This window comes from Lactuca serriola, chromosome 5 (assembly GCF_051521515.1).
Source record: "Lactuca serriola cultivar US96UC23 chromosome 5, Lser_US96UC23_V15, whole genome shotgun sequence".
NCBI lineage: Eukaryota > Viridiplantae > Streptophyta > Magnoliopsida > Asterales > Asteraceae > Lactuca > Lactuca serriola.
Window position 1 is genome coordinate 142,061,641 of NC_136412.1, and position 72,089 is coordinate 142,133,729.

Here is a 72,089-nt window from a genome sequence, read left to right on the forward strand (position 1 = left end):
GTCGATGGAATCTATCCTGAGTATGCTGTGTTTGTTAAGTCGTTTTCAGCTCCACATGGTTCTAGACGAAAGAAATTCAAGAGAGCTCAAGAAAGAGCTAGGAAGGATGTTGAGCGTGCTTTTGGAGCTCTGAAGAAACGGTGGTTCATATTGAAAAAACCAGCAGCTTATTTGGGCGAGGAAAAACTTCAAGAAATCATGTATACATGTATTATATTGCATAACATGATTATTGAAGACGAAGGAAGAGCGATATGTGCGTTTGACGAGGAAGAAATCATACCAGAGACACAGCCAATAGAAATTGGTGGTGAAGAGTATATAAACAGGAGAGCAGAGATATGTTGCACTGAAACATTTCACAATCTTCACAATGACTTGGTGGAACACATTTACGGGGTTCAAAACATTAACCTTAATTTGGATCCACCGGATGACCCCGAAGACGAGTTCTCGGAGAACGACTTTATGTAGTTTCCTTTAGTTATTTTATTTATGTTTTTTAAGTTTCTAGGGTTATTTAAATGTCATGTGTGTGTGTGTTTTTTTTTGGTAACGCAATGTACTGTTTTTTTTTATTTTCAAGTAATGAAGAATTATGTTTTTTTTATTAAAATAGAAGGTATATTAAATTAAATTAGTTAAAAAAGAAGTTTTATTAAATTAAAATACTTTAAAAAAAACAAAATAATAAAAGAAATGAAAAGTGTGGCAAGAAACCACACTTGAGTGGTAAAAAGTGACATGGCGCTGATGTGGCGGGGGAGGGAGTGCGGTTTCGGTGGCACCGCTCCCTCCAGCCTTATTAACTGGTATTCGGAGATATGATGGGTCATGCTTTACTCAATTCAAATTCTCACCAATTGAAGACTTCGACTTTGATTCCAAAGTGGGAGATTGTAAGGGTGAATATTGTTGTAATGAGTCGAAGTTTTGTGTCTTCGTATGTTTTGTTCTTCGTTCCTTATGTAATATATATTTTCTAAGGCATTGTATTCGAAGCTTAATGTTTAGTCCTTAGAATATTTTTTATATGCTTTCCTCTCCTATAAATAGGAGTGTTTACTAGGATCATAGTAATAAAGTCTTTACAAAATATTCATTTTGTACTCTGTAAAACTTGAGAAGCGTAATAGAGCTGAATTAGAAATTATATTTACATGTGTGTTCTAATCTTGCAAACATCTATTTATCATTTGAAACTCTGATTGATTTCATACTCTATTCATTGATTCAACACCACTCGAGGCTATAACTTGGCAAGACCCTCCGATCAATATGTCTCAGCAGGACCCTCTAGTCCCGTAGCTCGTTGGACCTTCTGGTCCGGTCTAAATCGTTGGACCCTCCGGTCCAGTCTAAATAACACATAGCATACATAATCACAATACACATAATCTCAAGCAAACACATAACACATAAGACCCTCCGGTCTGCACATTGATACCACTCTAGGTAATGTATAGTGAGAAGACTCACCTCGTAAGATGTCTAGTAAACTCTCGTGCTCGATATCCTCGGTCTAGCCTCCGCATATCACAATGATAAGATTTCTAATCAATACTCTCTTTACATCCTCATTTCTAAAGAATGGGTAGAAGACCATTCTACGGGTTACCACTGGACACGAATCAGTGGGCAACCCGATTCGACTCGTCGAGTCCGCTTGTGGACTCGGCGAGTTTCCTCCATGGCAATACTCATTTGACCTTCTGAGGTCAGATCTGTTTCTCTAACCTATAGATCTTGCTTTCTTACACCCAAAAGTCACGTAAAGTTCTGAACTTGATGTTCATGCATGGTGTATTTTGCTTAATAACCATAAACACTCCATTAATGGTTCTAAGCTTCAAAGTTCCATGTTTACTCCACTAAAGCTTCAAACTTTTGGGCTCTCTGGACCTAGAAAGGTCCAGATCTATAACACAAACTTGCAATAGGGGTTTGATGCATTCAAGACCCCAATAATGAAGGTGATTCAAGCCCTAATCCCCAAAAATGGAATCTACAAGATAGGGAAGAAAAGGGGTCGAAGTGATACCTCACACTGAAGCTCCTTGCTTGAATAACTCGGCTCTACAACTTCCTTTGGTCCTTCTTGCTGGAACTCTTCTTCTCCTCTGCAAAATCACACCAAATAGCTCAAGATAACTCTTTCTCTCACTCTACACACTCAAGCTCACTAGGGTTCTCTCTTCTGGAAAGGTAGCCGCAAATGAAGGCCATAAGTGCCTTTAAATAGGGCTTAGGCCCAAAGATTTAGGGTTTCTATCCACAAGGCTGACTCGTTGATTCGACTCGCCGACTCGTCGAGTCCATTCATTAATCCGAGTCATCAGTCGCGTCCCTACTCGACGAGTTGAGGCGTCAACTCGTCGAGTCACTCCTCATATCTCATAATAAAATACTCAAATTATCATACCTGGAAATTCGGATGTTACAGAGATGCCCCTAGATATTGTGGTCGTAAGGGTTACCCTACCATAAATGTGTTAGCCGCATGTTCATTTGATTTGTAGTTTACGTACGTTTTAACTGGGTGGGAGGGCGCTGCCTCAGACTCAAGGATAGTGAAAGATGCACTTAAAAGAGATGATAAGCTACCAATTCCTAGGGGTAATTTTTGTTAACTACTTTATTTTTTTTTTTGCATTCTTTTATTAAAAATCTAATTACATGTTATTTATAGGCCGATATTGTTTGGTAGACGCTGGTTTGCCTCATACCATTGAACTAATGACACCATATAGAGGTGTCAGGTATCATTTGAAAGAGTATTCTGCTCACCCCCTAGTGAATGCAAAAGAGTTGTTCAATCTTCGACATGCTTCTTTACGTAACGCGATAGAACAGACATTTGGTGTTCTGAAAAGAAAGTTCCCAATCGTTGGAAGTACACAAGAACCTTTTTACTCATGCGACACACAATCAGGCATTTTTATGGCATGTTGTATCTTAGACAATTTTTTACTAGACGAAGATCGTGATAAAAAAACTTGAATATGAAGTCTTACAAGAGGTGTTGGATGAACAACCACAACAAGTGAGACATGAAGTTAATAACGGACGTGTGCGTAGTAATGGGGCTGAAGAATTGAGGAATGCTATTACAACTCAAATGTGGAATGATTACTTATTAAAACCAAACAATGAAATAGATATGTCTAATTAGTTTTATAGTAGATCAACAATTTTTCAGCTTTAATTCATTTTGTTAATTTAGTTTAATTTTATAGTGACATTTGCAATTTATTTTATTGATGGTGTTATTTAAATTATGAGTCCTCTCTTTTTTATAAATATTTGTACAATTTTTGTAACAATGTATTTCTCGTTATGTTATCTTTGTATGTACAGAGTGATCATGACCAAAAGGGCAGCTGATGGAGGTGTTGTGAAAAAAGAAAAATTGACATGGGCAGATCATATGGATAATGTTCTCGTTGAAGCTTTGGGAAAGGAAGATCAAATAGATAATAGGGTGAATGGTACATTCACTTCGCAAGCATATGTGAACATGATTGCAGGGATGAGTAAAGAGTTTAACAAGTCTATTACAAAAGATCAACTAAAAAACAGAATGAAAACTTTAAAAGGTAATTTTAGTAAATGGTATGATACGTATCGGGGTACTTCGTTGAGTGGGTTCTCATGGAATTCTCAAACAAAATACATTGAAGCAGAGGAGGAAGTATGGGAAAAATTAATTAATGTACGTGTTGGTTCTACCTTTGATTTATTGTTTTATATAACTTTTTTACCATTAACTTTACTAATTAATTTTTTGGTTTGTTTATAAACAGACAAACCCTGATGCAGCTGCATTCAAGACCAAAAAAATTTCAAACTACAATCAGTTGGTAATGTTATTTTCAGATGATAGAGCATCGGGATCAAAAGCGGAAACATCAAAAGAAAAAAAAGCCCGGTTAAGCCAATCCACAAAAATTAAAATAGAAAAAAATGCTGATGTGGATGAACTAATGGCAAATAAGGAGGTAATTTTGGAGAACGAAAGCAAAGATGTTGATGAGGACATTCAAATAGTGTCAGCAACGGATGTTCCACCCGATGGGAGTTCTATAGCCAAGAAGCTGAAGAGTAAAAAAAAGAAAACTAGAACGAAAACTTCAAGATGAAGATGAAGTAGCAGCTAAACCTAAACCTCAACCTCAACCTCAACCTCAACCTCAACCAGAATCTTTTGAACACAATATTGTGCAAACAATTAAAGAAATCGTTGATGTTATGAGGGAAGGGAACAAATCTCGTGACTATACAGGTGAGGAAATCGAGAAAGAATTAGAGTTTATGGGTTTGGATGTCGATGAATTTGTAGATGCTTTCATATATTTGTCGCGTAATCAAGCCGATGCTAGCACAATTTTTAGTTCTTCAATGAAGATGCGGAAGATCTTTTTAAGAAAGATGATGAGTGAAGCTAAAAAATGAGTCATATCTTGAGGTTTTATGGGATTTTTTTTCAAGGATAGTAATTTGCATTGGACTTCATTTGTAAGAGATAAAATTTTGATTTTCTAGTTTTTCTTTATTGACTTTAGTTTATTTCATTAGTTGATTGTTTGATTAAAAGTTTTTGACTGATTTTGAGTTCCATTGTAGTTTATTCATATTGTTTACATGTCTACACATGATGTGTAAATAGGGGTAAAATTGTAATCTTTTAATTTTCTTTAATTTTCCCTCCTAACTCGGGAACACATAAACTAAAAATTTTACTTTGATTTCCTTCAAACTCGGGAACATGGAATAAATAAATTTTTTGAGTAAATTACACGAATCGTCCATCGTCTAGGTGCCAAAGTGCATGTTCAGTCCCTATTTTCAAAAATTAACTCGGACCGTCGCTTGTTTATTTTAAACTTGCACGTTTCATCCCTTATTAGTTTAAATTTACACGCTTCATCCTTTGACAGACATAGAATGACTATATTGCCCTTATGAATTTATTTTTTAATTTATTTTAATATTTTTATTATTATTTAAAATTAAAAAAAAAAGAATATGCCACCCACTAAGATTTTAATCCATTTCGTTGCATCTCTACCACCAGTGACCATTCACCTCCTGTGTTTACCTCCTCTCAAACGCGCTTATGCCCTCCTTCTCCGATGACTCTCACCTCCGGCGACCGTCTACATTAATTCCGCCACCACCTGATCGTTTTCACATAAAACGCAGATCGATTTGAGAAAATCAAATCAAAACACATTGATTTCAAAATGAAGCAGTTCGATTCAAAACCAAGAAAATTAAACACCATCGAAAACTAGATCCACTAAAAATCAACCACTAGAAAGCAAGATCTACATGAGTTTAATGATAAGGGAGAGAGAGAGAGAGAGAGAGAGAGAGAGAGAGAGAGAGAGAGAAGGGGGGAAGCAATTTCAGATTCAAAATCAGCATCTTGTTTCTTTAACAGCCAAAACAAGAACTGATAAGAAGATTGAGAGAATATGAGTGTACTAGATGAATTTTCCGACCAGTGATGGCGGTGGGCCGTACAGATCGACGGAGTGATGCATTTCTATGACATTATTACCCATAAGTGTTTAGAAAGACAATATTCATTGTACAGATCGACGAAGTGCAGATCCACAGAGATATAACCAATTTAGGGTTTGATGGGATGATCTTCAGAGTTTTCCAGATGACTTTTCCAACCACCACCCTCGATTGAATGATACCGGCGTTTCTAGTGGTGCCCTCAATTGAATCGTTGTTGGAGATGGTGCAGATTGCTACGCTCGATTGAATGGCTATGGGAAATGGTGATTGAATGTGAAAGATGGAAGGCAACGATTAGTGTGGTGTTGTTGATGATTGTGATGGTTCTAGTTTCCAGGGAACGTAAGAGCAAAAGGGGAAGGGGGAGGGGGAGGGGAAGAAGAGAGGGGTGGGTTGTGGTGTGGTTGGTGGTGGAGATATTTATTTATTTATAATAAGAAAATGATAAATAAATAAAATAAAATAAAAATTTTATATATTAAGGGCAAAATAGTCATTTTATGTCTTTAGGGACGGTCCAAGTGAAAAAGTAATAATATAGGAACAATCCGAGTTAATTTTTAAAAATAAAAACTAAACATGCATTTTGACACTTAGACTAAGAACAATTAATGTAATTTTACTCAAAAATTTTCTCCCCATCCCTTTGCTTCCGTCAATATTTCCCTTTAAAAAAAAAAAAAAAAAAAAAAAAAAAAAAAAAAAAAAACTCCGAAACAAGGCGTTAGACACCGAGTCCACTCACATGAAGTCATGAACTCGCAAAGACACCCCTTTTGTATAGTCGTCGAAAACAAAGGGAACACACAAAAATGTCGAGGTTGCATACGTCACTTCTCGACCACAACAATCCCTTCCTCCTTACCCCGCAAAGCCTCTACCTCCTTCCCCGCCGGATTTCCAACTTCCCGCCGGTATCCGTTTCAATTTTATCTTCTCGCCGGAATCTCACCGTACATTCGTCAGCCATCGAACAACGGCCGTCAAATTTAGGCAATCTGATTCCCACACTTGCCACTTCTGCTGCTCTACTCTTTCTCACCTTGGGTGGAGTTCGTAGCTCCGCCTGCTTCGCTGCTACTTCCGGTTGTCTTCCACCGGCAGTTGCTGTCCTCAATGACGAGACATTGGTCGACCATCAGCCAGTTCAAGGTTTTTCTTCCTTTCACTTTTCGAGACCACGGCTTGTAAATTATCTGCTTCATTTATTGATTTTGGCATCATATTGTTATTCCAGACACAAATTTGACAATTAGGTATGAGTTCCTAGATTCAAGGTAGTTTAACCAAGTGAATTGCGACGAAGAAAGTGTTTATTTCTTTGGATCATTGAAAACAAAGTTGTGATCATAAACAATTGCTTGTCAAACTTCAAATGCCAGATGAATATATGGCTTCATGATTCTGACAAAATAAAGGAACGTTTTGGAATTCAAATAAAGTGAAAAACTGAACAATCAAACCTAAAAGAAAGTCTTTTGATATCTAATGTCATTTTGCATCTGTTTTGACTAGCTTCCGATAGGATTTATGAAGCTAATCAATATATCGTTATGTTCTTCATGCTACTGGGGTTTTAGTTTTATGCTCTAAAAATCTGAAAACACATTCATTTTTTTGGAACTAATTCTCTATGTACTAGGACAATGAAGCTTCCTCTTAACCATCTTTGAAGGAGAATCTGTTTTGATGTTAGTAGAAAAGTGTTAAATGCCCAAATTTTTGGGATCATCTTCTCTAATTTATGCATGTTGTGTTAATAAGTTAATAACACTCCTCAATATAGACACTGCAGATGATGGAGAAGATGAGAATGAAGAACTGAAAGCTGCGTTTGAGAGTTACAAATCAAAAACTTATGCTCTAACTGTTCCCTTGAGAATTGTTGCTCTTCGCAACTCAGTCCCTCCTTTATGGATCAAGGTTATATCCTGTTTTTCTCCCCATTATAGATAACTGATTTTTTTTAGAAAAAGACAACATACTTAGATTGTAATCATGATTCTTGAGTTATTCTATTGTCCCACAGAATTTTATTCAATCTCAAGGAAAGAGAGTGAAGTTTCGTCTCGAATTTCGTGCAACTCTTGAGGATATATTTTCTGAACTCTCTACAACAATTGGTAAAGGAAAGACAACTTCTAAATCTGCTTTGGGTGCTGATCTTGTTTCTCTTGGTGACACCTGGATCAATTTTGCAATTAGCAAGAAACTAATAGAACCCATACAAGGGGTTGATGATCAAGAATGGTTCCACACACTAAGTGACAAGTGGAAGGTAAGATACATTTGATTGTACTTTTTGTTTTTTTTTTCTTTGAAATCATGTTAAATGCAAGACATAGTAATGTATTTTCATTGATTTATTTACTAAGCATTCTACTTTCATTTCTTCCTATTACAACATCACCAATCATAGCAATCTCATCTAAATGCAACACATCTTCCCTGCTATAATTGGGTAGATTTTTCAAAGTATTATGTCTTAAACAAGAAAAGTTTTAAGTAGAATTTTAAAGGTGCAACTCCTTAATAAGAATTTTCTTTTTTTGAAAGTACAATGTTGTAATAGAAACTAGAAAGAAATGAAAGTAGGATGCTATAATAAACATCTAAATGAAAGTACATTGCTATTTCTTGCTTTCATCCCTATAATCTATGCTGCCTGTGATGATATTCTTATTCCTCACACTGATTTGTGATTTTTCTATAAAAGTTTTTGTAGTTTCTCTTTCTCTTCACCAACTCCGATTGGTGCTAAAAAAAATCATAGCCTAAAGAACCCGTAATATATAATTTCTTCTAACTTTGTGTTATTATAGTTATTTTTATTGATCTCAGGGTTCTCCTAAAATAATCTCAGGTATATTTGCGCAGGAATAATGAAGGAAAATCAGATACTAAAGGTAAAATATGGGGTGTTCCATATCGATGGGGAAGCATGGTAATAGCTTACAGAAAAACCAAATTTCAACAGCGTAATTTGGCTCCTATTCAGGTTATTTCTGATGAACTACATTATATTTTATGCCATCTTATAGTATATATATATAAGTATAATGTCCTAATAAAAAGAGTTGAAAGTAGAATGCTATAATTTGGTAATAATGAAAGTAGGTTGCTATTTGTTGCAGGATTGGGGGGACTTATGGCGGAGTGATCTTGGTGGGAAGATTGGAATGGTGGATTCTCCAAGAGAGGTTATTGGTGTAGTTTTGAAATACATGGGAGCTTCATATAATACAAGTGACATTGATTCTCAAGTTATTGGTGGGAGAAATGCTGTGAAGAATCAACTTGATGTGTTTAGAAAACAGGTATCACAAATAAAGCCAAATCTTGATTAGTTTATAATAAAGGCATGTAGTTATGATGCTCTTATCTTTAACAGGGATAGGACAAAATGGTAAAATGGTCATTTATTCTCACGTTTATATGTCGTTTACCAAGATATTAATTTATAACATTTAAATGAACAGGCATTTTTATTTAGCATCACTTCTAGGCAGAAGGGTAAAATAGTCACTGACTTGTTCGTTTGGTCAAAAAAAGAATCAATCGTTGTTCATACAAGACTAAAAAAGGGTAAAATGGTCATATACTCTTGTTTAAAAAAGAATCAATCTAAAAAAGTCAATTGACTTATATAATAGCCATTGACTTTGCCTAGCATCACTTCTAGGCAGAAGGGTAAAATAGTCATTGACTTGTTCGTTCGGTCAAAAAAAGAATCAGTTGTTGTTCATACAACACTACAAAAGGGTAAAATGGTCACATACAGTTATAAAATAGTCATTGACTCTGCCTAGCTTCACTTCTAGGCAGAAGGGTAAAATAGTCATTGACTCGTTCATTCTGTCTAAAAAAGAATCAATCTTTGTTCATACAGCACTTACAAAAGGGTAAAATGATTATACACATTTACAAAGTTAAATTAATACTTATTATTATTATTTTTTTAATTCAAAATCAATTCTAGACAGAAGGGTAAAATGGTCTTTTTATATATTTGTGTAGGTTCGACTATTTGACAGTGCAAATTATCTAAAAGCATTCAGTGTTGGTGACATTTGGGTAGCGGTTGGATGGAGTAGTGACATTATTCCTGTTGCCAAACGCATGTCAGATGTTGCTGTTATTGTTCCAAAATCAGGAGCTAGTTTATGGGCTGATTTATGGGTATCTTATAATCTTATTATCTCCTTCCACTTTTCATTTTTTACACTTGTTAATAATAGAAAACTACTTTTATTTATTACCATTATGACATTCTACTTTGAAAAATATAGCCAATTCTACCAATTTCATGTCCTTAAGTATTCATTTTTGTCGTTTTTACATGTAATAGTAGGTTTAGGTTACCATGAAATATAATTTGCAAAAAAACCCTTAAGTTCACAAATCTTTTACAAAAAAAACCCTTAATTCGTATAATATGAAAAGGGAAACCTCCGATAAAGCCCCAATATTTTGGGTCAGTTTATGGTTTAATCCCATTTTTTATTTTTTTGAACAGAAAAGTCCTGATTATTTTATATTTTGCCCAAATTAATGAAACAATCCTTATTTTTTTTCAACAGAAAATGACAGATTATTGTATAAAACTGGATAATCGGGGCTTTTTTGTACAAAAAATAAATGTTGGGATTAAACCGTATAGTGACCCAAAATATTGGGACTTTATCGGAGATTTCCGATACGAAAAATATACTAAAGGTAAAAACATAAAAGATTTATAAACTTAACGGTTTTTTTGCAAATTATATTTCATGGTAACTTGGAAACCTGTTGTTAAGGGGTAAAAATGAAAAAACTTGGAAAACTGAAGGACATAAATGAACAAAAAATTGTCACAAGGACAAAATCGACAAAACTTGACAAATCGAAGGACTTTCATGTAAAAAGCCCTTTTCAAAAGTATAATGTCCTAATAAGAAAAAAAAATTCAAGTAAAACCACAATGCTATACATAGCTTTTTAAAGTACAGTGTCTTAATAAAAAAAATTGGATGTAAAATCTTTTAATCAAAAGAAATAAGATTAGGATTTATTTATTTATTTATTTATTTGTCATAGGCAATACCATCTGTTTCAAACGTGGATAATGAAGAACTTGGAGGGAGAATTAGAGGGCCATCTCCACTTATCCATGAATGGATAGATTTCTGTTTACAACCCCAAAGATCATTGCCTTTTCAAAAGGAAGTAACAGCTGGCGCATTGCCATTGGCCCTTGATAATAACACCACCAACAACAACACCCGTGTTTTGGACTACGAAATTCTTGGAAAAAACAAGGCAAAACTTGATACAAACCTCATTGCGGGAGTACCCCCGCCTGATATTTTAAATAAGTGTGAGTTTTTGGAGCCTTTGTCGGATTCGGCATTGGTAGATTATGAGTGGTTGATAGGTAGCATGGAAAAGGGTAATTTTGGAATTATGTGTAAGTTGCGGGATTGCGTGTCATGGGCATTGGAGAAAGTAAAGGTTAAGTTGTAGTAGGTTTGTACTTGTATGTGTAATTAATTTGAGATTGTTTGCATGTTATGAATTGAGTTAATGAGGCGAAAAAAAACTATGTATTGTGTATTGCATGATAGAAAACATGTTAGTGAAACATGAAGGTTTACCCTTTTAATTATAATTACTATATAAGGTTGCCACTTGTATATAAGTCTTTCAAAAGATGAAAGGAAGAAAACACTTTCTAAACTAAGTTGAAAAATGTGCAACATCTACAAGCAAAACTGCAAATAAACAACCAACACCCAAAATCCAAACTCCACAATTCCTGTATGCGATGAAGAATTTGACTTATTTTTGACAAGTTTCAAACTCTTTAGACTCCATTGCGTTCACATTGTTTACAATCTCTTGAATTTTTTTTGATAACGAGCGATTGTGTTCCTCAATGTGCTCAAAAACCATTTCCAAATGTCTTTTGTAGGCTGCTGATCTTCTTTTCTCAATTGCTAGCTGTTGTGACAATTCCCTGATCTTATCATGCTCATTCTGAAAAAAACATGGAAGATTGCAATATCATTAACTTGTTAAAAGTGGTTACAACATACAAGAAGATGAAATTAGGAAGTAGACAAACCGGATATTGGTCATAAATCAAATCCCTACGCCCTTTTCCAGGTGTCAACAAATGAGTATGTTCTTTCACAAATTTTGTAATCACCCATTTTCCCGAGTTTATTTTCCTAACTAAAACCATTGCTCTACAACCAACTCTTGTTTCCACCCTTTGTCTAACTACTTTTTCACGCTTATCTGGCATCCTAAAACCCTCTTTGTTACACACAAGAGCTCTTCCTATAGCACTTCCATCACGCCTTGATCTTGAAAGCTTACTCACACGAATCAAGAACCCTAATCTTGTTGCATATGCATTGTAAAATGCATGTGCGGATGCTTCAGATTCAAATTCTTGCCCAATATAAGGTTCTTCAATCACATTGTGGGACCCATCTAATGGAATCGTGCCACTTTCGGGTTCATCTTGATCGATTTTTATATCATGTTCATGGTTGTTGTGAAATACCTCTTCAAGGGAACATCCTACCATCGCCATGTCATCTTCATCGCCTTTTTGGGGTTGTATTTCAGTGGAATTTAATAATACTTCGCTATTCACATCATCATCAACCTCAAAATCCACTGTAATACAAGAATTAACAATCTTTATGAATTATGATTACAGTATGTTTGTCGAGAAATGAAGAAATTAGAGTGCAAACACACAAAATGAACACACACGACTTACTCTAGTAAAGTCAAAGTGTATATGGGTTTTTCCTTTGACTTAATGCAAGAAGAACAATCTGATAAAGGAAGCAATGGATATGAGGCTTACCCCATTGAATCCAACTTTTTTACAAATTCGCCCTATTTCATATAATTTCCCTCTAACAAGCTACTGAATCTAATGCGAAAGTAGGTAGCAATAGAAAAAGACATTGGAATATGATATTATCCTGATGAAAATTCTACGCTGTCCCAGAACATAAATTAAAAGCCGATAAAAAAAAAATTGTCAATTGAAATAGCCCTTTGTTGCATTTTCGTTCAAAGAGGCTGACTTTCGGAAGAAAACTACTGTTTTTGGCGAACGAATTCAAGAACTGACATGGGTTTGCATTAAAATTAACAGAAAATAAAGAAAAAAAGTGAGAACTTACTCGAAAATTGGGATTGAGATTATGATGATCGTGGTGTGTGGATTGTTTAGAGCTGCAGTGATGAACAGGGGGAGATGGATCAAAGAGGGATTATAGGGACGGAAGCAAAAAGGAGGGGAGGTCGACACTCGAGACTCGAGACTCGAGAGTGCTGAAGCCGGAGACTATTTCGAGAGTAATTGCAAACAAACTACATGAGGCATATAATAGAACGGCTCTCGGTCAAATAAATGAATTTTTGGAATAGTAAATTGTGACAGATAGTAACATTTATCTTTGTTATAAAAAGGGGATACATTTTTTTTATTATAGTAGTACTGTTTTTTACTTAGGGAAAAGGACAAAATTATAAAAAATAGCAATTTTTTCTTAAAAATTTAAAAGGTGCTATTCAAATAAGGGAAAATGAATTAGGAGGGTAACTACATCTTATCCGTGTTCACATGTTGCCAACATCTTATTTTTTGTACATAAGAAAGCAACTAACTTGTTTTAACTGTGTAACATCCCAAAAATTATGACCATAAAATTCGTTTTTAATTTAATACAAAAACCATAATTGTCAAACCATTAATTTAATACTTCGACGTCGGGCCCCGCCCGGCATCAGGCCCTGCCTGGCATCGAGCCTCGCTCAGTATACGGGTCTGTCTCTCTTAGGCCTCGCCTGTCTCCGGGCCCCGCCCGCTAATAATGAGATACAGAACATCGTCCGTACTCAGCTAGTGATGAGATATGGGACCTCGCCCACACTCACCTCCTTACCAGGCACATACAAGTATCACACATACAACAAGTATAATCTAACATGTAAACATTCCTCGGGCACCCGTCCGACATCGGACCTTGGTTTGGAATAACATACTAGCATACAATGCCTAGGGCTAACCCCCGGGTCTTCCTACTCATAAACTACATGGGCTGACATTGTGACCTTAGACCCATTCACACAGTGAGGAGACTCACCTTGCACTGCTGAAGCCCTGGCTGGAACTAGTTGAGTACGGACGAAGTTCCGATCTCATTATTAGTAAAGTATGTTTCTTAGGACAGTGATCCGGTAGAGTATGTTTCTTTATGTGTTAGCATGTTATATGATTACATGTGTTTAGTGGGCGGGGCCTAAGAGAGATAGATCTGTATACCAAGCAGGGCTCGATGCCAGATGGGGCCTGATGCCGGGCGGGGCCCGATGCCGGAGTATTAAATTAATGGTTTGACAATTATGGTTTTAGTATTAAATTAAAAACGAAAATTTTGTTCATGATTTTTGGGATGTTACACAGTTAAAACAAGTTAGTTGCTTTCTTATGTACAAAAAATAAGAAGTTGCCAATATGTGAACACGGATAAGAGGTAGTTACCCTCCTAAGTCATTTTCACTTCAAATAACCATAAGTTTCGCACTTTTCTCCTCTAAACGATGACATACACAATATACCATTTGGGGTCCATTAGATCACCGGGTTAACTAGATTAGTGGACTGTTTTTGATCATTTTACATCAAAATTCTCTAAAAAACTTAAGTGTGTGTGCGTGTGTCTTCTTGGTGCATTGAGTGTGTGTAAATGATTTTAAGCAAGAATTCAAGAGCAAATCAAGAGGCTTTTATCATCTAAGCTATCAATTGAAGGTAAGAGATTATTCTATTCATTTGTATGGTTTCAATTCAAGCATGGTTGATGGGTTCAAGAACCCTAATTTATTGGGTTTAGTAAATCGATGAAATTAGTCATATCATTATTTTAACATGCATTAGCCTACCATTATGTGGGATTAATGCATATTTGAAGAATTATCATGAGATTAGCAATGGTACAAGTGTTTAATGTTGGTGATTTTATTGTCACCTAACATTTTATGTAATTGGAACTGACATGTGAGCTAATGAGCTTATCCATTGTACTCTATATTATATGTTTGATGAATGCGGAGTGCATTCATATATAAGATATAATTATAAACCGGTACGACATAAAGGCGGGGGTCAAGCGAGCCACGCACCCTTGCAGGGTCCAAGGCTACTATTGATTATGCCATAAAATTCGTGATTCTCCCAACTAATATAGAAGACGAAAACCCTAATCTGTCTAATATAAATACGACTCCTTAATTGAGTCGCCATATACTTTTATCAACTCTTTTTCTTATATATGAACTCAGAACCCTATTGTAACATCCTAAATTTCAAGACCAAAAATGTCATTTTTAATTTAAAGATTTATAAAACGGTTTACTGAAAATGCCATCAATATTATCTCGTATCATGAAAACCATAAGTCAACCATCTCAAAACGTATCATAGGAAAAATAATGTCAGAGTACAAATCCTAAGAATCTCATGTGCAAAAAATCATGTGTGCGATGCGCTGCTATCGTGTAACAACCCGATATTTCAAGTCAATGTAACAATCTAAAATCAACTATTATAACCTATTTTGAGATAATAAAAATAGCGTCAAAAATGAAATGTTCAAAAATCTCAATTTGGTATGTATGAAGTAATAGATATCGTAACAAGGTTTTCAGAAATATAAAGAACACAAAAATCCGAGTTATAATGAAGAAGTTATGACCAATCAAAGATCCGCAACAAAACCTGTAAAACACTGTTAAGTATAAAATGCGAAATTTCAATGAAATACTTTTTAGCCTTAGGTATCTAAATGAAAGTCTTATATATCATTAAACCGTAAACGTACATAAAAAAACGTCTTTTAGCCAACGCAACCTAAACGAGAATCGAAGATCTTGACAATAATATTACAACGGTAAAAAGACAGACGAAAACGAACGTCGGACGAAGAAGTTATGGATTTTTAACGGACTTTTCCAGTCCCGGCCTGTTAAAAATAAAATATTAAAAATAAAGTCAAAATTAACCGATAAAGTCTAAACAAGAGTTGTAGAGTATATTCTCACCTACAAGTGGATATAAAGAACGTTAAAAACGGAGCTCGTACGCGAAAGTTATGAATTTTTAAAGATCGAGACACAAACTTCGAGGCTGGTCCGAAGGGAACGCCCAACGTTCGCAGCTCAGAGCCAGTCCCATCACCCATCGAGTCCGACGTTCATAAGCCATGACGCACGAAGGCTCGGAACATGATGCGTACGAGGGAGCGCCCTGCGCTTCGGAACGCCCAACGTTCTTTGCAGGAACGCCCTGCGTACTTGGCCTCTTCCAGCCCTATATAAATGATGCGAGGCCTCCGGGTTTTGGTTGCTAATTCCCAAACTTCTCTCCCTATTTTCATACTTCTACCCTCTCGAGATTACCCCGACACCTTGGTTTCTTATCCAAGCTCCGACGAAAGTTTGAAGCCCCGAGATTCCCGAGTAATTGACTTCTTTCCGGTCGAAGTGCTGCCCGAGCAAAGCATCGTTTTCATCAAATCGTCACTTCTACCAAGTGAGTTCATACCCCTATCACTCTACTTTCAAATGCTTTTAAACACTTTAAGGGGGGGGGGGGGGGGGGAGGGGGATACAAGTAAACACATGGCTAAAATCGTGTGAAAACATCAATCTTTTGCTATAATCTTGTTGCTGTTGTTATAACTATCATATGAAACCATTAGCATGCAAAAACATCTCAGAAAACTATTTTACCCTCTTGGGATAACATTACGTATACATAAGAAAATACAAATCATTGTTATGCCTTTATTATCATAGTAAAAAGGGTAATCATTTCGGACATAAACACATTCATTTCAAGAATACGTGACTTAATTGAGAATATGTGAGACATTCGTCTTCCTCGTACCTATCAAGGTAACATTAGAAATCCCTATTTTATAACCAGAGTATTCCGTCCGGAGAACGTGATAAGTGTGTATAGATCTATACGGGACTGATGATCCCGCACCCTGGCTGTTAGCTACAACCGGACCGACTGGTTAAGGGTGACAAGTGTCATAACATTTCGATGCCTGAAGAACATCGCTATAGGCAAACCCATCATAGTACGGTTATGAAAACTCACAGGATAGACAATTATTATGGTATTATGTTTTACGGGAAAATTAATATTACAATTATTTTTACGTAAAAAAAATACAAGCTTCCTATAGTTTTGTTCATAAATAAAACTATATATTCTCATCTTAAGTATGACATATTTACTTACAAGTTACAGTCTTGGGGCATTAAGACTGCTTCTCACTTTTTGGAAAATATACGATTTTCCTGGTTCAATACACCCATTTTATACAACAACGATTCATAACTCATTTTATAAGAAAATATCGGATTTTATGCAAAACAAACGCGGATTTTTGAATGACATGCATTTACTCAAATAACCTCTTATGAACTCACCAACTTAAATGTTGACACTTTTTCTTTGAAATAACTTGTATTCTCAGGTAATCGCTAAACCAGGTTAGCATCTACTTTTGGGGATTAACGCTCTGGCGTTAGTAACATCTTTTGGAACATCATATTGTATTTGACTTTCAAACATGTAATACATACAATCATGTAAACTTTTCAAATATATATTATGGTGGTGTGTACTTTCTTTACTATTTAATTGTTATGATACCGCACATGACGTCCTCCGCCCCCGAATGTTTCCGCCGTTCAGGTTTGGGGGTGTGAGATATCGTACCGGCTCCTTTCCCTTCGAAGAAGAAGGACCCGAAAAAAATGTAAACTGTAAGCACAAATCTTAGTGAGTTCCCCCATCATACCACATACCATACAATAAACATACTGTCTAACATATCCGAGTACTAGTTACCCCTTTGGTCTCTTTCAACCGATAATTTGCCTAGCATATCAGGTGATGGGTTTTAGTATACTACAACATCCTATGGTGTACATACAACCCTAAATGCTTTGGATCTATGTTTTCTCTAATTATACATGAAATATTGTTTCCAAAGCATTAAGCCTACAACTATCATGGAAATGACATAATCAACATAAAAGAGAGTTATAAAATCACCTCTTTGTTGTAGCTTGTAGAACTTCTTGAGTTTGGCCTTTAAGAACTTAGTGCCCCAAGTTTCGCACCTTAAATGGAATCACAACACACCTATAACAAAGGAGACTTTTGAGAGAGTATTTCTTGCACCAAAATCGGCTCATGGAACTCCAAGGATCACTAGTGTCCCATTTTGGATGCTAAGGGGCTTCTTATATAGTGTGGCAAGATTAGGGTTACACCATGTAAACCCTAATGTGTATGAACTTCCATATTCCTTAGGCTCCATGGGTTTAAACCCCTATGGATCATCCATGGGTTGTAACATTGGTTTAGCCCAACCTAATGAATCATGAATCATTGGCCCACACCATAAGAATGAATGATTTATCAAATCAATACCTTTACATTTAATAGTCTCTTTTGATCACAAAATTAATTCCAAATTAATTCTTGATCAATACTAAGTAAATCATATGATTTCATATTAATATATTAGAACTTATAATATATTAACAAATCATAAATAACCTCTTCTCAAAAGTCCATCCTATCAAATTGTTCTGGTGATATGCAACCAAAATGGACCATGCTACTCTCGAGTCAAGTACATACCAATTATAGTTATGTGATTAGACACCTAATCCAACAGTCTCCCATTTGGATAAGTCTAATAACTATTATTGCAAGTACGACTACACAACCCGACTAGCAATCGTAGCTCTTAAAAGCCGATGTCGAACTCTAGCCTAGTCAATGACGCGTTCATTAGATAAGGGATCATATATTACTCCATTATAGATATCATATGGACTGAGACATGGATTATAATCATTCTCTTTGTCCATTTGTTGTTTTCCGATTTCCGATTTATGACGACCGACTAATTGAACAAATCAAATCAGTCCAGGCTTGGCCAAACACTTAGGTTTGTCATCATTAAATCATCGAGGGGCCCACGAATATCACTTTTATCCACATGGGGTAAAAGGAACGGATAAACTTCAACCAAAATGCTTGCTTGTACTTACTCACCAAACTACACACAACAATATGTTTTATAACACCAAGTTACTGGTGCGTTTACATATGTCAATGTGAAACCGACTCTCAACTACAACTCACATGTCTCCATTTCAAGAATATAAGATATTATTGTCTCAAAATCACTCGTGATAAAATCCATGAAATGATTATGATGAGCGTCAGTTGAGTCCAATACCCGAATCTTATTCCAGGAGTACTCACGAACACTGCAGCTATGTCTAAAACACCTAGACAAACTACATACCCATTCATGACAGTCTTGCCTCAATACCTACTTCCAAATTATGATTGACTGTGGATGGTTTGAATGACCTAGTTATTTGGGAAGTCAAAACATGCAAAGTAAAACACAAGAATAATACTAATCCTATATGGCCCCTAAACTTTTGAGTGCCATATTGATTACTCATTATTCATTGTATAATGTTTTGAATAATCAACTTAATACTTGAATTAAAACAATAGTTGTCCCATGCTCTAAGCATGCACACTATGTTTATCTATGATCCTTACTTTGTGAAATAGATCAATTGAAAACATTTCAATGATGCTCATTTCACAATTCCAAATCCTTACTGTACATGTAAGAATACCAAATTCTTGCCATTTATTGTAATCTATTAGATTCTAAGCTTATATGCAATGATCCTCTTGTAATGACTATGAACAAAAGTCACAGAGACATGGCAACAAACACTACAAAGTATTCCAATGGAGATTGACAACAAAGCAATTCCAAGGAAGCGAAGTCTCAAATTTAAAGTACATTCCTTTGAACATCCTTCTTGCATTAAGTTTTATACACACAGATTCTTAATATCCAACTTCCAACTCATTATAAGTAGAATCTTTTCTATTCATAATGATGTCGATATGGTCCATCCATTACTATACTTTCAACTATCCTTAAGCGACCAATCATTGGCGAACCTTAGATTGTCCTTAATAGTTGTTAACCATTTTAGTCATATACAATTCTAGTCCTTTTTCCCTCTTAATGCCCTAGGCATTTGGAAAATTTAAAACACGAGAATATTATAGCATATGTAATCGATCCTATACCCGAAGCATATGGGATGCGATTCATAATGTCTAACATAAAGACATGATACTTGACCAGTCTTTTGCTACAATATTTCTATTTGCCATGTTCTCATAATTCGAATTATGAAGAGGGATGTCGTAATCATAATCAAATTTTAAGAACGTAACTAACATTTCCACAATGGCTCGACATGGTTAGGTCAGCGCCCCAGAATGGCTTGATACGGGAAGGACGGCACCCCAGAATGGCCGCATGGGTAAGTCGGCACCCCAGAATGGCCGTACCGGGTAGGTCGGGCACCCCAGAAATGTCTGGCAGTATGTATGTGATATGATTGTATGGTATGTGGTACGATGGGGGAACTCACTAAGCTTCGTGCTTACAGTTTTCAGTTTTGGTTTCAGGTACCTCTTCAGCGAAGGGGAAAGAGTTGGCGCGGTAGCGGCACATCATACACTCACATATTGGTTTTCCGCATTAGGAGATGTTTTGGGATTGTACTCTGACATTATTATTATTTTCATGTTTTGGGATTTTAGACACGAGATATGTTTTATTATGATCGGATGATGTTTTACTAAAAATGTTTTACAAACCACTTACTTTAAACGAAATTTTTGGGCGTGAAAATTTGGGTCGTTACAAGTTGGTATCAGAGCCCTGGTTTGAGGGATTCAGACACACCCTCGGGGGTGTCTGAACTCAAATCGAGGGAATAAAAGATTTTGAAAAAGGAAATGTTTTCTAAAAGTTAAGTAAAGAGTTTTTGAAAAAGAACGAAGTGTGTGATGTGCGCGACCGGCCGAGCTCAAGTAAGTATTCCCCAAAGTACCTATACAAGTTTATGTTACGTTTATCAGTTTCAGTAGAACAACATGCTAGAATAGGACTAAGGATCTAGGAGTGATGCCTTATGTGCCTACTTTATGTGCTTCAGCTTGTGAGAGTTGCATGCTAGAATTGAGTAGACAGCAGTAGGATAGCCTGTCTAGGTTATGCCTGATAGTATGAGCTTAGCATTGTATGGTAGTGCAGTTCCTGTTATGAGGATAGAGTTGCTTGAGATTGTTCCTTTTTTGTCCGAATGTTGTTTGCTTTGTGCTATGTGGGCTTTGAGTGATGGGAGTTACCTGTTAGGTGAATACGTTAAAGTCACATGTGATCAGGGTTGAATAATCTCAGAGTGTTGGATTTGACCCTATTGCGTAGCTCTTGTTTGAGTCCTAACCGTTGTAGGGATGAGTCCCTTACTCGAAGGATTATCCAAGCCTCGTTGCATGTGATTGTATTCAGGTAATGGCTAATTGGCATTACAAAGAGACCTTCAGCAGCTGAGGACCGGTTTGGGTGGAGTCAGAGGTTTCCTAGGGTAAGCCTAGGATGAGAGTAGCAGAGATCAGCAGTGGTAAAAGGGATCTGGTGGAGTCAAGGCAGTCCTTGAGGAAGGTACGGATAAATGTGGAAGGTAGTATGGGCCCATACTACTGAAAGCGGAGGATCCGTACCTAACTTGAGGAAAGCTAAGACAAGACCGGGGAACTTGTAATAGATGTGATCCCTTTAAAGATATCAGTATCACTAATAGTTGCCTGTATGTATTGCAGAATGGTGTACTACGTCAGAGGCCAGCAATTGGCAGTTCTGGAGAGGGATCGAGTTCGGGATCAGGTTCCGAGCCAGCAGATGAGAGGCTATGCGACTTCATAATGTCAGAGATCACTAGAGGCATCCTTGAGTCGACCCCCATCATTTTCGGGTCGATCAAGGAAGGGATAGTTGAGCTGATGGAGGACCGCCTCAGGGCGTTCAGGAGTGACATGGCATTTGGCCAGTCAGGATCTCACACACTGTCCTTTAAGGACTTCAGGGGCAGTGATGCGCCGGATTTCCATGGGGCGAAGGACCCCATTGCTGCCAGACGATGGATTGCGGACATTGAGTCCACACAGCTGACCAGCTTCTTCCCCGAGGGGTCGAAGGTAAGATATGCAGCAGGATGTTTACGAGACCGAGCTAGAGATTGGTGGGAGTCCGTCAGTGACTCATTGGGAGCCACAGCTGTTGAGGCTATGACCTGGTCGGACTTTGTGACCAGGTTCAAGGCAGAGTTTGCACTGGCTGTCGAGCTTCAACAGCTGGCCAGGGAGTTTTTAGATATGAGGCAGACGACGGAGACTGTGGCGGAGATCACCGCCAAGTTCTAGGAGAGGGCGTTGTTAGTGCCCCAGTATGCGGGGGATGAGGATATGAGGAGGACCCGCTACCATGACATGCTACGGGCTGACATCTGAGAGCATGTTAGCTTTTCAGCTTGCCCTACCCTGGAGTCCATGATCGCCAGGGCAAGGGAGAGGGAGATCGATCTGGAGCATGTCCGAAAGAGGAAAGTAGAGGAGGGGCAGTCGATTGGGGCTTCGGGGAAGATGCCCAAAGGATCAGATGGTAGGCCGAAAGGCCAGTCAGGACCGAGCCGCTGCATGAAATGCGGCAGGCCACATGAGGGGGCGTGCAGACTGGGATCGTCAGGGTGCTACAAGTGCGTCAAGACGGGGCATTTCAGCAGGGATTGTACTGCCCCTGCACCGGTTATTCAGACGTCTGAGTTGCTGTGTTTTCACTGCAACGAGAGGGGCCACAAGAAGGCCAATTGCCCCTAGTTGACAGCAACATCAGCGCCAGTGAAGGCGCCAGCTCCAGCGACCCTGCGGATCACTGATGGCCGGCAGGGAAAGGCAGAGGCTCCAGTGGTGAGGAGCCGGGCATTCCAGTTGACTGCCGAGGAGGCACGCGCTGTACCTGATGTGGTGACGGGTATGACTTTTTATTTATGCTTTTATGATATGCTACTGTGATTTTGATATGTTATGTATGTGTTCTGTTTAGGATCGTTCCATGTGAACGGTATCCCAGTTCAGGTATTGTTTGATTTGGGTGCTACCCGATCATTTGTTTCTCTTGCGCTCAGCAAGAGATTTTCCGAGTCTTCAGGCATGTTGGATTGCCCTCTAGACGTAGAGATTGCAGATGACCGTTCAGTGCGAGCATCGACAGTGTTCCGAGATTGTGTGCTAAGGTTATTTGAGGAGTGTTATCTAGTGGATCTGGTTCCCATAACTTTGCGGGGGAACAAGGTTATTATCTGTATGGATTGGTTAAGCCCCAATGGGGTAGTGATCGACTGTGCGTAGCAGTTGGTGCGGATCAGGACCCCAAGTGGGGGAGAGCTGGTGGTTCAGGGCGAGAAGCCACAGCGAGGACCAGCCCTATGTTCAGCAGCGAGAGCTAGGCATTACCTCCAGTAGGGTTGCGCAGGTTATGTCGCATATGTTATGGATACCCAGGAGGCGGGTAGAGCGATGGTGGGCGAGGTGCCCGTAGTACGAGAGTTCGCGGACGTATTCCCCGAGGAGCTGCCTGGGATACCTCCGGAGCACCAGGTGGAGTTCAGGATCGACCTAGTCCCTGGTGCAGCTCCGATAGCCAAGGCACCCTATCCGTTGGCTTCTCCCAAGATGCAGGAGTTGTCTACGCAGCTGCAGGAGCTGCTAGACAAGGGATTTATCAGGTCAAGTAGTTCGCCTTGGGGAGCCCCGATTCTGTTTGTGAAGAAGAAGGACGGGTCGCATCGTATGTGTATAGACTGTAGGGAGCTGAATAAGGTAACGGTGAAGAACCGTTACCCACTCACAAGGATTGATGAACTCTTTGACCATCTACAAGGACCATCTTGCTTCTCCAAGATTGATCTGCGTTCAGGATATCATCAGATGAGGGTTAGGGAGGAGGATGTCCAGAAGACTGCATTTCGGACGCGCTATGGCCACTACGAGTTTGTGTTGATGCCCTTCGGGCTCACCAATGCTCCTGCTGCGTTCATGGACCTCATGAACCGCGTGTGTAGACTGATGTTAGAACGGTCAGTGATAGTGTTTATTGACGATATCTTGGTTTATTCCAAGACACAGGAGGAGCACGAGGAGCACCTACGGGAGGTGCTTGAGACTTTGAGGAGGGAGGGATTTTATGCCAAGTTCTCCAAATGTGAGTTTTAGTTGCGCGAGGTGCAGTTTCTTGGGCACCTTGTCAACCAGAACGGGATTTCGGTAGACCCGACCAAGGTGGAGGCCGTGATGAGATGGGAGGTTCCGAAGTCTCCATCTGAGATTCGGAGTTTCCTGGGATTAGCGGGCTATTATTGGAGATTCATCCAGGATTTCTCGAAGATAGCCATACCGTTGACCAGGCTAACAAGGAAGGCCGTGGTATTTCGTTGGGGACCTGAGAAGCAGGCAGCGTTCGAGACACTGAGACAGAAATTGTGCGAGGCGCCAATCTTAGCCCTGCCAGAGGGCATGGAGGATTTTGTTGTGTACTGCGATGCGTCCTCATGTTTGGGCGTGGTGTTGATGCAGAGAGGGCATGTCATCGCCTACGCGTCGAGGCAGCTGAAGCCTCACGAGGCGAATTACGCGATGCATGACTTGGTACTAGGGGCTACTGTGTTCGCCCTCAAGATTTGGCATCATTACCTCTATGGGGTTCGCTGTACCATTTACACGGACCATAAGAGTTTGAGGTACCTCATGGATCAGCTGAATCTAAACATGAGGCAGCATCGGTGGATGGATGTGGTAAAGGGTTACGATTGCGAGATCCTTTATCACCCGGGTAAGGCCAATGTGGTGGTCGATGCGCTTAGCCGCAAGGCGGTGCCGATCAGGGGTATCTGCATGCGGATGACAGTGGTGACTCCTCTATTGGAGCGGATTCGGGAGGCCCAGCAGGAGGCCATGAAGGAGGAACATCGGAAGAGTGAGCACATAGTGGCTCAGGTTTCCTCCTTCGACTATGACAACAAGGGATTATCGACATTACACCGCAGGGTGTGGGTGCCATACCTCAGAGGTGTGCGCCAAATCTTGATGGAGGAGCCGCACAAATCCTGATTCTCCATTCATCCCGGACTATTGGTGGCCCTGTATGAAGTGGGATGTGGCATGGTACATGGAGCGGTGCTTGACCTGCAGGAAGGTCAAGGACAAGCATTAGAGACCTCACGGAAAGATGCAGCCGTTGGATATCCCGTTGTGGAAATGGGAGGATATTACAATGGATTTTATCACCAAGCTTCCCAGGAACGCGCGGGGAGTGGATTCGATATGGGTCATCGTGGATCGATTGACCAAGAGCACCCACTTTTCCCGATTCAGGAGAGCATCTCGGCCAACAAAATCGGCCGATATGTATATCAGAGAGGTGGTGGCCCGACATGGAGTTCCAGTCTCGGTGATTTCGGATAAGGATGTGCGGTTCACATCCAGGTTTTGGAAGAAATTCCACGACGAGTTGGGTACTCGTCTGCATTTCAGCACCGCCTTTCACCCGCATATGGATGGCCAGAGCGAGCGGACCATCCAGACTCTGGAGGACATGCTGCAGGCTTGTGTTTTAGACTTCGGAGGTAGCTGGGATACCTACCTTCCGTTGGCGGAGTTCTCGTATAATAATAGCTATCATGCGAGCATCGACCGTCCTCCTTTCGAGATGTTTTATGGGAGGAGGTGCAGGACCCCGATATGCTGGGGCGAGGTTGGCCAGAGGGTCATGGGTAGCACCGAAGTAGTGCTCAAGACGACAGAGAAGATTCAGCAGGTCCGGAGCAGGCTTCAGACTGCTCAGAGTCGGCAGAAAAGTTATGCCGATAAGCGTTGATCCGACCTAGAGTTCCAGGTCGGAGATATGGTTCTCCTGAAAGTGTCGCCTTGGAAAGGCGTCATTCGATTCAGGAAGCGGGGCAAGTTGGGCCCAAGGTATATTGGACCGTTCAGGGTTATAGCCTGGGTGGGCAAGGTGGCATATAGGCTGGATTTGCTAGCCGAACTCAGTCAGATACATAGCACTTTCCATGTTTCTCAGCTACGAAAGTGCCTGGTGGACGACTCAGCAGTGGTACCCTTGGAGGATATTCAGGTTGATGGCAGCCTGAATTACATCGAACGACCTATAGCGATCCGTGACCGGAAGTCGAAGGATCTGAGAAACAAAAGAGTAGAACTCGTGAAGGTGCAATGGCAGCACCGGAAGGGGTCGGAGTGGACTTGGGATCCAGTAGATGAGATGATGGAGCACTACCCCAAGCTGTTTCAGGATCGAGCAGCAGATTTCAAGGACGAAGTCTAAAATAAGTGGGGGAGATTTGTAGCACTTGGTTCTTGGTATGTGTTATTTTTATTAAATCTTTTAATATTTTTCCTTTGGCCTTGGACTCGGTGAGTTGAAGTAGCAACTCACTGAGTAGAAGCGGGATGAGGCACAGAGTTAAGTTGTGGACTCGGCGAGTCGAGTCCCGGACTCGGTGAGTAGACCTTGTTCGGGAAAAAACCCTAATCCGAGGGTTTGGACCCTATTTAAACACCTTAACTCGGCCTCCTTATTCCCATTTGCTCCCAGAAGACCCCCATAGCAAACCCTAGCCGTTATTGAAGCAATCTAAGGCTTTTGGAGTGATTTTTGTGGTTTTGTGATCCAAGGAAGGAAGGAAAAGCTTGAAGGATCTAGAGGAGGCTAGACAGATTCGGTTTTGAGCATCATTTGCTGACTTCAGAAGGTATAAAGTCTATACCTTGCTTTCTCTTTTGATAGATCCCATTTTGTGGAGTTTTAGGGCTTTTCTAAGCCATTTTGGTCACCAACCATGATTGCAAGCATGGTTTGAGGTTGATGTTTCGGATCTAGGTCCTTTGAGGGGTTACAAGGCAGAAAGGAGTGGCTTTTGCACTCAAGGAAGGCCCCATTATGAGAGCTTTTTCTAGGACCTTTTGAGCTTAAAGTCCCATGCAAGCACGTAAAGGTTGTAACTTTACATGCTAGATCAATTGTAGAAGCATAGATCTACATTTTGATCAAGTGTTGTACATCAGAAAGTGAAGATTCAGTGAGTGGTTGTGACCAACTCGACGAGTCCGTTCTTGGACTCGGCGAGTCCAAGGTTCTGTCCCATATCAGTTGAGGGTCATAAGGACCCAGTTGAGTGTGGAAAGGTTTTAAGGGGGTCCCAAAGGGTGACCCAACGTTCTGGACTAAGCCATTGTTCTAGAAATTCATGGGACTCGGTGAGTGCATAAACAGACTCGGCGAGTCCAAGGCAATCTTCTTAAGGATGAAGATGGACTCGACAAGTTGTTCATACAACTCGACGAGTCAAGGGTAGGACCTGAGTATCAGTTGATGATGAACTCGATGAGTTGTTCATATAACTCGGCGAGTCGGATGAGGATTCAGTCGATGTTCATTTAGAAGGAAAACTCGTTGAGTCATCGCCTAACTCGACGAGTAGAGACGGGTTTGAGGTCTAATGGAAGGATAGGGACTTGGCGAGTTGGCGAGCCAACTCGGCGAGTTAGGTCAACTAGTAGTTGACTTTGACTTTGAATTGGTCAGGGGGGGGTTTAAATAGTCGTTTTACCCTAAGAGTAGATGTCAGTTTCTGACTAAGTGCTTTGTGGGAATTTTAGCCGGAGGATTTCCGGAGCAGCAGTCATCGGATTCCCGTACAGTTCAGCAGCTACTACGAGGTGAGTTACCTTCCAGTAGCGGCAGGTCTACGTCCACAATGCCGGCCCACCAGTAGGGATCGTATGCTAGATGTTTGTCTTTGTGATATTCATCTGTGTTGTTACTACCTGATATGTTATATGCTAGCGTGATATGGTATGTGATAGTGATAGAGTTCAGTTGTTAGGACCGAAGGGTGAGTTAGGCACCCCGTATATGCCTAACAGTATGTTATGACATGTTTAGCTGCTAGCATGATATGTTACAGGAGATAGAGGTAGTAGGAGGGGGAATAGTCCCCGAGGTTCGGTTGTTAGGACCGAAGGGTAGGTCGGACACCCCAAATATGTCTGACAATAGATTATACAATTATATATGTGATAGTAGTTGTAGGGGGTGAAATAGTCCCCGAGGTTCGGTTGTTAGGACCGAAGGGTAGTCAGCACCCCAGAATGGCTCGACATGGGTAGGTCAGCACCCTATAATGGCTTGACATGGGAAGGACGGCACCCCAGAATGGCCGCATGGGTAGGTCGGCACCCTAGAATGGCCGTATGGGTAGGTCGACACCCCAGAATGGCCGTACCGGGTAGGTCGGGCACCCCAGAAATGTTTGGCAGTATGTATGTGATATGATTGTATGGTATGTGGTATGATGGGGGAACTCACTAAGCTTCGTGCTTACAGTTTTCAGTTTTGGTTTCAGGTACGTCTTCAACGAAGGGGAAAGAGCTGGCGCGGTAGCGGCACTTCATACACTCACATATTGGTTTTCCGCATTAGGAGATGTTCTGGGATTGTACTCTGACATTATTATTATTTTCATGTTTTGGGGTTTTAGACACGAGATATGTTTTACGGAATGATATGATCGGATGATGTTTTACTACAAATGTGTTACAAACCACTTACTTTAAACGAAATTTTTGAGCGTGAAAATTTGGGTCGTTACAAGATCATTTCGAAAGCTACAACCTTGTTCACGACATTTGGAGTCAACATCTGAAGGCTACAAGCATCTTTTTGAGAACTTCCTCTTGAAAGTCGGTTAGTGGAAAACGAAGACTAGCATCTAGGGTTTTCTGGTAAATCCTGACTTTTCCTGGAGGAGGGGACATGATAGAACAACCCGGACTCCACGCCATCCAAGGAAGAAAGACCATAAGTGGTCTCAAGATGCTGGTACTCGGCAGCAGAGGGCACAATACCTAGAGGACTCGTCATGAGAAAGAAGAAAGGAAAATGGAGAGGAAGAAGAGGAATAACAAAGGAAAGGAAGCGTAAAGAAGGAAGTATGATAAGCGCTTTTATAAAATACAGAACGGGTGGGATATTCAAAATACCTGACACAATGACGTAACCGCTAGCCGTCATGAGTGGTCATGTCACCATTAAAGCCGGAGCGGCAGAAAAAAAAAAGAAACGACACGTGTAGAACAGTTAAGCCCAGAACGTCGTAGCTATCAGTACAACGCTACGGCTACCGGACTGGGGGACTTGATGACGTGCCTTAGCCAGCATGGAACAGGCGCGCCCAACCAAGGAACCTGGCGCACTGGCCAACTAAAGAAAGCGGACTCAACGTCCGCCAACGCCCCTAAGAGCAGGGCGCCCCAGTGAAAGGCTCGCGCCCACCAGAGATGCTCTCGGTGCCAAGACAAAAGATACGGTCAAGTGACAAGGCAAAGGTTCAGCGCATTACTGCCGGAACCAATATCAGTATTCTGACGGAAAGAGGCGCATTATCCTCCAATCAGCGCCTCTGACCTTGTCCCCCAAAAGCGATCTCTCCCCGTACGGACGAGTAGGATCGCTGAGTATAAAAGGGCACGCTTAGGAGCCCAACAGGTAAGCGATTCTCTTTTAGCTCAGTACTAAAACCCTAAAGATCTTCACCTGACTTGACCGTCGGTGCGTCTTTCCGGGAGCCTCCTCCTAGGAAACGGCTAACGGTCTTTCTTTCTTGTGATCTTGCAGAACTCATTCACGAATCACCAGAAGAGTTCAGAAGGAGTCGAAGCAAGGTCACACCAGTTTATTATTCTCTGTAGACAAGTTTACTCAAGTTATTTAGAAACTTGGAGAAAGAAATAAATTTTTAAGAATTGTCACCTTCTCAAATTTTTCAGAAAACCCATTTTCATATCAGATCATTTATGTCATTCTTTTTCATGACTTAGAAGAGAGTTGAGAAGAAAACAGAGTTTATGAGAAGAAAACCCTATCAAATTCGTTTTTGTTCATGTTATGGTGTCTTTCCAGCAAGATTGATCAGAAAAGAATTTTTTTTTGTTTATTTAGTGTTTTCTTTGGTAGTCTGAAAAAAAAAGAGATGGAAAGTGGCTTCTACCAAAAGTGATATAAGAAAAATGCATACGAAAAAAACAAAACAAGTGTATATGCATAGAGAAAATCATCTTTACAGCTCACATTTTTTTGACAAATCACCCAAAATACATCAAAAATGGTGTATGTCTTGTCTATATACCGCCAACAAAAAAAAAAGGTAAAGGTGCATAGTACACCAGACAAATGACAGAGTTATCTACAAAAGTCAGAAACAAAGCTGGACCCCATCTGGTCCAATCCCTTATGTATAGAAAAAACAAAATCCGGGACCCACCAGTCGACACATCTTCCCGGGCAGCCAAAGGCTTCCCGAAATCCGAGCTTCTCTCACCAGAACGCGAGCACCACCAATTGAAAACCTCCAGTCACGACCACCGCTTCACATCAACACTGTGACAACCCAAAGTTTATTCCGTTACATTACCCCGTTTCCGTTAACGGAATATTCCACGTTATAAAAGTTCCGTTAATTTGAGGTCGTAAAACAAATAAATGTTTTATTTATTTATATTCTATGTCGTTATTCGTCGTAATAAAAATAAAGTAAAAGCATGTAAATTACATTTCCATAGTAATTTGGAAAAAGTTAAATTTTATTACGACCACTAAATCGGGTGCGACCAAAAGCCCCGTATAGTATCGGGTAGAATCCCACTGAGCTCCAACTCCAACCCCTATATAAGGGGGAATGGACTTCATTCCACCCTTTTTCACCCTCTCTCTATACACTCACTCATAAAAGTCCGATTTCGCCTAAAATCCGCAACCAAACGCCTCCAAATCGTAAGTTCTTGTACCCTAACTTGTTCAAAACATTATTAGCTGTGACTTTACCCCAAAAATCGACCTTGGAAGCTGTTCAAAAGGAGTTTACTGCCTAAGAGCCTCCTTAGGCCGTAAACCCCTAATAAGAGGCCAAAATGACCCAAATTTGTCCCTAAAAGCTTGGAAACTAGTTCGGGAAATTATCTAGGAGTGTTTAATCATCAAAACACAAAGTTTTAGGGCATAAAAGAGAGTTTACGGCCCAAACACATGCTTAGGCCGTAAACACCTCTAATCCTTGCAATAATGCCCCAAAAACACTCCCAAACCACCTTTAGGCTTAAGACATAAATTAGGGACATGCTATTTCGGGTTTAGAACAATTAAACACAATGAATTGAGGGGTAAAAAGGAGTTTACGACCCAAGCACATGCCTAGGCCGTAAACACCTCCAAACCATGTCAAATGGTAGTTTTAATCCCCCCAAATGGCCTGATACTTCATTATAAGTTACTAGGATTGAAATAAGGGCCTTAAACTTCAATAAAATCAAGGTATAGGAGTTCACGGCCTTGAACTCCCATAGGGGTGGTTCATGGGCCGTAAACTCCCATTTGGTCCCTTTAAAAGCCTTAAATCCACTCATACATTTTAGATTTGGACCTAGCATAATTCCACGATCAATATAAGGCCTTTAAACATCCTAGAACCCCTCACCATGAGTTTACGGCCGTAAATTCATGGGGAGTTGTCCCAAGGCCGTAAACACTATATGGAGAGTTTACTCTTGGAGAGTAAACTCCATTCCTAAGCCATTCACACCCTTAAATGTTACCCGGGACACCCCAAACACTTAACCAAAGTGTTTTCTGCTCCTTAGAGTGCGTATACTTGTTTAATTAGTATTAAATGTACTAATTGTATGTGGTCATATGTTATCATATGTTAAATAGGTCACTAAGTGTGTTCAAGTCTTTACTTGACATCGAGCACCCAACCGACACCTTCGTCGGATCCACTTACATCAGGTGAGTTCATACCCCTGAATGAACCTTTTAAATGTTTTTACATGTTTTATAGGGGGGGGGGGAATACAAGTTAAACATGCCAGTTATCATATCAATCACATGTGATTGATAACCCGCATGCACAAGGATTTACCACACTGTAAACTGTTTTACCAAGTGGGATACTATAAATGGTTTTCCAAAAGGTTTTCACTTGTTCAAAACTCTTACTTATACTGTTTTATCAAAGTTCATTTTAAACTGGTTTATGAAAAGTTTCCAAAGAATTTCTAAAGGTTTTCAAACTTATTTTACAAAAGAATACCCTGTCGTGATTTTCCCAAGAATAAAGGTTTTTCTTCCATGTTTTGATACTCCTTCTTAGTTACAGTTCCTACTTGATAACGCTTTCACTTCGCGATGCGTTTATACTTGTTATTACCTCTACTTCGCTTATACTTGTAGTATCTTATACCTGTTAGACGCTCTTACTTCACTTTTTGTCACTTCTACATCGTTATACACTTATTATTGATAAGGTTTATACATCGTGATTTGGTCATTCCACATTGTAAGTTTATACATCACGATTTGGTTATTCCGCACTGTACGTTTATACCTCACGATTTGGTTATTCCACACTGTATGTTTATACATCACAATTTGGTCATTCCACACTGTACGTTTATACATCACAATTTGGTTATTCCACACTGTACGTTTATACATCACGATTTGGTTATTCCACACTGTATGTTTATACATCACGATTCGGTTATACTTCACGATACGTTTCCACTTGTTACACACTCAGACATAGTTAGATGTATGCCTGTGCTTGTATAGGTGCATATAAATAATGTTTGAAGGACTTAGGAAGGTTTGTCCGCCCTATTTCCTTTTCTTCGTTGAGATATGGTCTGGTGGGATCGAATGGCCGTCCGAAGGTCGTTTGATTCATTAGTTATATATTATGTATACGAGCATAGACATATAGGTTTACTCTAGTCAGTTCAGTTATGAGTCTCTACCTCTAGTTTAACACTTATATTGGAAACCCACTACCCATTATTTGGGATGCGTCTTCAGGACACGGCCTTCTCCGTCGTCTAGTTGGTAACCAGAGTCTCCTGTAGGGAGAGCGGACATTGTGTGTATAGTTTTATACGGGATTGACACCCCCGCACCCTGACTGCTAGCTACAGTCCACGGCCTACCAAGCCAAGGGGTGACAAATGTCACATGTTATAGATGCTTGCAGGGTGTCAGGTACTCTAGTGTCGGTTAGTATAGTTACGTGTATCCCAGGTTACCTTATAATTCATGGCCTTAAGGTAACGGTATTTTACACTGTATGCTGGAAACCCACTCTCAGAGTCACACTGTTTTTAGACCTTGCTAGCTGTATCTTTCATTTGATACTGTCTGGGGTCTGTATTCTCTGTTTTAGACCTTACTAGCTGTATCTTTCATTTGATAATGTCTGGGGTCTGTATTCTTTGTTTTAGACCTTACTAGCTGTATCTTTCATTCGATACTGTCTGGGGTTTGTATTCTCTGTTTTAGACCTTACTAGCTGTATCTTTCATTTGATACTATCTGGGCTCTGTATTCTTTGTTTTAGACCTTACTAGCTGTATCTTTCATTCGATACTGTCTGGGGTCTGTATTCTCTGTTTTAGACCTTATTAGCTGTATCTTTCATTTGATACTGTCTGGGGTCTATATTCTCTGTTTTTAGACCTTGCTAGCTGTACCTTTCATTTGGTACCGTATGGGGTATGTGTCTCCCTTTGTTAGATTGAGCCAGGCGTGTCGTTTGTTCGATACTCTCCTGGAGTCTATGATTCCTTTTGCCTTAGTCAGCAGTCTTCACTGCCAAGGCATATGTTATTTCCCTGATTTCTCTTGCTTTCTTTAATAATCAAATTATGTATTTTGATAATGATAACGATTAAGGGAAAACTACTTTTTACCACATAACTCCGTCCAGTCTTGGTAGAAGACTGCTTTTATTAAAGAAAATATAGGATTTTCTGGAAATGACTCTAATATAATGGATACTCTAAAACTACCACTTTTATTAAGTTATTTGAATAAAAATGACACTAAATACTTATGAACTCACCAACATTTGTAAAAATGCTGATACTCGCTTTTCAAATAACTTGTATTCTCAGGTCAGCATTAGACAGGTACACCCTCGGAGCTTTTGACGAAGACAGTTTAGTACCAAGATGTACCTATATATTTTCTTGTATTACTTTGATGTATTTTAATGTAAACCATGTAAAACTATTACTATTAATGCAATGGTTGTTGTACTTTGATTACTATAATGCATGTGTTGTGATACTTGACATGACGCCATCCACCCCAGAACGTTTCCGCCGTTCCGGTTTTGGGGTGTGACAGATTGGTATAAGAGCATTGTTTATAGTGAGCTAAGTATATCAATTCATAAAAGATATACAACCTATAAACACATAGGGATAAAACACTATGACCAAGAATTATACTTTAAAATATAACCATATTTTACCCAAGTATAATAACATCCAGAATCTAAACACTCGAACACAAGTATCACAAGAAGAACAAGAATAAAAGTCTTCGGATGTTGAGCACTACAGTCAAACCTGGGCAGTTATGTAATCGTAAGCTGGAATAAATGTAACCTGATCAACTACATTTATTCGAGATGCGATGAACGTGTGCTTGGGAGTGATAGTGGTGTTGCAACAAGTCTGAAACTTACCAACTAGGAATGCTAGAGCCAAACATAAAGTTTAAAAATACTATAGGAGTATTTTGGAATACTAAAAGACTCACATTAATCCCAGAATCATAATCAGAAGATAAGGAAACAAACAAGAATTAAAATACCATAGGGGTATTTTAGGATACATAGATAACCTTGTGTGAAGAACTAAAAAGATCCTTATTGATATACCTACAACTACAGAGAGTATACTCCCAAGGTTATATATAATAAGGATCCCATAGGCTAAGAATGTGTGATTTCGCCCTATTTCCTTTTCCTCGTTGGGATGTGGATCTAGAGTAGTATCACATATTCGAAGGCCTATCGGATCTAAGCTATATATGATTTGTATACCCTGTGTAATCGTAGCAGGACTCGATATGGATCATCCAGTGAAATGTTAATAATCTCTTAGGATTCTTTAGACATTTCCATTCTCGCACGAACCCTGTAGATAACCCTATCCGCTTCAGTACTCGGCATAAGAGTTGATTCGGACCCAGAGGAGGTTCATTGAGAAGATTTCCTGTTCGGAAATAGATGAACTGGGTCGAGACTATTGAATTCACCAAGTGCCTATATCTTTTTCGGGACATCGGTGAGAAATTCACCTAAACTTCCGAAATTCCAGTCATCAATCATGAAGTGATGACACCCGGAGTCGGATTCGGAAGTAAAGTGGCAGAGGAATTCAATGTGTCGTCATGGGAAAAGAACCCTAGGTAACTAGCCGAAGGAAACCAACGCCGATTCCAGTCAAAGATACGAGGCAGACAGAGGGAGCCAGTACATGGAACCCGGGGAGTGTCCTTTCCTCATGTTCGTCACGCTAATACACCCATAAAATAATACAATTTAGTGAGTTAGTGGTTACACTACTCACGCTATGTGTTAGGTAAATCTCCTTTTTCCTGTTGCCAGTAGCATGTTTAGAGCGGATCCCTACACCTCTGTTGAGGTTGTTTATCCATAAGCCTTCATGAGCCTCTCTTCCTGCGGTCTTCGTTCCGAACGGTTCTCACATATTTCCAGGTCGGAGAGTGAAACCTTTCCCAGTATAAAGGTAACTTAGTAGGAACGACTCGCATCTTATGGCCTTTCCGATACTCATACTCCTACCAATATCCGAGGCACGGGAAAAATTTATGCCTAACATAGTAAGGATTGATACGTCCAGGGTTAATCATCGTCTCTCACCAGCTTGTGTTCCTTCCCGTGTAGGAAAAACCATGCCTCCAAAGAAGCGTAACCAGTCCACAAGCAAGAAACCGACTCTCTTATTCGATGAAGCTACTTTCCAGGCTGCAGTCTCAGCAGCCGTAGCAGCTGTCATGGCTCAACCGAAGGAAAAGACATGGACACAGGAGGAGTCTGACTCTAATGCTTAGGGAGAAGCATCAACGAACCTGGTAGATTTTGGTACGTCTCTCGATCTCAGATAACTAATGCAAAACATTAAAAGGCTAATTCAAATGTAAGTACTTCCCCATTAAGTCAAAAGTCACAGCACTGTTATAAAATTTAAAATTCATCAGGTAAAACTATAATGGCTAAACATATACATTGCGGCCATGTATAGTTAAGATGGATAGACCTAGAGTGAGTGAATGCCGCCTCATTTCCTGTTCCTCGTTTGGTTGTGGATTTAGGGCGGAGTCGCTCAGTCAACAGTCCTCGCCACCTTAATTATACATGACTAGTATATGTTAGGCGATTATAGAAATGCCTCGTGAAAATCCATTCATGAAAAAGGTACTCTATTCAGAACACTTAGGACTCTCTATAGTTCCGCGTCGACTCTATCGGTCCAAGTATCCGCGGCACTGATACACATGATGAAACTCGAGACGCCTTGAACTTGTGTGCCTGTTCGGCGCATGACTCTATTGATCTTCATTTTATATCATGTCGAGGTATGCCAACTTCGACGAATCTGTCGATTATAGTTTGACTTTGTTCATCCATGTGTAAACCCTTAGTGCTGTGTAAAAAGAACTTTCTCCATAGCCCTTTCGGCAAATAAAGGTTCTTCCGAACCTAAACAAAATAAAAATAATAAAGACTAATGCGATCCGTCAGTCGTCACTTTTATTTCAAACCTTCTGAAGTACCCAGGAGAGGGGTACCGCGCGCTGTTAACCAACCCTCCTTAGACAGATAAGAACCGAAGCGAAAGGCACTACATGCATTCCAGAAGACGATAACCACCCGAAGCATACCTAGTAGATTCCCAATTAAGACCCTTCATCCTATCCCATGGAGCGGGAGCTAGAGTCAAGAGAACCCCTACAGATTGAGCTACTATAATGACCACAAATCCGAAGTTGTTGTCATTCCGCTTGAGCCAACATAGTAGCTAACACCCTCGGTCGGTAAAGAAATCCGAGTTGTAAGAGTCAAGGACATTGACTACGACCATCCATTCATGCTTAATCCCCCGAATTAAGCATCGCAACGAATATCCTGGAAGTCCGAGAGTTGCAATAAATTAAACTCTGAGAAGAGTGGATGAGAAGACTAAACATTCCGAGTGATGAAACTCTATGCCCACTAGATTTGAACTAGACCGAGAAAACTCAGAACCTTCGGAAGAGTTGTTGCAGTAGATGCTCGCACTACTCAGGCACTTCGTCCACCCTGTTACCGCCGAGAAGTGCCTAGGATCCTCCACCTTCTCGTACGGAGGAAATCGTCGTCGCCCTGTAGACGATAGACTTCATTCTCCGAAGTGAACACTAGAATACCGAGGACCACAGGATAACCTCCGCTGCCAAGAATACTTGATCAAAGTGCGAAAGTAGTTGCGTTAAGCCTCATGACCCAGATCCCGAAGAGATTATAGACTTGACACCAACCTTGGTGTTAGTCGAGGGGTTATGCAGGAGCATGCGCTTTCCGCACTAGAATAAACCAAAGTCTTAGAGATTTATTGGACTATTAGGTGTTCCATGAATACTATCTCGCCCAGAAATAGTAGAACTACCTCCTGAGATAGTCCAACACTCGTCTGTTGAAACCCTATCTCCCCGAATCAGAGGTTTTCCGTTAGAAATATCTCAAGAATCACAAGTGCAGGTTCATTTTGCACGAGATTGGGATAGACACTCTGCCACAAACATATACCCGTAGATATGTAACCCATCCGATCATCTAGAAAGTCTCAAAAAGCCAATTTTCAGGAAACGCGAAACTAAGGACAACCCGAGCTTCCTAAGAACCAACCTAAACGACTACACTACGAGTATGAGAGAGAACGTTAGGAACTTCGGAATGGCGATCACGCCAGTGATGATCTTGCCATAGAAGTACACTATGTTCTAGGTACTGAAAAGCTCTACCCTTCCGAGAGCTTAGGACCACCCGGGATCCTTTACGGAGATTGGTCCAACCCTCGTTAGACCACTACTACTTTCGGATATTCCACAAGTTTCATACCCGATCGATCCACTTCTTAGACTTGATAAATGCTTGCCCGACGTCACTCTTCGTATCCTACTCATCTTGATAGAAACCATTGAGAACCCTAACTTCGTAAGACACACCTGTAGGAAATCGCTAACTGCACGAGACGGAATCCGCATCCCGTAGGTGAAGGTTTGTTGGAATGACAAACACAGGCCAGAGTTCACTTGGGAATGCGAGGACAAACAAAATAGGAAGTACCCTCCTGCCTTTACTCGGCCGTTCATACCTACTACCTTGCCTAGGCCTAAATTTCGGGACGAAATTCCCTCTAACGCGGGGATGATGTGACAACCCAAAGTTTATTCCGTTACATTACCCCGTTTCCGTTAACGGAATATTCCACGTTATAAAAGTTCCGTTAATTTGAGGTCGTAAAACAAATAAATGTTTTATTTATTTATATTCTATGTCGTTATTCGTCGTAATAAAAATAAAGTAAAAGCATGTAAATTACATTTCCATAGTAATTTGGAAAAAGTTAAATTTTATTACGACCGCTAAATCGGGTGCGACCAAAAGCCTCGTATAACGACAGTATCGGGTAGAATCCCGCTGAGCTCCAACTCCAACCCCTATATAAGGGGGAATGGACTTCATTCCACCATTTTTCACCCTCTCTCTATACACTCTCTCATAAAAGTCCGATTTCACCTACAATCCGCAACGAAACGCCTCCAAATCGTAAATTCTTGTACCCTAACTTGTTCAAAACATTATTAGCTGTGACTTTACCCCAAAAATCGACCTTGGAAGCTGTTGAAAAGGAGTTTACGTCCTAAGAGCCTCCTTAGGCCGTAAACCCCTAATAAGAGGCCAAAATCACCCAAATTTGTCCTTAAAAGATTGAAAACTAGTTAGGAAGTTATCTAGGAGTGTTTAATCATCAAAACACAAAGTTTTAGGGCATAAAAGAGAGTTTATGGCCCAAGCACATGCTTAGGCTGTAAACACCTCTAATCCTTGCAATAATGCCCCAAAAACACACCCAAACCACCCTTAGGCTTAAGACATAAATTAGGGACATGCTATTTTGGGTTTAGGACAATTAAACACAATGAATTGAGGGGTAAAAAGGAGTTTACGGCCCAAGCACATGCCTAGGCCATAATCACCTCCAAACCATGTCAAATGGTAGTTTTAATCCCCCCAAATGGCCTTATACTTCATTATAAATTACTAGGATTGAAATAAGGGCCTTAAACTTCAAAAAAATCAAGGTATAGGTGTTCACGGCCGTGAACTCCCATAGGGGTGGTTCATGGGCCATAAACTCCCATTTGGTCCCTTTAAAAGCCTTAAATGCACTCATACATTTTAGATTTGGACCTAGCAAAATTCCACGATCAATATAAGGCCTTTAAACATCCTAGAACCCCTCACCATGAGTTTACGGTCGTAAACTCATTGGGAGTTGTCCCAGGGCCGTAAACACTATATGGAGAGTTTACTCTTGGAGAGTAAACTCCATTCCTAAGCCATTCACACCCTTAAATGTTACCCGGGACACCCCAAACACTTAACCAAAGTGTTTTCCGCTCCTTAGAGTGCGTATACTTGTTTAATTAGTATTAAATGTACTAATTGTATGTGGTCATATGTTAAATAGGTCACTAAGTGTGTTCAAGTCTTTACTTGACACCAAGCACCCAACCAGCACCTTCGTCGGATCCACTTACATCAGGTGAGTTCATACCCCTGAATGAACCTTTTAAATGTTTTTACATGTTTTATAGGGGGAATACAAGTTAAACATGCCAGTTAACATATCAATCACATGTGATTGATAACCCGCATGCACAAGGATTTACCACACTGTAAACTGTTTTACCAAGTGGGATACTATAAATGGTTTTCCAAAATGTTTTCACTTGTTCAAAACTCTTACTTATACTGTTTTATAATGTTCATTTTAATCTGGTTTATGAAAAGTTTCCAAAGAATTTCTAAAGGTTTTCAAACTTATTTTACAAAAGAATACCCTGTCGTGATTTTCCCAAGAATAATGGTTTTTCTTCCATGTTTTGGTACTCCTTCTTAGTTAAAGTTCCTACTTGATAATGCTTTCACTTCGTGACGCGTTTATACTTGTTATTACCTCTACTTCGCTTATACTTGTAGTAGCTTATACCTGTTAGACGCTCTTACTTCACTTGTTGTCACTTCTACATCGTTATACACTTATTATTGATAACGTTTATACATCGCGATTTGGTCATTCCACACTGTACGTTTATACATCACGATTTGGTTATTCCATACTATACGTTTATACATCACGATTTGGTTATTCCACACTGTATGTTTATACATCACGATTCGGTTATACTTCACGATACGTTTCCACTTGTTACACACTCAGACGTAGTTAGATGTATGCCTGTGCTTGTATAGGTGCATATAAATAATGATTGAAGGACTTAGGAAGGCTTGTCCGCCCTATTTCCTTTTCTTCATTGAGATGTGGTCTGGTGGGATCGGATGGCCGTCCGAAGGTCGTTTGATTCATTAGTTATATATTATGTATACGAGCATAGACATATAGGTTTACTCTAGTCAGTTCAGTTATGAGTCTCTACCTCTAGTTCAGCACTTATATTGGAAACCCACTACCCACTATTTGGGATGCATCTTCGGGACACGGCCTTCTCCGTTGTCTAGTTGGTAACCAGAGTCTCCTGTAGGGAGAGCGGACATTATGTGTATAGATCTATACGGGATTGACACCCTCGCACCCTGACTGCTAGCTACAGTCCACGGCCTACCAACCCAAGGGGTGACAAATGTCACATTTTATAGACGCTTGCAGGGCGTCAGGTACTCTAGTGTCGGTTAGTATAGTTACGAGTATCCCAGGTTACCTTATAATTCATGGCCTTAAGGTAACGGTATTTTACACTGTATTTTACACTGTATGTTATTTCCCTGATTTCTCTTGTGTTCCTGATTTATCTATATGGTGAGATTGGACATTTCAAGAAGGACTGCTCAACCGAAGGAAAAGACAAGGACACAGGAGGAGTCTGACTCTAATGCTTAGGGAGAAGCATCAAGGAACCTGGTAGATTTTGGTACGTCTCTCGATCTCAGATAACTAACGCAAAACATTAAATGGCTAATTCAAATGTAAATACTTCCCCATTAAGTCAAAAGTCGCAGCACTGTTATAAAATTTAAAATTCATTAGGTAAAACTATAATGGCTAAACATATAAATTACGACCATGTATTGTTAAGATGGATAGACCTAGAGTGAGTGAATGCCGCATCATTTCCTGTTCCTTATTTGGTTGTGGATTTAGGGCGGAGTCGCTCAGTCAACAGTCCTCCCCACCTTAATTATACATGACTAGTATATGTTAGGCGATTATAGAAATGCCTTGTGAAAATCCATTCATGAAAAAGGTACTCTATTCAGAACACTTAGGACTCTCTATAGTTCCGCGTCGACTCTATCGGTCCAAGTATCCGTGGCAGTGATACACAGGACGAAACTCGAGACGCCTAGAACTTGTGTGCCTGTTCGGTGCATGACTTTATCGATCTTCATTTTATATCATGGCTGAGGCATATGTTATTTCCCTGATTTCTCTTATGTTCCTTCCCGTGTAGGAAAAACCATGCCTCCGAAGAAGCGTAACCAGTCCACAAGCAAGAAACCGACTCTCCTATTCGATGAAGCTACTTTCCAGGCTGCAGTCTCACCAGCCGTAGCAGCTGTCATGGCTCAACTGAGTGCTAACAATGCCAATGTTAGCAAGAGCCCTATCGGAAATTCCGATCCTAGTAATGGATAGCAGCAACCAACCCCTGCATACCCAGCCGCCCAAGAACCTCACTCAAATCCACTGAAGAGAAAGATCAAGATCGAGGAGGGAAGTACCTCGGCTCAAGGACCTTCCGAAGGGTAATGAGCTGAGATGGTCAAATTTGTTGGATTATTGTCTAAGTCCATAACTATTTTGGTGTGTACTTGACCCGATGGTGCATGGTCCTTTTGGGTTGCCTTCACTAAAGCAACTTGATAGGATGAATTATGGAGAGAAAGGATTAAATATGATTTATTAATATATTATGGGAATAATATATTAAAGGAGAAATCATATTGTTTAATTAATATTAGTCAATAATTAATTGGTAATTAGTTTTGTGACTAAAAGAGATTAATTAAACTTAAGGGACTGGAATTGTAATTATAGGATAATTGCAATTTGGGCCATGGATTGCCTTGAATCAAGAGGTGGACGAATTCTATGGGGAAACCCATAAGGAAATCGTCCATGGGCTTGATTAAAGGAGTCTATGGGTTGATTAGGGCTTAAGCAACCAAATTAGGGTTTCCTTGTTAGATAACCCTAATAGCCTTACTATATATAAGACACTTATGACCCCCAAACGTGGTGAAGCTTTATTCTAGGGTTAGAACATGTTTTGGGCAGCCTCCATCCTCTCTCCTCTTCATCCTCTTGCTTATGGTGTTTGTGAGCCATTAGAGGAGTGACACTTGTGACTCTAAGCCTTCCAAAGTCAATTCAAGGAGGAATTGGGATTGTTATTGCTACATAACAATCAAGGTAACATTATAAACCTATTCTAATATCTAATATGATTACTTGTATGCTAGAATTAGGGTTTATAGTCTTGGATTCAAAGCATGTACAATAGAGAAACCTAGATCCAAGCATTAGGGTTTGTATGAGCACATAGGATGTCTTATGACCAAAACCCATCAGTGGTATCAGAGCCTAGCTTGGTTTCAATTGTATTGATGCATTGTATAACTGGAAAATTCGATTTTTTGGATTCTGGAGGCTGGACTCACCGAGTCCATGGCTGAACTCGCCGAGTCCATGCAGACTCGACGAGTCCAAGCCTGACTCGACGAGTCAACTCGTCAGATGGAGGGTATTTCGCGATTTCTTGCTGTTTTTGCTTATGGATAGTTACCTTATCATGTTAGATCAATATTAATCCGATTATATGATATATTTGACTATATTTTTGATCTAATTGAAAATATTTATCAATTAATAAGATAATTTTTTCCTTATGTGATAATTGTTTAAATTATTTTGATTAAATTGATAAATTGTTTTGCAAGAAATCATTAAATAAATCAAATATGGATAATTATGTGATTAAATGTTAATTTGAATTATTTGTTATTTGATCCTTGTTGTTATGAAAAGTTTCATATTTTGCCCTTAAGGTTTTATAGTTTAAATTTGAACCCAAAAGTTTTGTTGTTTTGAAATTTAAATAGTTGAAACCCTAATGTTTTGAAAAAGGTTTCAAAACTTGCCCTCAAGTTTTGGAATTTAAATTTTGATTAAATGGTTTAATTTTGATGTATATTTAAATTCTAAACCCTAATGTGTTGAAATGTTTCAAAACTTGCCCTCACGTTTTGGAATTTAAAAGTTGATTAAAAGTTTAATTAGGAATGTTAAATTCTAAAACCCTAGCATAGTTTTGAAAAAGTTCATATCACACCCTTGTGGTTTTATTAATTAATTAAGGTGTATAATTAAAATAGGTTTAATAAATCCATAAAAGTTTAGGTTTACAATTTAATTGAATTAAAAGTATAATTGTTAAATTAAACCACCTAGTATTTTGAAAGTATAAAATACACCCTATACTATATATAACATTAAAAGTCTAACATTATATATATATATATATATATATATATATATATATATATATATATATATATATATATATATATATATGTATGAGTAAAAGTCAGTCTTACCGTTAGTAGGCCTCATTCACGAAGCTGGTCTATAAGGGGTGTTTAAGGAAATTGCCTATAAAATGGCGATTGAATGGGTATCCACTCTTACCCACCGCACTCTTGACTAGTGGAGGGTCGTTAGCCGAACGGGTAGGATAGGACGAAACCTTCCATTATAAGTATAATCAATTATCAAAGTAACTAAATGTTTTCATAAAATTCCCAATCTTAGTTACTTAGGCAAAAGTGAATTGATGCAATTCCATGAAATTACACTTTGTGCCCTTGCGAAGACGTTAGTGGAGCGTGTGTGGTTTACCGGCACACTAAATGGTTCTAAGCAAAGGTAGCAAAGGGTGACTCAATGTTTGTCATAGTTCGGTGGAGCGTGTGTGGTTTACCGACACATCGAATAGGTGACTGTAACATGTGAGGGCACCATGTAAGTTTGCATGGTTATTCACACCCGCTTTGTGATCCTCGACATCCCAGTCACAAACAAGAGGGGTATATCGAGATTTAAACATGCCATTGAAAGTTCAATGAATCTCAAAGGATCTAGGAGTTTTCATAGATTTAAAACCTAAATTTCTTTTTCGTTTTTCATGGTGGAAATTAGTGAATCGTCATTCACTTACCTTCAAATATTCTGCAATTAGGGTTACGGCATCCCTCTCCCGAGTTGTAGAATATTGTGTTGGGTCCTAGCCTTAGTATCTCATTTGGGTGATTTACTAAGGACTCAATCTATCAACTAACTTGAATTCGTTTTTCTCCCGTTTTGTAGATGTCAAAGTTTGACAACTATGGTCTTCTCAAATCCTGTGGAACAAGCATTCCACTTGAAGATGATATTCCACGATTCGATCGAGGAACAAGAGATCATGCTTCACTTCCTCCTCCTCCTCCAATTATTCTCCCTAACCCACCAGTTCAAAGGCTTGAAAAGTTCAAGATCACTCAAGCCCTTTTGGCAAGTAAACATAAAGAAGGAAAGTCGGTGTGTGCACACGTCCTAGGGATGAAGTCACACATTGATAGGTTAAGAATGTTGGGATCCGTTGTCGGTGAGGAAATGGCTGTTGATTGGGTTCTTCAGTCACTTCCTAACTCATATAGTGAGTTCGTAAGAGAGTACTATATGATGAACTACGACGTGACCCTTATACATCTCACCTATATGCTTATTGCTGCTGAATCAGCAATGATTTGGCACAATAGATAAAGCAAAGTTGATTGGTGAATCTGCCTTCAAGACCTCTATGGATATAGACAATGGCAAAAAAAGACATGCAATGATCGAAAAGTTTGATCATAAGAGAAAGGCGATGTCTGAAGTAGTTCCATGTGCTGTTTCAAAAGAGTCGATTTACTTTTATTGCCAAGAGAAGGGGCATTGGAGACGAAGCTGCCCTATTTACCTAAGAGATCTAAGAGATGGGAGAGTCGAAACGTATGGCTCTTCTTTAGGTAAAATCCATTAACTAACTCTTTTAAGCTTCTATTCTAGATTCTTAATACATAATGTGATAAGATTACAATTGATGTTTTGTAGGACCGAAGAAAAGAAAGGATGCTTAAGGGAAGAAGTGAGCAAAATCTAACCGTGAAGGAATGGATTTCGATCGCATTTCTCGAAGATTAGATTCTTGAGCTACTACTTAGAGTTAGAATTAGATTGCCAAGAAAGATGTATTAGCATAAGTTTTTCAATGAGTTGCATTGTAAGGACAAATTTTTTCCGCAATAAAATAAATATTGATTTTAAATTTTATTTATTTATCCTTACAATGGCGTGTATGAAAAATTTGATGTTTCTATTATTAGCAATAATGGATTTGGTTCTTATTATGTTATTTATGGAAAGTCGAGAATTTACCAAATAGGGAGAGTTTCTCATCGCCCAAAGTTTCAAATGGACAGAAATTTGGAATCACGCAACTTGGTTGCATGATGAATGAGAAATCTCATATTTGATAATTAGACTAATTCGTTGACAATGTGTCAAGTGAAGGACTAGGAGATCGAGCACACAAAGTTGTGTGTTGATCAAGTTCACCATAAGAGTAACAAATAAATTCGTCATAATTTACTAAAGGTTTAGTAAATGTGATTATACTTACAAGATTAAGTGTAATTCTGAATTGATTAAAGGGTTTAAATCAATAGCAGAACGAATAAGAAGAATCAAGTAGGCAGAAAGATAAAAGTTTCTCCATTCTAAGAAGAAGGGAGAGTACCTTTTATGTTTTATGATAGGTCTTAATGATTGAGAACCATATCTCAATTGATCCTCTAAGTGAGTCTTAGTACAATTGTATGTTTAAGAAGAGGAATCAAGAATTGAAGAAATGGTTAAATCAAAAGTCAATCATACTTCGTTCCAATAACAAGTCTTAAAGTTAAGATTGTGACATTGAGTGAAAAGTATTATGAAGGTTTGTAACATTCATCAAATGTGGAAAGTTGTGATGTCTTGGATAAGACAAAGACCAAGTAGGACCAATTTATGAAGAGTTTTGATTAAAACTACACTAACTCTTGAATATTTATTTGTCAAGAAATGTTTTGACAAGAGAATCTTATATGTCAAGGAGTCAGTGGGAGTCTTAATAGTCTTGAAAAGTTTCAAGAACAAATCAAATAAACCTTATCGATCATCACTAGCACACGAGTTGAGGTTTACAACCTATCATGATGACATTATTTTGGTTCTGTGCCAATCCAATCGAGTTAATTATGCATGAGAGTTCTATGAGTTCTCATTTTGAACGCATAAAAGGCAAAGCACCTTAATCAATGAAAGGTACATTGATAGGAAAGGGTGAGCTGCTTAACTACTTGGAAGACATGGTGGGCAGCTGTGCTACCATAAGGCAAGAAATCATGATTAAGAAAGTTCGGTCCATATGAGTTTGAATTTGTCGTAAAACTTGGTTTTATCAAATTCACATGGATAGGAACACATACACCGTTTAAATCTAAGTGTCATAAGATTTCCTCCTTCATGAAAATGATTGTGAGGAAATGCTTTCACTAAGAAAGATTTAAGAAGATAGTAATTGTAAAATTGCATTCTCGAATTCAATCATGGTTACGGTATCCCTTTCCATAAATTGAATTGTGAGGTTTGGCAATTGTTTACACACACATATGAACTATCTAAGGCAAAGGTGTACAAGTTCAAGAAGCCTTGATAAAAGATTATCAAAGCACTAAGTATTAGAAACATGAACTTAAGAAATCCAATAAGCATTGTTTTTCTGAAAGTTAAGATGTTTATGAATACATGTCGAAGCTAGTGGGAGCATAAGTGTTATGTTTTATAATAATCATCATGATAGTGGGAGCATAAATGTTATGATTGTGTGATTATTAAGGAAAGCATTGCAAGTTGGCAATATTAATTATAGAAAACAAGAGTTATACCTTGCAAAGTCGTAAGGGTTGAAGAGTTGTTTTGCTATAATTAAGGGAGAGAATATTATGCTTCATTTCAAATCTAAAGGATTAGGTTGAGAAATGTTAATAAATTTGGTCAAGGGTACATAGTGTGTTCTTAAAATTTCGATTATGATTATGGCATTCCTCTTCACAATTCGAATTTTGAGAACATAGCAAATAAAACATTATGCATCGTGTCCCATACGCTTCGGGTATAGGATCGATTGCAAATGCTTTAATGTTTGACCATTCTAAAATTTTCCAAATGTCTAGCGCATTTAGAGGGAAAAAGGACAAGAATTGGTTTTGACTAAAATAATTAAACAACTATCAAAGGACAATCCAAAGTTCGACGAGGATTGGTCGCTTGTGAGTAGTTGGAAGCATGGTATTGAATGGATCATATCGACATTATTATGAATAGAAAAGATTCTATTAAGAATGAGTGGTCATATGGAAAATATGGAAATGTATCCATATTGGGAATTGAATATTAAAAATCTATGACTAGATTAGAAACTTTTATGCAAAAGGATGCTCAAAGGAATGTACTTTGAGTGAGAGACATCATATCTAAGGAATTGTCTTGTAACAATCTCCGATAGAAGACTTTGTAATATCATTGGCAATAGTCTTTGTGACTTTTGTGCAGTAACATTACGAAAGGATAGTTGCATAGAATGTTAGAATCTAGCATATTCTATAAGAAGCAAGAATTTGATATTCTTTAACTTATGGAAAAAGGATTTGGAGGTGTGAAATGAGAATGAGTGGAAATGTGTTCAATGTGATCTATTTCACAAAGTAAGAACCATAGGTAAACATTGTGTGCATGCTAGGAGCATGGGACAAGTATTGTAATTCAAGTAAGAAGTTGATTACCCGAAACGACAAATAATGAGTAATCAATATGGTGATAAATAAAAGGCGTTTTATTTATACTCAAAGGTTTGAGGCCATATGGGATTAGTATTATTCTTGTGTTTCACATTTGCATGTTTTGACTTCCAGAATAATTGAGTTTATTAAGAATAATCGAATTATTCGAATGGGCCACAGTCGTTCATATGATGGAAGTAGATATGAATGAAGACTGTCGTGAATTGGTGTGTGGATTGTCTAGAAAAGTATTAGACATAAGCAAATATTTGCTGCAACGTTCATGAGTGCTTATGAATATGAATTTGAGCATTTGGTTAAACCCACGCTCACTTGGATCACTCCATGAATTGTATCACGAGTGATTGGTGAGACGATAACATCTTATATTCTTGAAACCGAGATGTGTGAGTTGTATCTTGTGAATCGGTTGCACATTGATAATATGAAAACGCACCAGTAACTTGGTGTTATAAAACATATTGTTGTGTGTAATTCAGTGAGTGAGTGCAAGCAAGCATTGTATCAAAGTTTATCCATTCCTTTTATCCAAGGTAGGATAAAAGCGATATCTTTTGGGCCCCTCGATGATTTAGTGATGACAAACATAAATGCTCGGTCGGGCTAGGGCTAATTTGATTTGTTCAATTAGTTAGTCGTCATAAATCAGAAATCGAGAAATAGTACAAAGAGAATGATTTGAAATCATATCTCATATGATATCTAGAATGGAGGAATATATGATCCCTTATCAAAGGACACGCGTATCTGATAGGATCAGAGTTGACAGCGGCTTTGGAAAGCTACGATTGCAGATCAGGATCTGAAGTCATACGCAGAATAGTTATTAGACTTATCCAAGTGGGAGACTGTTGGATTAGTGTCTAAGTCCATAACTATTTTGGTGTGTACTTGACCCGATGGTGCATGGTCCTTTTGGGTTGCCTTCACCAAAGCAACTTGATAGGATGAATTATGGAGAGAAAGGATTAAATATGATTTATTAATATATTATGGGAATAATATATTAAAGGAGAAATCATATTGTTTAATTAATATTAGTCAATAATTAATTGGTAATTAGTTTTGTGACTAAAAGAGATTAATTAAACTTAAGGGACTGGAATTGTAATTATAGGATAATTGCAATTTGGGCCATGGATTGCCTTGAATCAAGAGGTGGACGAATTCTATGGGGAAACCCATAAGGAAATCGTCCATGGGCTTGATTAAAGGAGTCTATGGGTTGCTTAGGGCTTAAGCAACCAAATTAGGGTTTCCTTGTTAGATAACCCTAATAGCCTTACTATATATAAGACCCTTATGACCCAAAAACGTGGTGAAGCTTTATTCTAGGGTTAGAACACGTTTTGGGCAGCCTCCATCCTCTCTCCTCTTCATCCTCTTGCTTATGGTGTTTGTGAGCCATTAGAGGAGTGACACTTGTGACTCTAAGCCTTCCAAAGTCAATTCAAGGAGGAATTGGGATTGTTATTGCTACATAACAATCAAGGTAACATTATAAACCTTTTCTGATATCTAATATGATTACTTGTATGCTAGAATTAGGGTTTATAGTCTTGGATTCAAAGCATGTACAATAGAGAAACCTAGATCCAAGCATTAGGGTTTGTATGAGCACATAGGATGTCTTATGACCAAAACCCATCAAAATTCCCTGCCAACCCTTCCATCCCTACGTCTGGGAGACCATACCTAGGAAACCTTCCCCACTGCAGCAAGTGCAGCTACCATCATCATGGTGTATGTCGGGAGCTCTATTGTGCTAGGTGCCACATGTTGGGGCATACTGCTCGCGTCTGCAGAACCCCGGTTGAGTTCATTACATCAACCACCAAAGCGGTGACCAATACAGTTTGCCATCTATGTGGTGAGATTGGACATTTCAAGAAGGAATGCTCAACCGAAGGAAAAGACAAGGACACAGGAGGAGTCTGACTCTAATGCTTAGGGAGAAGCATCAAGGAACTTGGTAGATTTTGGTACGTCTCTCGATCTCAGATAACTAACGCAAAACATTAAAAAGGCTAATTCAAATGTAAATACTTCCCCATTAAGTCGAAAGTCACAAAACTATTATAAAATTTAAAATTCATCAGGTAAAACTATAATGGCTAAACATATACATTACGACCATGTATAGTTAAGATGGATAGACCTAGAGTGAGTGAATGCCGCCTCATTTCCTATTACTCGTTTTGTTGTGGATTTAGGGTGGAGTCGCTCTGTCAACAGTCCTCTCCACCTTAATTATACATGACTAGTATATGTTAGGCGATTATAGAAATGCCTCGTGAAAATTCATTCATGAAAAAGGTTGTCACATCCCCGAACCAGACGGCGGAAACGTCCGGGGGCTGTCGTGACTCAATTGAATACCATAACATTGAATATATATGAAACATAACAACATTCGTCACCATGCATTAATATAGTACACGCAGTAGAGTTTACATGAAGTACATTGTTTAAACATTACATTCCCAAAATAAATTGTTCGATTCGTACATAAATAAACTGCAAGCCATCACTGAATATGATTCCTTTGATTCACTGGTTCCCTAAGAATACAATTATTTTGAAAAACGTCAACATTTGAAATGTTGGTGAGTTCATAAGCGGTATTTGAAAAACAATGTTTCGTGTCGTTTGGAAACCACCAGAAAATCCGATATTTTCTGAAAAGAAAAGCTTTTGAAAACGTTTGTGAAGATCCATAGGTATGCTTGTTTGTTTCTATACTTGTAAAAATTGTTCATTGAAGTTGTATGCATTTCGAATCTGTATGTATTGAAAAACCCTAGGAAAACCCGATGTTTTCCTAATTCTTTGAATTCCATAAATTTACATTGAAACCATTGCAACGCGTGAAGTTATCAATACCAGGCGACGTTGGATTATTTTTGAGCATGATTATTTGCTACAAACACGCGTTACACAAACGACTAGTCTATAGCTATACTAACGACCCCGTAGGCATCGTCCGTACTAATCACGTTATCCAACCGCCCTGACTACGTGTAGTCCCACATCCGAAGAGAAAGAGGACACGAAGACCTCGATGACTCCATTAACCGGTTGGGGATAAAAAGGTACGAGGGGTCCCAGACCCGCCTCGCATAAAAAGGTAGACTCTACTAGCAATACCAAAGGACCCTTGGGGCCCAGTAGTATACAAGCCATTGAAAGTCCATTTACGTCGTGTCAGATCGGTAAAACCCAACACTTCGTAAGATAGAGGTCTCTGGGCCTTAAGATCAGGTCATTGGGCTAGCTAGGCTCAACAAACAAGATTTTACACTTTTGGGGCCCAAAGATGGTGCGTAGACGTCTGTGCACACTCGCATGTATATTGAATTCCCAAACGTTATTTTTATGAATCGTAGTGTCGTAGTGTCATAGTGTCGTCGTGCTAGTAGTTTCGGATTTTTATTGGTTCGAGACCGAACCAATTCTTTAACAACGACTTTTGGTATTGTAATGTATTGTATTTCGTCGATAGTCGCGGTGCCATCATTTGATCAAATTGCATGTATTGAATTAGCCTTGTAATTTTTCTGTTTTTAGCCCCTCATTGTTTGTAAAACTTACTTTTTCAACCCTTTATTTAAATACTTTCCGGTTTGGTCCTTAAATCAATTTTCTTGACATTTTAACACCAAAAATTATTGAAATTAATATTTTTCAGCATATTTTTCATAGAAAACAGTTTAAGTCCCTGAAATTTCAGTTCTCTCGGTTATAACCCTTCTTTTTTGCAATTTTGACAATTTTGACCCAAATTGTAAAATTTTTGCAACTTTGGTCCTTTTTAAATTTAAAAAGCATTTTAAACCTTTGAAAAGGACTTGGACCAATTTTAGTCCACTGTTTTACAGAAAAACACAGTTTTGGCCCTCCAAAACAGAAAATTTCGCATAATGGGCCTCATTGGGTCGAAAATGTCATTTTTAGCCCATTAAGCTTGAAATTTATGTTTTTAATCCTCTAAAGGAGTATATTTCCAGAAATTGTTTTATTGAAACTGTTTTGACACACCTCATCCATCAGAATTCGTGATATGTCAATTTGGGCCCTTAATTTTGTATTTTTCACATTTTAGGTCCAAAAATTGTGTTTTTAGCCCAAAGAAATTGTTACTAAGCCATTTAGCTATTTTTCTAGAAACACTTTGTATGTAGAAATATATTTGATGTTAAAATCATTTAACATAAGGTATATCTCGGTTTTGAGGGGTTTTATGGCTAGATCCAACATTTTAACACACAAAAGCACACATATAAGCATGGAAATCATACAAAGCATACAATACACATATAGATCTACACTTTCACTTGTATTCCCCCCCCCACAAAACTCATAAAAACAGAAAATAGGGGGTATGAAGCTCACCTTGGGTGTGGGGGTTCGGTTTTGCAAAGAAAATGGAAGGGAAATGAAGTGATTTTCGGCCTTAGCACCCTTCCTTGGTAGATCTCGAGTTTGGTGACTTCTAAGGTGTATGATCACAAGTTGGAATAGATTTAGAAGAGGTTTTTGATGGAATGAAATAGCTAGATCATATATATAAGTAAATACTTACCTAAGATGGTGATTAGCTTGAAAGATCCTCTTGAAAGCTTCTAAAAATCTCGAAATTATGAGGAGGAAAGGAGAGAGTTTTCTTGAATGTTCCTTGAGAGAATTTGTGAAATGTGTGTGTGTTTGAGATGTGGCCGAGAGTGAGAGAGAGGAGAGGATAGAAGTGATTTTGAAGTGATGCTTTCTTGGAAACATGAGTTGTGTGCATGGAAACCCAACAAATAAAAGTGAGGTGGCAACCCCAAAGTCAACTCTCCCTTTTTCCTTGGGCTTGGGCCGAGAATGGAGAGGGAAGAAAGGATTTTTGGGCTTTTTGCCCCTAAGCCCAATATTAGAGTTAGTTTGGGTGTTTATTGGCCTTATAAAATAAAATTGTGATTTTTATGCTTTAATAAGCTAGATTAGGTTAATCATGGATCAAAGCTTTTAATTTATTTCATTCTAGGCCCAATATGGCCCATAATATTGAAATAAATGAATGTGGGTCCAATTAGAGCCCAATTAGGGTTCTAAGCCCATGATAGTCTAATTGGAAGCTTATTGGTCCATGTGGATCCAATATGGGAGTCCTAGTCCAAAATGGACTTAAACAAGGACTTCTAGGGTTTCCAATTGTTTGATGACTATTTGTAGTATTTATATGATGTATTTGATTGAAGTTTTTGATGTCATAATCATAGGTGTTACACATGTTCTTAAGTTTTTGATTCACATTAGCTTGAATGTATAGATTACATGACGCAAAATTTCCAGTTGTGACATCATCCCCCCGTTAGAGGGAATTTCGTCCCGAAATTCTGTTTGAAAGCTAGAATTGAGAATGCTAGAATAGGTGAGGGTACTTCTGCTTCATTTGATCTTCGCGTTCCCACGTGAATTCTGGCCCACGCTTTGCGTTCCACCGTACCTTCACGATCGGGATGCGACTCTGCTTAGTACGCTTCACCTCCCTGTCCATGATTTCGATTGGTTCTTCGACGAACAGGAGATTCTCATTGATTTCGATTTCGTCAAGAGGAATGACAAGGGTTTCATCTGATAGGCACTTCTTCAGATTAGAGACATGAAACACGGGGTGTACACCGTTTAGCTCCGCGGGTAGTTGTAGTCTGTATGCTACTGGGCCTATTCGGGCGACGATTTCGAAAGGTCCAATGTATCGCGGGTTCAGCTTTCCCCGTCTTCCGAAACGTATAACCCCTTTCCAGGGTGAAACTTTCAACAGTACTCGATCACCGACCTGGAATTCTAAGGGCTTTCGCCGTTTATCGGCGTAGCTCTTTTGTCGGTCACGCAATGCTTGTAATCGAGCTCTGATCTGAACGATCTTTTCTGTGGTTTCGCAAATGATCTCCGGTCCTGTTAGTGCCCTGTCCGACGTATGCGTTCTTGCTAGCTGGGTGTCACCTACTTCAGCCCAACATAACGGTGATCTACATTTACGTCCGTACAGTGCTTCGAAAGGAGCCAACTTGATGCTCGTATGGTAACTATTGTTATATGAGAACTCGATCAACGGTAGGTGGGTATCCCAAGACTTTCCAAAGTCTATCACACATGCACGAAGCATGTCTTCAAGCGTTTGAATGGTTCGTTCACTTTGACCGTCCGTTTGTGGGTGATATGCGGTGCTCATGTCGAGATGAGTTCCCATTGCCTTGTGGAGTGATTGCCAAAAGCGCGATGTGAACCTACTGTCCCTATCCGAGATGATAGATTTTGGCACTCCATGGAGTCTTACGATTTCTCGTAGGTACAAACGTGTCAGTCTCTCCATCTTGTAGGATTCTTTGATTGACAGGAAATGGGCAGATTTTGTCAGTCGGTCGATTATTACCCATATGGTGTCCAGTCCGTCCGACGTCTTGGGCAGCTTGGTCACAAAATCCATAGAAATCCCCTCCCATTTCCACTCAGGGATTGCCGGTTGCTGTAACAATCCGGAAGGTTTCTGGTACTCCACCTTTACTTTGGCGCACGTAAGGCACTTACTAACATAGGTCGCGATTTCCGCCTTCATGTTAGGCCACCAGTAGTGTTGTTTAATGTCCAAATACATCTTGTCCGAACCAGGATGAATGGAGTATCGTGTCTTGTGGGCTTCCTTCATAACGGTCTCCCTAAATCCTCCGATTTTTGGGACCCAAATACGGTTCATGAAGTAGTATACCCCATTCTCCCTTGCTTCAAGGTTCTTTTCCATCCCGCGCAATGCCTCGCTAGTTCTATTCTCCGCTTTCATAGCCTCCGACTGGACTGATGCAATTTGAGTGGCCAGATGAGACTGAATGGTTATCGAGTGCGTTTTCGTACGGCGATTAGAGTACTCCTTCCGACTTAATGCATCAGCTACCACGTTGGCCTTGCCTGGATGGTACTTGATCTCGCATTCATAGTCGTTTAGCAATTCCACCCATCTCCGTTGTCTCATGTTCAGCTCCTTCTGATTTAAGATATGCTGGAGGCTCTTGTGGTCCGTGAAGATGGTGCACTTTGTACCGTACAGGTAGTGCCTCTAAATTTTTAGAGCGAAGACCACGACTCCCAGTTCTAGGTCATGGGTCGTGTAATTTACTTCGTGCGTCTTTAGTTGGCGGGACGTATATGCTATCACTCTCCCACGTTGCATGAGAACGCAACCTAAGCCCTGATTCGACGCGTCACAGTAGACTACAAAATCTTCCGTTCCTTCAGGTAGAGATAGTACAGGAGCGCTACAGAGAGCTTGCTTCAAGGTTCGAAACGCAATCTCTTGTCGGTCTGTCCACTTGAATGGCACGCCCTTTTGCGTAAGCAAGGTAAGCGGCTTGGCGATCTTAGAGAAGTTTCGGATGAATCTCCTATAGTAGCCTGCTAGGCCTAAGAACTGACGAATCTCTGTGGGCGTAGTCGGAGTTGCCCATCCTTCCACAGCTTTGACCTTAGAGGGATCCACATGAATTCCGTCTTGGCTAACTACGTGGCCTAGGAAATTCACACTCTGGAGACAGAACTCGCACTTGGAGAGTTTGGCGTAAAGCTTTTCCGTTCGCAGAGTTTCTAGGACTTGTCGGAGATGTTGGCCATGCTCCTCTTTGCTTCGAGAATAGACGAGGATGTCATCGATAAACACAATGACGAAGTTGTCAAGGAACGGTCGACAGATTCGATTCATTAGGTCCATGAATGCGGCAGGTGCATTTGTTAGACCGAAGGGCATTACGACGAATTCATAATGTCCGTAGCGGGTTCGGAAAGCGGTTTTAGGAATATCCTCTTCTCGGACTTTGAGTTGGTGGTATCCGGACTGTAGATCTATTTTAGAAAAATAACTAGCTCCTTGGAGCTGGTCGAATAGATCATCGATTCGTGGGAGTGGGTAGCGGTTTTTAACAGTGAGTTTATTTAACTCTCTGTAATCGATACACATTCTGAAAGATCCGTCCTTCTTTTTGACAAAGAGCACCGGAGCTCCCCAGGGCGAGTAGCTAGGTCGGATAAATCCCTTGTCCAGAAGCTCACTGAGTTGGCTGGACAGTTCTTGCATTTCAGCGGGAGCCAACCGATATGGTGATTTAGCGAGAGGAGTTGCTCCTGGAACGAGGTCGATTCGGAACTCAACCTGTCTCTCTGGGGGTACTCCTGGAAGATCTTCAGGAAACACGTCCGGAAATTCACACGCTACCGGAATATCTTGGATGTTAGTTTCTTCTTTGGTCTTGTCCACTATGTGAGCCAAGAACGCCAAATTGTTCTTTCGCAAGTGTTTTTGTGCTTTGATGCACGAGATGAGACGAAGATTCGTACTGGGTTTGTCTCCGTAGATTACTAGGGTTTCGTGATTTGGGAGACGAAGGCGAACGGCCTTCTCGTGGCACATAATCTCAGCATGGTGGGGGCTTAACCAATCCATGCCGATAATCACATCGAAACTCCTAATTGATACTGGCATTAGGTCTATTCGAAAAACGTGTTGGTTAAGGGTTAGGGTACATCCGATGTATATCTCCCCAGTGGATTCGGTTTTCCCATTGGCCATTTCCACCGTATAGGTTTCATTTAGCTTCTGGGGTTGTTGTTTTAATAAATGTTTAAACTTCTCGCTTACAAAACTTCGCTCCGCTCCGGTATCAAATAAGATGCATGCATAAGTGTGGTTTAGGAGGAACGTACCGGTCACAACTGCGGGGTCCTGAACTGCATCACTCTGACCCGTAGTCAGTATTCTTCCTGCTCCTCTGTTTCCTGAGTTGTTGTTAGGGCAATTTCGGCAGAAATGCCCCGTCCTTCCACACCCGAAGCAGGTGTGGCTAGGCCCCGCATTATTGTCGCCGACATTGGCGTTGTTGTTATTGCGATAGTTGTTGTTGTTCTGATTGTTTCCTTGACTCTGGTTCTGAGGAGGGTATGTCCTGCAGAACCTTGCAGTGTGTCCCCTTCGGTTGCAACTGGTGCAATGGAGTTCTCTGCATTCGCCGTGATGATGGAGGCCGCATTTATTGAATTTGGGAAGATTACCGGAGTAGGGTCTTGAAGCATTTGAAGCAGCTGAGGCTGGAGCATGTGGTGTGGCTGGAACCGGTGCGGTGACAGCGTTAACTGCCACTGTTTGCTGCTTTTTAGAGGTCTCGGGGCCCTGACGCCCCTTTCTCTTGTTGTTCCACCCTTTCTTGCCATCACCCTCCTTTTTCTTCTCAGTCTCCACTGGCTTCTCGCCCTTCTTGTTGTTATGATCATATAGCCTCTTTGCCAATCTCTTCGCACTGTCAAACGTTTCAGGGTTCGCAGCTATCACATTCCCCTGAATGGGGGATGTCAGTCCCCAGATGAATCGTTCGATCTTCTTTCCTTCTGATGTGATCATACCCGGGAACAACAGAGATAGTTCGCTAAATCTCGATATGTAGGCATCGATGTTCGCATTCTGCACAGTGAGGTTCCATAGCTCCTGCTCCATCTTTTGTATTTCGCCTCGGGGGCAGTACTCAGCCATTAACATTTCTTTCATTTCTGCCCAGGGAATAGAGTTGGCGACAGGGAGCGTCATCGCTTCTACGTGTCCGTTCCACCAAGTGAGTGCTTGGTCCATGAAAGTGCAGGCCGCGAACTTCACTTTCATCTGCTCGGGGCAATCGCATATCTCGAATACCGACTCTACCTTCTCGATCCATCGCTTCAGAGTGATCACTCCTCCAGTGCCGTTGAAAGTCCGTGGTTTAGCGTTTGTGAAGTCCTTGTAGGTGCACGTTTTAGTGGGTCCTTGATTCGTCCCGTTGTTCGAACTTCCGGATCCTTGCCCGTTACCTCCTCCGTTGTTCCCTCGGTGAAGTTGTGCCATAGCTGCTGTGACCGCAGCAGACATGGCTGCCTGGAAAGCAGTGGTGTCGACTTCGGGCGGGGTTGGTTCGGGATTTCTGCGAGTAGCTCGGCGAGGCATCTTTCTGTCATGAAACGGAAAGATGTTGAGTGTACGTGGTTTCTGTGAGGTTGTGATCCTACTAACTAGGTGTATGGTACGAACCTAAACATTACTACCATCGGGCATACAATCATAACGTCTCAACACATAACAACTGGTGATATCATAGCAAAACACACAAAAGTTCATTAATATTATCCGCATTTAATACAGGAAAATTTGCTCGTAAGAGCATACATAAGTGATACTAATCCAACAGCATAACGGCTCCATGAGTAGTGTAGTCACTTAAACATAGAGCCAGAGTACATAACATAGTTCCTAATGACCTACTATGATAAGTCTATCCCTAACCACGATGAGCTGCGTCTGGAGGTGGTGCCGAAGATGTGGATGCTCCCTGAAGACGAGCCACTAGGCGTTCTGCGTCCTGAAGTCGAGACTCCCACCTTACCTGCCTCATGTGAAACTCCCGGAGGACGTCACGCGTCTCCTGTTCCGCACGCTCGAACCTAGTCCACAGCTGGCGTACTTGATCAGCAGTGCCCTGAGCAAGGTCGCTGGTGTCCCGTAATCGTCTCACCATGACCGGTAGAGCTCGATCGGCCGGTCCTCCGTCCCTCAGATCAAAGAACTCACGTGACATGCCAAACGGGGGTCGCTGTCCCTGATGTCTGCTCCATCTCCAAAGATCAATGCCCCAAGGAGGGGTAGGTCCAGTGGGACCCACACGATAAGCAGGCACCCTGATCGGGTAAGGGGGGTCGATGACCTCGGACTCTGCGTCCGAATCACCCCCTTCGCTGTCATCGAGCTCCTCTTCGAAATGCTCTTCGTCTTCTTCGGGTTCGGCAGGCTCGCCCTCAACTTCTGCCTCCGGTTCCCCGTCAGATTCCTCTTCGGGGTCTTCCTCAGGCTCCTCCTCCTCTAGCCACCCGTTGTTTCCCTGATTAGGGAAGTAGGGGTCTCCAGGGTGATGAAAACCAGCCATGATGTCTGCGTGAGTATGTAAATATGCTAACATTATTCCTAGGTGCTATGACTATTGTACAGACTAAGCGAATGTCCTCTTTTTGGTGATAAGGGTACAGTTTTAGGTTCCCTAGCCATCCCGATCTCATCAAGACGTGTGTTAGTTTTACTTTGGAGAGAATGTAGTTGATCAGGCTACATTCACTCCTTGGTATCACTAAGAACAGTCCTGAATTAACTGAGATACCAGCATTATTGTGTTTGATTCGGCGTTATGTTCTTATCCCTAATGCAAGCAAGTGTGTTTTATTTACTTGTTTTGTTCAGAGTTATGTTAGTCCCTCTTTTTGGTTTATAGTTGCATATCAATGTGTGGCTCGACATGCTAGTTCACTATAAACAAAGCTCTGATACCAACCTGTCACACCCCCGAACCAGACGGCGGAAACGTCCGGGGGCTGTCGTGACTCAATTGAATACCATAACATTGAATATATATGAAACATAACAACATTCGTCACCATGCATTAATATAGTACAACCAGTAGAGTTTACATGAAGTACATTGTTTAAACATTACATTCCCAAAATAAATTGTTCGATTCGTACATAAATAAACTGCAAGCCATCACTGAATATGATTCCTTTGATTCACTGGTTCCCTGAGAATACAAGTATTTTGAAAAACGTCAACATTTGAAATGTTGGTGAGTTCATAAGCGGTATTTGAAAAACAATGTTTCGTGTCGTTTGGAAACCACCAGAAAATCCGATATTTTCTGAAAAGAAAAGCTTTTGAAAACGTTTGTGAAGATCCATAGGTATGCTTGTTTGTTTCTATACTTGTAAAAATTGTTCATTGAAGTTGTATGCATTTCGAATCTGTATGTATTGAAAAACCCTAGGAAAACCCGATGTTTTCCTAATTCTTTGAATTCCATAAATTTACATTGAAACCATTGCAACGCGTGAAGTTATCAATACCAGGCGACGTTGGATTATTTTTGAGCATGATTATTTGTTACAAACACGCGTTACACAAACGACTAGTCTATAGCTATACTAACGACCCCGTAGGCGTCGTCCATACTAATCATGTTATCCAACCGCCCTGACTACGTGTAGTCCCACATCCGAAGAGAAAGAGGACATGAAGACCTCGATGACTCCATTAACCGGTTGGGGATAAAAAGGTACGAGGGGTCCCAGACCCGCCTCGCATAAAAAGGTAGACTCTACTAGCAATACCAAAGGACCCTTGGGGCCCAGTAGTATACAAGCCATTAAAAGTCCATTTACGTCGTGTCAGATCGGTAAAACCCAACACTTCGTAAGATAGAGGTCTTCGGGCCTTAAGATCAGGTCATTGGGCTAGCTAGGCTCAACAAACAAGATTTTACACTTTTGGGGCCCAAAGATGGTGCGTAGACGTCTGTGCACACTCGCATGTATATTGAATTCCCAAACGTTATTTGTATGAATCGTAGTGTCGTAGTGTCATAGTGTCGTCGTGTTAGTAGTTTCGGATTTTTATTGGTTCGAGACCGAACCAATTCGTTTAACAAAGACTTTTGGTATTGTAATGTATTGTATTTCGTCGATAGTCGCGGTGCCATCATTTGATCAAATTGCATGTATTGAATTAGCCTTGTAATTTTTCTGTTTTCAGCCCCTCATTGTTTGTAAAACTTACTTTTTCAACCCTTTATTTAAATACTTTCCGGTTTGGTCCTTAAATCAATTTTCTTGACATTTTAACACCAAAAATTATTGAAATTAATATTTATCAGCATATTTTTCATAGAAAACAGTTTAAGTCCCTGAAATTTCAGTCTCTCGGTTATAACCCTTCTTTTTCGCAATTTTGACAATTTTGACCCAAATTGTAAAATTTTTGCAACTTTGGTCCTTTTTAAATTTAAAAAGCATTTTAAACCTTTGAAAAGGACTTGGACCAATTATAGTCCACTGTTTTACAGAAAAACACAGTTTTGGCCCTCCAAAACAGAAAATTTCGCATAATGGGCCTCATTGGGTCGAAAATGTCATTTTTAGCCCATTAAGCTTGAAATTTATGTTTTTAATCCTCTAAAGGAGTATATTTCCAGAAATTGTTTTATTGAAACTGTTTTGACACACCTCATCCATCAGAATTCGTGATATGTCAATTTGGGCCCTTAATTTTGTATTTTTCACATTTTAGGTCCAAAAATTGTGTTTTTAGCCCAAAGAAATTGTTACTAAGCCATTTAGCTATTTTTCTAGAAACACTTTGTATGTAGAAATATATTTGATGTTAAAATCATTTAACATAAGGTATATCTCGGTTTTGAGGGGTTTTATGGCTAGATCCAACATTTTAACACACAAAAGCACACATATAAGCATGGAAATCATACAAAGCATACAATACACATATAGATCTACACTTTCACTTGTATTCCCCCCCCCCACAAAACTCATAAAAACAGAAAATAGGGGGTATGAAGCTCACCTTGAGTGTGGGGGTTCGGTTTTGCAAAGAAAATGGAAGGAAAATGAAGTGATTTTCGGCCTTAGCACCCTTCCTTGGTAGATCTCGAGTTTGGTGACTTCTAAGGTGTATGATCACAAGTTGGAATAGATTTAGAAGAGGTTTTTGATGGAATGAAATAGCTAGATCATATATATAAGTAAATACTTACCTAAGATGGTGATTAGCTTGAAAGATCCTCTTGAAAGCTTCTAAAAATCTCGAAATTATGAGGAGGAAAGGAGAGAGTTTTCTTGAATGTTCCTTGAGAGAATTTGTGAAATGTGTGTGTGTTTGAGATGTGGCCGAGAGTGAGAGAGAGGAGAGGATAGAAGTGATTTTGAAGTGATGCTTGCTTGGAAACATGAGTTGTGTGCATGGAAACCCAACAAATAAAAGTGAGGTGGCAACCCCAAAGTCAACTCTCCCTTTTTCCTTGGGCTTGGGCCGAGAATGGAGAGGGAAGAAAGGATTTTTGGGCTTTTTGCCCCTAAGCCCAATATTAGAGTTAGTTTGGGTGTTTATTGGCCTTATAAAATAAAATTGTGATTTTTATGCTTTAATAAGCTAGATTAGGTTAATCATGGATCAAAGCTTTTAATTTATTTCATTCTAGGCCCAATACGGCCCATAATATTGAAATAAATGAATGTGGGTCCAATTAGAGCCCAATTAGGGTTCTAAGCCCATGATAGTCTAATTGGAAGCTTATTGGTCCATGTGGATCCAATATGGGAGTCCTAGTCCAAAATGGACTTAAACAAGGACTTCTAGGGTTTCCAATTGTTTGATGACTATTTGTAGTATTTATATGATGTATTTGATTGAAGTTTTTGATGTCATAATCATAGGTGTTACACATGGTCTTAAGTTTTTGATTCACATTAGCTTGAATGTATAGATTACATGATGCAAAATTTCCAGTTGTGACAAAGGTACTCTATTCAGAACACTTAGGACTCTCTATAGTTCCGCGTCGACTCTATCAGTCCAAGTATCCGTGGCAGTGATACACAGGACGAAACTCGAGACACCTAGAACTTGTTTGCCTGTTCGGTGCATGACTCTATCGATCTTCATTTTATATCATGTCGAGGTATGCCAACTTCGACGACTCTATCGACTATAGTTTGACTTCGTTCAGCCATGTGTAAACCCTTAGTGCTGTGTAAAAAGAACTTTCTCCATAGCCCTTTCGGCAAATAAAGGTTCTTCCGAACCTAAACAAAATAAAAATAATAAAGACTAATGCGATTCGTCAGTCGTCACTTTTATTTCAAACCTTCCGAAGTACCCAGGAGAGGGGTACCACGCGCTGGTAACCAACCCTCCTTAGACAGATAAGAACCGAAGCGAAAGGTACTGCATGCATTCCAGAAGACGATAACCACCCGAAGCATACCTAGTAGATTCCCAATTAAGACCCTTCATCCTATCCCATGGAACGGGAGCTAGAGTCAAGAGAACCCCTACAGATTGAGCTACTATAATGACCACAAATCCGAAGTTGTTGTCATTCTGCTTGAGCCAACATAGTAGCTAACACCCTCGGTCGGTAAAGAAATCCGAGTCGTAAGAGTCAAGGACATTGACTACGACCATCCATTCATGCTTAATCCACCGAATTAAGCATCGCAGCGAATATCCCGGAAGTCCGAGAGTTGCGATAAATTAAACTCTAAGAAGAGTGGATGAGAAGACTAAAAATTCCGAGTGATGAAACCCTATGCCTACTAGATTTGAACTAGACCGAGAAAACTTAGAACCTTCGGAAGAGTCGTTGCAGTAGATGCTCGCACTACTCAGGCACTTCGTCCACCATGTTACCGCCGAGAAGTGCCTAGGATCCTCCACCCTCTCGCATGGAGGAAATCGTCGTCGCCCTGTAGACGATAGACTTCATTCTCCGAAGTGAACACTAGAATACCGAGGACCACAGGATAACATCCGCAGCCAAGAATACTTGATCAAAGTGTGAAAGTAGTTGCGTTAAGCCTCATGACCCAGATCCTGAAGAGATTATAGACTTGACACCAGCCTTGGTGTTAGTCGAGGGGTTATGCAGGAGCATGCGCTTTCCGCACTAGAATAAACCAAAGTCTTAGAGATTTATTGGACTATTAGGTGTTCCATGAATACTATCTCGCCCAGAAATAGTAGAACTACCTCCCGAGATAGTCCAACACTCGTATAGTGAAACCTTATCTCCCCGACTCTGAGCTTTTCCGTTAGAAATATCTCAAGAATCACAAGTGCAGGTTCATTTTGCACGAGATTGGGATAGACACTCTGCCACAAACAGATACCCGTAGATATGTAACCCATCCGATCATCTAGAAAATCTTAAAAAGCCAATTTTCAGGAAACGCGAAACCAAGGACAACCCGAGCTTCCTAAGAACCAACCTAAAGGACTACACTACCAGTATGAGAGAGAACGTTAGGAACTTCGGAATGGCGATCACGCCAGTGATGATCTTGCCATAGAAGTACACTATGTTCTAGGTACTGAAAAAGCTCTACCCTTCCGAGAGCTTAGGACCACCCGAGATCCTTTATAGAGATTGGTCCAACCCTCGTTAGACCACTACTACTTTCGGATATTCCAAGGGTTTCATACCCGATCGATCCACTTCTTAGAATTGATAAGTGCTTGCCGACGTCACTCTTCGTATCCTACTCATCTTGATAGAAACCATTGAGAACCCTAACTTCGTAAGACACACCTGTAGGAAATCGCTAACTGCACGAGACGGAATCCGCATCCCGTAGGTGAAGGTTTGTTGGAATGACAAACACAGGCCAGAGTTCACTTGGGAATGCGAGGACAAACAAAATAGGAAGTACCCTCCTGCCTTTACTCGGCCGTTCATACCTACTACCTTGCCTAGGCCTAAATTTCGGGACGAAATTCCCTCTAACGCGGGGATGATGTGACAACCCAAAGTTTATTCCGTTACATTACCCCGTTTCCGTTAACGGAATATTCCACGTTATAAAAGTTCCGTTAATTTGAGGTCGTAAAACAAATAAATGTTTTATTTATTTATATTCTATGTCGTTATTCGTCATAATAAAAATAAAGTAAAAGCATGTAAATTACATTTCCATAGTAATTTGGAAAAAGTTAAATTTTATTACGACCGCTAAATCGGGTGCGACCAAAAGCCACGTATAACGGCAGTATCGGGTAGAATCCCGCTGAGCTCCAACTCCAACCCCTATATAAGGGGGAATGGACTTCATTCCACCATTTTTCACCCTCTCTCTATACACTCTCTCATAAAAGTCCGATTTCACCTAAAATCCGCAATGAAACGCCTCCAAATCGTAAGTTCTTGTACCCTAACTTGTTCAAAACATTATTAGCTGTGACTTTACCCCAAAAATCGACCTTGGAAGCTGTTGAAAAGGAGTTTACATCCTAAGAGCCTCCTTAGGCCGTAAACCCCTAATAAGAGGCCAAAATGACCCAAATTTGTCCCTAAAAGCTTGGAAACTAGTTAGGGAAATTATATAGGAGTGTTTAATCATCAAAACACAAAGTTTTAGGGCATAAAAGAGAGTTTACGGCCCAAGCACATGCTTAGGCCGTAAACACCTCTAATCCTTGCAATAATGCCCCAAAAACACTCCCAAACCACCCTTAGGCTTAAGACATAAATTAGGGACATGCTATTTCGGGTTTAGAACAATTAAACACAATGAATTGAGGGGTAAAAAGGAGTTTACGGCCCAAGCACATGCCTAGGTCATAAACACCTCCAAACCATGTCAAATGGTAGTTTTAATACCCCCAAATGATCTTATACTTCATTATAAATTACTAGGATTGAAATAAGGGCCTTAAACTTCAATAAAATCAAGGTATAGGAATTCACGGCCGTGAACTCCCATAGGGGTGGTTCATGGGCCGTAAACTCCCATTTGGTCCCTTTAAAAGCCTTAAATCCACTCATACATTTTAGATTTGGACCTAGCAAAATTCCACGATCAATATAAGGCCTTTAAACATCCTAGAACCCCTCACTATGAGTTTACGGCCGTAAACTCATGGGGAGTTGTCCCAGGGTTGTAAACACTATATGGAGAGTTTACTCTTGGAGAGTAAACTCTATTCCTAAGCCATTCACACCCTTAAATGTTACCTGGGACACCCCAAACACTTAACCAAAGTGTTTTCCGCTCCTTAGAGTGCGTATACTTGTTTAATTAGTATTAAATGTACTAATTTTATGTGGTCATATGTTATCATATGTTAAATAGGTCACTAAGTGTGTTCAAGTCTTTACTTGACATCGAGCACCCAACCGGCACCTTCGTCGGATCCACTTACATCAGGTGAGTTCATACCCCTGAATGAACCTTTTAAATGTTTTTACATGTTTTATAGGGGGAATACAAGTTAAACATGCCAGTTATCATATCAATCACATGTGATTGATAACCCGCATGCACAAGGATTTACCACACTGAAAAATGTTTTACCAAGTGGGATACTAAAAATGGTTTTCCAAAAGGTTTTCACTTGTTCAAAACGCTTACTTATACTGTTTTATCAAAGTTCATTTTAAACTGGTTTATGAAAAGTTTCCAAAGAATTTCTAAAGGTTTTCAAACTTATTTTACAAAAGAATACCCTGTCGTGAGTTTCCCAAGAATAAAGGTTTTTCTTCCATGTTTTGATACTCCTTCTTAGTTAAAGTTCCTACTTGATAACGCTTTCACTTCGCGATGCATTTATACTTGTTATTACCTCTACTTTGCTTATACTTGTAGTATCTTATACCTGTTAGACGCTCTTACTTCACTTGTTGTCACTTCTACATCGTTATACACTTATTATTGATAACGTTTATACATCGCGATTTGGTCATTCCACACTGTACGTTTATACATCACGATTTGGTTATTCCACACTGTACGTTTATACATCACGATTTGGTTATTCCATACTGTACGTTTATACATCACGACTTGGTCATTCCACACTGTACGTTTATACATCACGATTTGGTTATTCCACACTGTACGTTTATACATCACGATTTGGTTATTCCACACTATACGTTTATACATCACGATTCGGTTATAATTCACGATACGTTTCCACTTGTTACACACTCAGACGTAGTTAGATGTATGCCTGTGCTTGTATAGGTGCATATAAATAATGATTGAAGGACTTAGAAAGGCTTGTCCGCCCTATTTCCTTTTCTTCGTTGAGATGTGGTCTGGTGGGATCGAATGGCCATCCGAAGGTCGTTTGATTCATTAGTTATATATTATGTATACGAGCATAGACATATAGGTTTACTCTAGTCAGTTCAGTTATGAGTCTCTACCTCTAGTTCAATATTGGAAACCCACTACCCACTATTTGGGATGTATCTTCGAGACTCGGCCTTCTCCGTCGTCTAGTTGGTAACCATAGTCTCCTGTAGGGAGAGCGGACATTGTGTGTATAGATCTATACGAGATTGACACCCCCGCACCCTGACTGCTAGCTACAGTCCAGGGCCTACCAAGCCAAGGGGTGACAAATGTCACATTTTATAGACGCTTGCAGGGCGTCAGGTACTCTAGTGTTGGTTAGTATGGTTACGAGTATCCGAGGTTACCTTATAATTCATGGCCTTAAGGTAACGGTATTTTACACTGTATGCTGGAAGCCCACTCTCAGAGTCACACTGTTACCTTGCTAGCTGTATCTTTCATTTGATATTGTTTGGGGTCTGTATTCTTTGTTTTAGACCTTACTAGTTGTATCTTTCATTTGATACTGTATGGGGCCTGTATTCTTTGTTTTAGACCTTACTAGCTGTATCTTTCATTCGATACTGTCTGGGGTCTGTATTCTCTGTTTTAGACCTTACTAGCTGTATCTTTCATTTGATACTGTCTGGGGTCTGTATTATTTGTTTTAGACCTTACTAGCTGTATCTTTTATTCGATATTGTTTGGGGTCTGTATTCTCTGTTTTAGACCTTACTAGCTGTATCTTTCATTTGATACTGTCTGGGGTCTGTATTCTCTGTTTTTAGACCTTGCTAGCTGTACCTTTCAATTGGTACCATCTGGGGTCTGTGTCTCCCTTTGTTAGGCTGAGCCAGGCGTGTCGCTTGTTCGATACTCTCCTGGAGTCTATGATTCCTTTTGCCTTAGTCAGCTTGTTATTTCCCTGATTTCTCTTGCTTTCTTTAATAATCAAATTCTGTATTTTGATAATGATAGCGATTAAGGGAAAACTACTTTTTACCACATAACTTCGTCCAGTCTTGGTAGAAGACTGCTTTTATTAAAGAAAATATAGGATTTTCTGGAAAGCACTCTAATATAATGGATACTCTAAAACTACCACTTTTATTAAGTTATTTGAATAAAAATGACACTAAATACTTATGAACTCACCAACATTTGTAAAAATGCTAATACTCGCTTTTCAAATAACTTGTATTCTCAGGTCAGCATTAGACAGGTATACCCTCGGAGCTTTTGACGAAGACAGTTTAGTACCAAGCTGTACCTATATATTTTCTTGTATTACTTTAATGTATTGTAATGTAAACCATATAAAACTATTACTATTAATGCAATGGTTGTTGTACTTTGATTACTATAATGCATGTGTTGTGATACTTGACATGACGTCATCCACCCCAGAACGTTTCCGCCTTTCCTGTTTTGTGGTGTGACAAACACAAACACTAGCAGCTCCCGGTTATCCCTGGCTTAACAACTTCTCTGGTAGGAATGCCCCAACTACTCAATCCCCGGTCGCACCTAGCTCCGCCAGTCCACCTACTCAACCCAGATCTTACGAACCTTCAATCGCTGACAGCGCCCGCCAGCTTTTGCTTCTTGATTCCACGTTGGCGACCAGATAACAAGCGCAACCTAGTATCACTGGCCATACCGATCACCTCCTCCCCCGGTAGCAATCGTCGCCACAAGTCTCAACCTGCTGTTCCGTCACCAGCGTATCTCCTCTAGCCGACGATTAGCGAAGCGTCGCCAATAATTGGACTTCAGAAGTCGTTGCTCTGATTTCTGCTGCACCATTGAATCCCGGTGAAGAACAAAAAGAAAAAAGAAGAAGAAGGAATCACCGCCGGAGACCACAGGCACAACGCCTCCGACGTGCTCGTTGTTGCAATCTCCATAAGTCACCACCGGACCAACAACCACCGGGCCAACCAATGACTATCAGCAACCACCGATCGCCATTATCAACCTTCGAACCACTAGCAGTCACTTGCGACTATAACAAAATACCTCCAATAATGACAACGAATGTTGGCCTTTTGTCTTGTCAACCTACAACAATAGAAGCTTCAATACCGACCACCGGTTGCCGCTAGCTGCCCCACCAGGACCAATAGACAATCCCGGTTGTCATGAAGATACAATTTCTCCTTTGGTGATATAGGGGGGGGGGGGGAGCGGGAGGCGGATGGAAAGTCCTCCAAAAGTGATAATAAATTAATGGGCCAATGCCCTAATAATCAGATAGCCCACATTCAAAGAGAAAAGTAATTGGGCTCATACACATTTGTTTTGGGCTCTTTGTGATTTATTTTGGTTTCCTCCCAAATGAGCTCCTTCGTGTCATTGGGCTACATTATTTGCGAGGCCCAACAAAACAAAAATGATTTTGGACTCTAACACACTTGGGCTCCTCCTACGACATATGGGCTATGATATTTTGTATGGGTTATTTCAAGTTGTCGGGCTACATAAAAAAATGACCCAATTTTGCAAACCAAAAATCAGCAATTTGATACTCGCCCACCGCATGCTTCGCTCAACAGAATGTTTTGCGACTCAAACTCTTGCAAAATTTTCAAGAAAAAAGGGTGGTGGGGGGGGGGGAGAAGAATAGTGTACTACTACTAATATTGAAACCTTTCGAAAGATCCCTGACAGAAAATCAATTGGTTTATAATTTAAAGAAAATACTAACTATTTGATCGAGTTGTCTTTTCAGATAATCGCTCCAACGCTGCGACACTCAGAGTGCGCCAACATCAAACTCACGGAGCAAAGCCTGGTCTATAAAGCATTTACAGGGGACTTGTGAAGTGTGCACCGCTGACCAGTCACTCAAAGTTCCCATTCAGTGGGCATAGAAATATAACTCCCCACTCGGTGTTTGCTACGGGTCTCGTCCCCCTCACCAGGGGGCGTGCGTGACGCTAAGAGTGTTCATTTTCTATAAACAACTTTCAGTCGTGACTCGAACGCGAGAATCATGGGCAAAGTACGTTATATCTATTTACAGACTTTGGAGCTTGACAACGGTCTTTGAGACTGTAATGTGACATCCCCAATTTCTCGGCCAGAAAAGACCGATTTGTTTATGCTTGGTTTTTAAAATCAGAGTAATCTTTTAAAGAAAACAGTTGCGGAATTTGTTCCCAAAATATGATAAAGATTTATCAAAGCATTTCTTTAGAGAAATGTATTTTTTTTATATAACAAAATCTCAGGATGTCATGTTCCGATACAGACACATAAGCATAAACAGAACTTACATTATTTACACTAAAGATTTTACATCTCCTTTAATCTCTCCGTGAAATATATCTTCGTATCGATACCTGTGATACAAAGAAAACTGAGTGGGTCAGGTTTGGGAGCCTGGTGAGCATATAGGGTTTTCAACCCACAATAATATAATTATCATATTCAACCATCAAACAATCAACCCAATTACCCATCCCCATTATCTTCTTTATTTCTTAGGATTTTACCCTAAGAATTCAACTACCCGTCATTCATCCATTCCTAGGATTGACCTAAGGAATTAGCACAAAATCTATTGCTACATAAGGCGCATCTACCAACATCATCCTTTAAGCGCCTTTGCCAGGTTTATGACATTCTCCTTTAGGCGCATCTGCCGATATTATCTTATAAGCGCATCTGCCAAGATTACCCTATAAGCGCATCTACTATTATTATGACAATCTCTATTTGGCGCATCTGCCAAGATCACGACATTCACTACTTGGTGCATCTACCGATATTATTCTCAATCGCATCTGCTAGTTTTATGACATTCTTTAATTGGTGCATCTACCAATATCATTCTTAATCATCTTTCATACCTCATCATTTTATCACATACCAACTATCTCATCTACCCATGTTCTACCCAACATATTTATAGATATAAAATACATATACAATTTAACTCATTTAAAAAACTATATAAAACATTCATTCCATACTCATCTCAAATAAACAACAATATATAAACACATAGCACGTATTTTATAACAAATACTTCATATTTATGTGTTAGAAGAAAGTAACCACACACTCTCCCAAACATATACTTAATACATTCAAACAATACTTGTATTATACCCGTGTTTATGAAAGGGACTATACAACCACACATATAAACATCTTTATATTATACACATAGCACATATTTTATAGAAAATACTTAATATTTATGTGTTAGAAGAAAGTAACTACACACTCTCCCAAACATATACTTAATACATTCAAACAATACTTGTATTATACCCGTGTTTATGAAAGGGACTATACACCCACACATATAAACAACTTTATATTATACACATAGCATGTATTTTATAGAAAATACTAAATATTTATGTGTTAGAAGAAAGTAACTACACACTCACTTGATCAGAAGATGATCGGACATCACTAGGACTTGTAGAAGTAGTATTCTTCGGCAGATCTGGAAGATCTTCACAAAAACCGGACTCCTCGCGGGCAGAGCTTCGGCTCGGGAATTGCACTTCTCGGGATCTTCGGGGCCTCGGGACTTGCTTCGGGGCTCGGGAATGATACCGGGGCTTCGAGGCAATTCTTGCACGAAAAACGATGCAAAAACGCGAGAAAAATGGAAGAAATGAGCAAACTACTCGGCTGCCCTCGACACCCTTTTATAGGGGCTGGAAGGTCGATTTACGCATGGTGTAAATCCTAGTTACGCGGGGCGTAACCTGGATAGGATCGCTGACTCCCCCCCTTCGGATAATATCGGCCAATATATATATAAATAAAATATCGAAAATATTTAATAAGTTTCAAAAATTCATATCTTCCTCATACGAATTCCGTTTTTGAAGTTCTTTATATGCACGCGTAGGTGAGACTACGATCTACAACTTTCGTTTAGACTCCGTCGGCTAATTTTGATTTATTTTTATTATTTATTTTTAGTAGGCCGGGACAGGAAAACTCTGTTATAAAATCATAACTTCTTCATCCGACGTCTGTTTTCGCCTATCTTTTTATCGTTTTACTAGAATTAATGAGATCTTCGATTCTCATTTAGATTGTTTCGGCTAAAAACTGCTCGGTCTCAAATCGAGTATTCGGGCTGCATACCGCTAAGTCGAAACTTCGAAAAATCATAACTTCCTCATACGAAGTCAGATTTTGGCGTTCTTTTTATGCATGCCTATGGTTTAACGTATTATACGACTTTCATTTAGATTGCTAAGGCTAAATATCACTCTAACGTAAATTCACTTTTTACGTCGCGCTGTGTCGTGCCCGTTCTGTCGCGAAACTTCGACAGGTCATAACTTCTTCGTTATAATTCGGATTTCGGCGTTCTTTATATGTACAGAATCCTTGTAACATATACTACAACTTAGTTAAGATTATTCATTCTAAATAATCTTTCATCAAAAATTCACTTTTTGACGCCTATCGTCTCTAAATTGACTAGCCCTGATCTACGGGCGTTACAATTATCTCCCCCTTAGGATGATTACGTCCCGGAATCATCAACGAAAATAGAACTTTTACAATGATTCCATACGCTATCTCTTCATCCTAGGTAATAACCTTAAATTCTATGTTTCCTCGAAAGAGTATTTAACTCTATGGCTTTCTTGACCGCAAACGA

At 39.8% G+C, this 72,089-nt stretch overlaps 2 protein-coding genes across 3 annotated transcripts; one reads left to right on the top strand and one right to left on the bottom strand.

Moving 5' to 3' along the window:
- Positions 1–6,281: 6,281 nt before the first annotated feature.
- Positions 6,282–11,149, top strand: LOC145053044 (putrescine-binding periplasmic protein-like protein). 2 transcript variants are annotated; one of them, XM_079001000.1, is made up of 7 exons: positions 6,282–6,681; positions 7,325–7,452; positions 7,559–7,807; positions 8,393–8,527; positions 8,664–8,846; positions 9,547–9,708; positions 10,606–11,149. In XM_079001000.1, exons 1-7 carry the CDS (start codon positions 6,342–6,344, stop codon positions 11,029–11,031), a joined length of 1,623 nt encoding a protein of 540 aa, XP_078857126.1. In that variant the 5' UTR covers positions 6,282–6,341; the 3' UTR covers positions 11,032–11,149. The 2 variants fall into 2 exon arrangements, with proteins under 2 accessions (XP_078857126.1, XP_078857125.1); XM_079000999.1 differs by having other exon boundaries at positions 6,283–6,681; positions 7,316–7,452.
- Positions 11,150–11,219: 70 nt separating this feature from the next.
- On the bottom strand, positions 11,220–12,914 carry LOC145053045 (protein FAR1-RELATED SEQUENCE 6-like). Its single transcript, XM_079001001.1, has 3 exons — positions 12,717–12,914; positions 11,633–12,195; positions 11,220–11,544 (listed from the first exon to the last, which is right to left on the bottom strand). Coding segments are annotated over exons 1-3 (762 nt in total). The 5' UTR covers positions 12,718–12,914; the 3' UTR covers positions 11,220–11,346.
- Positions 12,915–72,089: the final 59,175 nt, after the last annotated feature.

Bases quoted from the DNA above. Each gene is read 5' to 3' on its own strand.
- LOC145053044 (XM_079000999.1), top strand. From the start codon at position 6,342: ATGTCGAGGTTGCATACGTCACTTCTCGACCACAACAATCCCTTCCTC. The intron at 6,682-7,315 runs GTTTTTCTTCCT...TCCTCAATATAG, and splicing joins CGACCATCAGCCAGTTCAAG to ACACTGCAGATGATGGAGAA. The intron at 9,709-10,605 runs GTATCTTATAAT...TATTTGTCATAG, and splicing joins GTTTATGGGCTGATTTATGG to GCAATACCATCTGTTTCAAA.
- LOC145053045 (XM_079001001.1), bottom strand. The intron at 11,545-11,632 runs GTTTGTCTACTT...TGTTTTTTTCAG, and splicing joins TGATTTATGACCAATATCCG to AATGAGCATGATAAGATCAG.